The sequence below is a fragment of the Ailuropoda melanoleuca genome, chromosome 16 (assembly GCF_002007445.2).
Source record: "Ailuropoda melanoleuca isolate Jingjing chromosome 16, ASM200744v2, whole genome shotgun sequence".
NCBI classification, from domain to species: domain Eukaryota; kingdom Metazoa; phylum Chordata; class Mammalia; order Carnivora; family Ursidae; genus Ailuropoda; species Ailuropoda melanoleuca.
Window position 1 is genome coordinate 68,304,260 of NC_048233.1, and position 72,089 is coordinate 68,376,348.

Consider the following 72,089-nt stretch of genomic DNA (forward strand, 5'->3'; position numbering starts at 1 on the left):
ATGGAAATGAATATTATCTCTTATAATCACTTTCATAGTCAAAACTCCTTTATTGCTTTACAAAGAGGAAATTTCTTATATATTTCCTTGTTAAGAAGAAAGTACTTAGATGAGACAACTATAGATCAAAAATAAAATTCTTTCTCTCATTTATAAGTACAAATAAATCAGGTATTTAATAATGCCATAGTAATTCAAAGAACTCAAAATTTATATTTAGGCACATATTGCATTTCATTATACTTTGATATGTCTGACAATATAAATCAGAGGCATTTTCATGAAATAGTGTTTCTCAGTTTAACACCCAGTATTCAAAATGGATACATATGTAGTGTTACACTCTTTCTAACCATCTCCCCTTTAAATTAATCTTGAATGATGGCATAGCTATGTTTTGCTCCTTCATGGTTATTCATATTGTATATCTGAAATGATTTTTTTCTCATGCTGTGGGTATTTAATATGTAGTAAAATTTTTGGTCTTCCAGCTCTAATAAAATCAAGGATTTGTTCTCTAACATCACTTTTTCTAAGTCACAATTCTATAGGTTAGAAGTCCAGGTGGGCTTGACTAGGTTCTATGTTCAGTGTCTCACAAAGGTGAAATCAAAGTGTCAGCCAACTGCATTCTTACTGGAGATTGGGGTCCTCTTCCAAAATCCTTCCTTTTATTGGCAGAATTCAGTTCTTTGCAGTAGTGGAACTGAAGTCCTCCATGCTTTGCTGCCTCACTGTCCAAGGGCCTCTCTCAGTGTGTTAGGCTTCCACTACTCCTCTCTTCTGGCAAGAACACATCCAATCCTTCTCATGTTTTAGATCTCTCTGGCCTCTTCTGACAGCATACAAAGGAAGTTCTCTGTTTTTAAGGGCTCATGTAATTAGATAAGACCCAGCAAGATAATTTCCCTATCTTACGGTCAACTGTGACATATAACCTTACATAATCAGCGAGTGATATTTCACCATATTGACAGGGAATTAAGGTAGGTCATCTTGTCATCTTTGGTAGCCATTTTAGGAATTCAGTTAACCACACCAAGGGGAAAACAATGTGATTTCTTCAAAAAGTAAAAGGCAAATCTACACTGGTGTCTTCAGACTGTGGTATCTCACACACACTTATTATCTTGCCTAGCTCTGTTGTCCAAAAGGCAAGGCCAAGTGACATAGTTATCCTGTATGTCATCCCCACCACAAATATCTGTCTTTGGGTAACATTGAATGTTAACCACATTCTTTTGCTTTCCATTAGAGTAATTGTTTGTCTCTCTCCCTCCTGCGGAAGATTATTATGTCAACAATCTATCTACATAAGCATGATGGGTTGTAAATGTATATCTTCTCCCTGAGCGACTGTTATATACATAATCTGTTACCTTTTTCCATTAAGCTAATGAATGGTTGACACTTGTGATTAGAGCAATCTGGCATCCTTAAATGTTGTCTTAAAAGTAAAACATCGAAGTGGTCCATAGTCAAGCCTACTGAACAGCATCGGTTTGCGTTCAGCATGTGGTAAAAAGTTCTTGCTTCCTCCAGACAACAGAAGACGTTGAATGGATTACGGCTTCATTCCTCTTCCACTTCAGTCAAAGCAAACTTGCTGATTCGACAGTTTTGACTATGAGTTTGGCTTAGTTAACAATTAAGAAAAATTTTAGAAAGACAAGTTGTGGAGATGAAAACTTATTAATTAGTATAAAATACCTAATTTAATCACAAATAATGGCAACACAACTATATGTAAATAATAACCACAAATAATGGCAACGCATTTATATTCAAGTAATAAGCTGGATTCCAATCATTGGAATCACTCTGTAGAACGACATTTGGATTCTTTTCACCAGATAATTCAAAGGATTCAATAAAAGGAGGCCCAACAAAAGAATATATTTAAATGAACTTTCCTTGGTTCAAAATTCAAAAATATATTATAATCTCCACTTTCAGCTTTGAAATGTATGAAGATATAGGTGAATCTTCTAAGATGCTCCAGATTTGACCTCTCGCATGAAATTCACCCTTATATATTCAACCGAGGCTGGCATTTTTCCACCTTAAAATGCCTACCTTCAAGAAATAACAAACCCAGAAATTTAAAATTGGTATTCATTCCTTAATACTAACTTTTTCTCCTTCCCCACTTTTATATTAGTACTACCATGATTTTTACTACTAAACTAAAATCCTAGAAAAAATACTGGTCTAGACATTTCCCCCTTTTCCTCTAAATTCAGTTTCTCACTGAGGCTTGTCCTCGATTGTTTTCTGCTTGCCCCACTGTGCTACTGTAGTCCACTGCTTTATCACCTCAATCCTAAATTACTATACAGTCTGGTAACTGGTTCCTTTACCTTCAGCAATCTCTGTCCACTTCAGTCAGACTAATCCTTGTGAAACACTGGTTTCATCATGTCAGTAAAGGACTCAAGGACTGATTACAGCTCTCTACTTGGGATCAAGTCCAATTTCCTTCTCTTGACTGTAAGGCCAATCATTCCTTCAACTTTACTTTCTTTACTTTTCACATACACTCTCAATTGCAGTCTTGTTTATGTTCTCACTATCCTCATAAAAACTTTTTTAATCAATTTGCTGCCACCAAATTGTAACTTATTCTGCATCATATTCTCCATTTCAATTTCCCAATTCCTGTCTACTCAAAGCTCGCTCATTTTTGACCTTACATAATATATAAACACTTCAAAAAATAATTCTGTCTTCCCTTTCAAGATGCACACATTTTGGCTCTGAAAGTGTATACAAACACATACACATTATCATCTAATAAGTTCGTAAATGGTTTTATTATGGTGGAATGTAACACTGCCTTCATCACACAGTATGTAGTGTATATAGTAAGACTTCAGGTGCTGCCATATATTGAAATATAATTAAGCATACACAAAACATTTGAAATTTTCAGTAGATATGTTTTGGTTTGGCATAGATTGACCCTACTCCTAGCTCTAGGTTTGAACCATAATGAGATTAGCCTGTGATTCAGATTTTTCTATTTATAAGGATTATTTTAGGGATAGTTAAAAGAACTTAATTTGAGACAACTTGAGACAATGAAAGAATAAATTTCAAAAGTCTTAAGAGCTTTGAGAAGAAACTTGTAGTCTTATTTGCTGGATAGGTATGAAGTCTGTAACCATTGTTGTCATTTTCTGATCATGAAAACAGCTGAAAATGACATCAAACTCCTGTTGGATTTATGTGACATCAGGCATTTAACTGAGAGCTTTACATTTATTATTCATATAATTTTACATAGATTGTAAATAGGTACCATTGTTGGACTCTTTCAGATATGGATACTGGGGCCCAGATGAAGAAACCAAGGCTCTAGTGATTAAAACATGGGAAGTTGGTCTAGAGTCTAAGTTCCTACATATACCCTGTATGAGAGGTCACCATATTGATATGATTTAGTCACAATGTAAGAGTGATAGAGAACACAGATAGGAAAGGACTCCCTTAAGACATTGGTTTATGCATCAAAACGTGCCCGAATCTCTCCACATTTTAGTTACAGTTGATAATATATATCCTATTGCTTGTGGTTTTTATTGTTTGGTTACTTTTGTCTGCTCTACTTATTTACATGTTAAATCAAGTGGAACTCATCATCCTAATTTAATCACAATGTGTTCAGTGAGAGAATGAAAGGTATTCACCATAATGACTAAAAGTTATGAATTTTGGGAGCTCACTACAAAATGGCACCCTAAATCTTTAACTATGACTCAAACAAATGCAATTTTTATGTGTCATGGTGATTTTTATTTTTCTGTTTTTGATTTAAAGTGGCTAATCACTCATGATTTCATAAAGCAAAACTCACCGCATGATAAAATAAATCTTATTTCTATTTCCTGTATCTTGCCTGCTCATACAGTATTGAATAATATAATTAGCACACAAATACTGCAAGACAAATCATTTAAATACTATTTGATTCACAGCATCATTAGTGATTCAACACAGCACAATTTATTTTCCTTAATTAAACATATCAAACCCAGGGGATTGGATGGTTTGAAAGAATGTTATTGGCAGTTGATTTATTTATCTGTTGTTTGGTTTGTTGACTTACTCATTTATTACCTCCAGGTCACTGAGCCTGATCACATTATAGTGGGAAGTTAATATTATAAAATGGGAGTCTCCTGATTTGCATGAGTGACCGGGTTATACTAATCCTGTTCCTTCACATAAGGTATAAACATTAATATCATTAATGTGAATACTTGCACTGAGACATTACTTCAGGCTAGTTCATTAAATGAAATTTCAACATCCTCTTCAAGCAAACCGCCCTTCCCAAGCTGATGAGAATATGTTTGAGAGAGCTGATGTTGAGAGAGCTGATGAGAATATGTTTGAGAGCTGATGAGAATATGTCAGCTATAGATGAAAATATTTTACTGCATTTCTGGGGTTGGTCTAGGAAGAAATTATAAAGTATGAGTAATGTCCCCCTTTTAACCTTATCTTTCCAAGCCATTTTCTACCATTGGGATCATTTGAGTAATTTCCATTACAGTTTATTCTGGTTTAAAGTAAAATCATCATATATATTTTTACTAGTTAGTTATGTACTCTCTTCTCACTTAGCTTCCTGAAATGTACAGATATATTTCTTTTATTGTGTATGTACAAGTAATACATAATAAAAAAAAAACTCTAAAAGGGAAGGCAGTAAATGGATATTACTAAGGTCCTTGACACGTGTCAATGACACATTGCTAGTTGGTCACAGTTAATGTTTTAGACAGATATAAGCATCTAGCTACCTATTTATTTAGTAATATCAGTTATATTTAAAAAATTATGATCTCCAATACCTAGACTAGGGCTTATGTGTAGTATAAGGTCGATAAATATTTGTCAATATAATTCATTATATATAGGCATATATTTAAATATACATTATTACAAAATCTGTATGTGTACTATTATACATTTTTTTCTTAATCGGCTTTGTGATTTTAAAAGCAATAATATATTGAGATAATCTTACAGTTTTGCTTATATTACTATAAGACTTAACAATTCTCCCCATCTCTGACAGAGGCCAATCCCTGCTCCTTCAGAGTTAAAGGAACTTCTAGCTGGATTAAACTGATAAAAAAAATAACTATGTTGTTTCCATCACAGTTTTGAAGGGGGGCAATCAAGTAGGTTTTTCTAAATGCTAAAATAACAGTAAGACTTTCTCCTTTGCTGAAAATCAGCTTGTATGCCCACTGGTTCAGTGATATATGACTTCATAATAGACGAATTTAAAATTCAGTAGCATAAACAATATGATTTTTTGTATCTCTCATTAAGTGTGTCAGAAATTCAAGTAAGACATGGTTGGACAATTAATTTGCTCACCTGAGATTAACTGGGGTGACAAGGGGGAGTTGGGCTGGTCTGGAGTATCCCAGATGGTTTTACTTCCATGTGTGACATCTTAGAGGGGACGGCTAGAAGGGAGGGCTCAGCAGGCCCTTTCCTCCTCACCATGTGATCTCTCTAGCAGGGTAGTCAAACTGATGTGTTGGCTCAGGATGTCACATGACCAAAGTAGAAGGTAGGAATCCTTTGAATTCTAAGCACCAAGCTGGTGCACTTCACTGGTCGAAGCAATTGTAGGTCAGTCCAGATTTAAGAGAAGAGGCCATTTACCCCACCTCTTGATGGTCTAATTTTCAGCCATCTTTAAGTTGCCATGCTGAAAATAACCAAATCCAACATTTTTGTTTTCTACAAAGGAAAAAAAATAGAAAAGGTACTTGAAAATTATGTCTATAGGACATTAACTTCTCAACTTTTTAATACTTTCATCTCACACAAAGTATATGAAAATAGATTGCGTTTTTTAAAAAGAAGACAACCCTCAATTTGCTCTTCCTCCATGAACAAATCTTTAGGAAGAGTGGAAAAAAAAAAGAAAACCTATAGTGGTTTAATTTATGCATGTTAATGGTAAAACAGGGAAAAAAGAGCAACACATTATTCCTGATAAGGTTATATCCTCTTTTACTTTTTTTTTTTTTTGCATTAACAGAATTTCCAAAGTATGAGACTCTCAAGTAACTAAAATAAGAGAATCCTATTTCTCTAGTTATCTTATTTGCTATACATTTGAGAATATAAATAAAAGGAGTAGCCATCTATTGATAAGGAGATTTTATATGTTTTAGCTTGGCTGCAATTTAATTTCCTCTGCTCTTGAATTTCCGTAACCTTCTGCAACATTCATTTTATATTGAGTGTCTTTTTTTTTCTTTTTTTTTTTTTGAACCAATTTAAAGTAGTCTGTTTTTGAGAAGCTCCTGAGAATATTTGAAAAGCTGTCTTCTTAATCTTATTGGATTTCAACTTTTGATTGTGTATACCTGAAAAATGGGCCTCGTAGCCTCGTCTGGCACTCACTGACATTCCATTATTATATCAGTGAAGATGCTTCAGTGTTGAGAAGTCCCCAGGAAATGTAGTGATAGTTCTTTATATTTTTAAAAATTCCATGAGCAAAAGCTTTACAAAAATTCTCACTTCTGATTTCATCGAGAGACTTAAAAAATGTTGAACAGATAGGGTACATATTTTCCATTTTGATTTTTCTCCCCAATTGTAATAGGCAGCAGTAAGAATCTTTACCAAATGCCCTCTTCAGCTTTTTTCCTGCTTCCTGTCCATTTCAGATTCTACTCTTTAATCCTACTACATTCATTTTCAAGCTCATTGGCTGTCATAGGTCTCTTTTGTCTGTCACCTGACAACTCTTCTTTTTTATTTTAACCATGGTGCATTTGGAGAAATTCTGGTAGAGATAAGGATCACTAGGGAGAGATCTGAACTAGTTTCACAAAAAGGAAAGCCGCGTTTTAGTGAGATGTGGTGACAGGTAGTGATGTGATAGTGTAGAACAAAGGAAACAAAACCATTTGAAAGAAAAAATAGAAAAGGAGCATCTCAAAATTTCCCCTCCTAGTTCAGCAGCACTGACAAGAGTAAGGCTAGGATGGATGTAAGAAATTAATAATAATAATAATAATAATAATAATAATAAAGTGATAATATGTAGAAATTTAAGAGAGTCAAGGAGATGTAAAGATAAAAAATTTTTTAATTTAATTTAACTGAAAGGGAGTCAAGGGTCAAGAAGACAGATAAAAGACCATTTTAACTGTAATTAGTATATTAATTTATGTAAATAAGAGTATCCATTTTGATAGGATTTCATATTATCTACATTCTGATGGATTTGTTTGATGTTATAAACCAAACCAAGAAATATTTATAAACATTATTTCATTATATTCCATTGCAAATATTTTTTTAAATTTTATTTTATTTGCTTTGTGAGAGAGAGAGAGGGAAGGAGAGTGGGGAGGGGCAGAGGAGAAGCGAGAGAGAGCATCTTAAATAGGCTCCACAAAGTTTGATACAGGGCTTGAACTCACGACCCTGAGGTGATGACCTGAGCTGAAATCAGAATTGGACACTTAACCAACTGAGCCACCTAGGGGCCCCAATTTTAAACACTTAAAGAAAAAAAAAAAGGAGTCTATTTACATTTAGAAATTGGCTAATGAAAGATAAAATACTGAGGTACAAAAGAGTCAATATTGGTAAGATAATGTTTAATTTGTGTAAGTGGCAACATTTCTTTTGACTCCATTCTCAGCACAACCACACACTATGTATTTTCTGCCAAAATTACTCTGGGCATAATAATTTTTAGCTCCGTCTCTCATAAAAAGATAGATTTTACTTCCCCAGTATGATCTGATGTTATCTCTCATAAAAAGATAGATTTTACTTCCCCAGTATGATCTGATGTTAAAAAATGATTAGGTTTAATCAAAAGAATCTGGGAAAGAATCAGACCTATGCAACATAATCATCAACAATGTCATCATCTATGGTATTTAATAAATTGTAGCAACAGATAAAAGGAAATAAGCTTTAAGTATAAAGCATATCATAGCACACAGGTATATAAAACAGGGCTAATTATTCACTACTTTTATTTAGCTGCCCATTAAAAACTTAGTATATATCTAAAAAGAGATCCCATTTATTTATGTAAATAGACACCAAGTTCCTCCATTGTGGGGGGGGATAAGAAGGGAGATACTGAAATTTAGGATGCATTTAGAATTAGTTTCGAGGAGTTTATCCTATTTATGTTCATCCTATTGGAATCCCACCTGCAAGCCTTAATTAAAATGAAGACTCACTTGAAAAGGCTGGAGTAGTTGCTTCAAGCATGGGGCACATCAGCTCAGCCAATGGTTAGAACTCTAGGACAATATTTGGCTACAGGAAGATTTGGATCTACCACTTACCAACTATATGTTGGGTATGTTACCTAAACCTTGTAAGCCTTCATTCAGTTCCTATGGAGTCAATAACAACTATCAGGTGACCTTTGTTAGAATGTTTAACAAGGTGTCTGCATATATTAATTTCTCAGTTAAGGTCTACTGTTGCATTGTTGCTATTACTTGGAACGCCCCCAGAATCCCAAGTTTACTCCTACTGAATGTGCTGACTGTTGAGAATCCAGAGGCAGCTACCATATTCTTCTGTAATTTTAAAGATGTCTGTGCATTTGCCCATGTGTAGCCCCAATATACATAATATTGCTTAAAGACGTACACATTGAGGCTATGAAAATTAAGAGCAGTAAAAGGAAAGACAAAAATATTACAGTAAAAATGAACATAAGGCAAGAAATATAAGAGACTGATTCTTGATATACAAAGCAACTGTATGGTTCATGCTTACCTTTTAGGTATGTATCCACGAGAAATCTTAGTGCCTTCTTCAGGTCAAATAAATAATGGGTAATCTGTCTACTCAATATCCTGATCCTAGTTACTGCCACTGTAAAAGCAGAAGCCTCCTAAGGTTAAAAAAAAATCACTAGAATCAAGAATAGTTTATTACACAGTAAAAAAGACCATTTTAAATCATAGGATTGAAGATGCATAATATATAGGCAGTTTCCTTCCTTCTATTGTGACTATGCCTATTTCCCACCCTTTGCTTCATTTGGGGGGGGAGGAATTTCCATAGCTAATAGAGAACATACAAGTAAGATATTAATTTATTTTATTTACTTCAATTTGAGAATTTTTCTAAAGAGGAGTTTATGAATGAACCAAAGGCATGAACATTAGTCATCAAATTACTTAAGGATTTCAAGACCTTTGAGAAACATGGATCATGCTGTAAGTCACTCATAAGAGATTATCTACAGAATAACACCTGGCCACACAAGGATTTTCAAATTTTCTATCAGAATCAAGCATTGAAAAATACATCAAAGATTCTGTGGGAACAACCTTCTATATTATTGCTTCATCAATGTTTGGAGATTTTATTTCTACTCTAACTGGCCAACAAAAATTCACTACAGCAGCAAGAGTAGGAAATTCAAATATTTGAGCAAAGTAAGGTATATGCTAGTATGTTTGCTCTTACCAAACAAAAAATCAGATTAATGAGGAAGTTTGATAAGAGTCCACAACTGTTTAATATTCTTTGCATGTGAAATTAGTGGTTCATCATTAATCATGTTTAGTTGTACCTGATTTTTTTTTCTGTAGACTTTAATATGCCAATTTTATTACAGTAGCTGTTCTCAGAAGGTTTATAACAATGATCACAGCTCTGTTAATTATTCCACATATTTTGGGATTGTTTCAAAGTCAATGTATTTTTTTTTTCTTTTTAAGCAAGGTTATCAGTAGGGAAAAAGAAGAGATGACGTATTTAAATGATTTCCATTATGTTAAGAAGGCTTTAGTATTAGATTTGGTTATTTTAATAATTATATAGTTCATATTTATTATTTCTAAGTAGAAAATTATTTTTACCTACTGATCTTTTCTATTTCTTCTGCTTCATATTTGAACAAGAGGAAAAAATCCTTAATTAATACAATCTTTGTTCTTCAACCTTGCAAGCAGTGAGTCTCAACAGAACAGAGGCATCCATAAAATCCACTTCAAACTTCTGCTATTATGGAAAGCAATTTTGAGAGTGCTGGATTATCATCTGCAGAGTAATTTATGACAGAATAATGATATTGAGATGTCTATATGGAGATGAGAAATTAAATCAATTATTACATATTTGGTGAAAAGTATTTCTCAGAACCTTAAGACAGTCCTAAAATTATCTTGATCTTCTCACTAGCCATCAAAGTTAAACTATGATAATTTTAACAAAAGAACGCTGTCCTCTGGCTAGCTCCTGTTATGGACTGACCAGGGTGTATGATGAAGAATTGAACCAGAAAGTAGGTTCTGTCTGGTTTAAATGATTAAATCAAATGTTTAGACTGGATTAACATAATGGTGGTGGTGCTCAGTGGAAAGTCAGAGGAATAGGTTATGTTATTATAGACTGAACAGAAACAGGAAATCTAGGCCAATTATCAGGGAGGCAGAATGTTTTATGAAGTAAGAGCAAGGAGTTCTCCTTGGAAATTAAGGTATGTAGATAGGACTTGCAAAAAGCATTTTCTTATGTTACCCTCTGATTTATATCTGAGTAGTTATTCTGTTAGTTCGTTCATTTTAGGCTTAATGATCTTCTGTGTACTTCTCTTAAGGGCCTAAAAGTTATTGTCATATTTTTTTTAAGAAAAGGAAAACACTTAGACTTAGAAAAATTAAATTCCACAGAGGCTAGATCATTGTTATGGATCTCAGATCAGAATTGTGGGTTCTTAGATCAATTTCCTCTTCATAATATTGATTCCTAATTTCTTTGTGTATTGATGGGATTTTATGTTTCCTAATGTTTATAGCTGTATGATGATGAATTGTTAAGAGTAAAACAAGCTATAGAAACATACTTTCCTCCATTTCCTCAAAAACTATAAGGTAGATATGCAAGGCAATACAGTTTTAAAGAAACTAAAAACTGCTACTATATTCCCAATTACATCATAGATGAGTCTTTATGTTACCTTCAGTGATTCTCAATTAGGAAAAATTTTAGTGTCTCTTTGTAGGCAGGGATTTGTTATGTATCTCCTGAATGAGAATATAGATGTGACTGACTTTAAGCACATTCAAAATATGAAAAGTTTACAAACCAGTAAATTAAGGAGTGTTTACTCAATCCCCAGTGATTCTTCATGTGATTGACAACTATCTGCCACTTCAATGACCAGACTCGTGTTGAAAGTGTGAGAACCTCTAACGCATTTAAATATTTATGACTCATGCACATCACAGAACTACTGTACTTTTTATTTATTTTTAAATTGTTCACTTACGTGTGGTTTTGATTCTGGTGATCAAGGCATAGAGAAGTAGGAGAGGTTAGGTATTTTAAGAAATTTTTCTTCTATATCAGAATAAAAATACATAAAAATTTAAAAATTAGAATTAAGAACAACATACATAAGTATAGCTAATGAAAGACATGAATGAAATGTTCTGTAGTCTGGTTTTTAATATTTAGAAGTGAATTCTCAAATTTTAGTCCATATACAGTCTTCAGGAAATTCTCATTTTTAATAGGGACATGTGCCTACATGCATATAATTCATTTACAATACAGGAGTGATGCCAGCTTATGGTTAAAAGTTACAAAAATGTACACTAATGCAAAGTCTATACTTGGCAAATTTTGTTTATAAGACATTATATAGCTCTCTATGAAATGCTTTATATTTCTTTTGAATTTTTTTAAGACTTCACCACTGTAAAGTCTGTGAAAAAAGGACAATTGCTATTTTTTTTACTTTGATGGATTAAAAAAATGAGGCATGAAGTCTTTCAGTGACTTATCTACCACTCTAAAATCTAAACAAAACAAAACAAAACAAAACAAAAAACTCCCTCGAGTTTTTACATGTTAAGTATTTGTGTTCACTAGGATGATTTATGTACTCAACTCATTAAAGTATTTTAAAAGGATCCTCAGCAAGGTTAGCATTAGACAAGGAAATTAATTCAGTGCTGAGAATATAAATAGAACACTGTAATCATAAAAAAATAATAGAAATCAGCGCTTTCTTATCCAACATAAACTCCTTTCAAAAAAAAAAAATGAACCAGCTTCTGTAATTACATTTTTATTGTGTTTTTTTATTTATACCATATTCCTCTGGTAGGTAAGCTTGTAATTACAGACAGCTCTACCTTATGTATTTAAAGTCAAATGGACCCAAACTCCCAGGATTTTTTTTTTCTTTTGTTCAGTAACTAAACAACAACAAAAAAGATTAAATCTGGTTCTTGAGAAAAAATTAAAATTGATGGACAGAAAGATTGCCATATTTCAATATATTGATTAAAGGAAAAGATAAAGGATTGTTTTTTTGCTAGACATGGCACTAAGTGTTGTGTAAAAACTCTCATAAGATGACCTTATGAAAAATATATATACTTTTTTAAACTGATAATTTTGCTACTCTCAGAAATTCCAACACAAGGGGACTCAGGACAAAAGGTTCTTTTTTTTTTTTTTAAAGATTTTATTTATTTATTCTACAGAGATAGAGACAGCCAGCGAGAGAGGGAACGCAAGCAGGGGGAGTGGGAGAGGAAGAAGCAGGCTCATAGCAGAAGAGCCATGTAGGGCTCAATCCCATAACGCCGGGATCACGCCCTGAGCCGAAGGCAGACGCTTAACCGCTGTGCCACCCAGGCGCCCCCAAAAGGTTCTTTAATAGCTCTCAAATGTGGAAAGTCCGGAAGTAAAGGTAGCTTCAGAAGGTACATCCAATGGTTCAACAGCATCCCTGAGGTTGTAGTCTCTCATTCCCTCCTCTCTGAACTCCATATCACTGGCATCATGCTAAGACAGTTCTGTGTGGAAAAACATAGGTAATAATTCCTAGTGCTACAGGCTTCTTTGTGGTGGGAGAAAGAAATGTGTTCTTTGTCCCACTATTTCATGTGTTCTTAAATTTATTCTATCTGGATTGGCTTGAGTCACAGATGCTTTCCTGACTCCATCATTTTGGCCAGAAAGATGAAATGTTGTAATTGGTTAAGTCACTAATGTCCCACACTGGGCTGTTTGGGAAATAGGTAGTTATCCAAATGAAATTTGGGTGTTATTAGATGAGGACAGTTAGAAAATACTGGCAATGTTGGTCGATGAGAAATGTCCACTAGAATGTTAGGATCTCTATTTTTTTTCTTTTTAAGATTTTATGTGAGAGAGAGAGAGAGCAAGAGAGAACACAAGCAGGGGAAGAACATAAGCATGAGAGAGAGGGAGAAGCAGATTCCCCACTGAGCAGGGAGCCCAATGTGGGGCTTGATCCCAGCACCCTGAGATCATGACCTGAGCTGAAGGTGGATGCCACCTGACTGAGCCACCCAGGTGCCCAGGATCTCTCTGTAATAAATGAGGAAACAAAGGTTTCAAGAAATCAAACAGCTTGGGGCGCCTGGGTGGCACAGCGGTTAAGCGTCTGCCTTCGGCTCAGGGCGTGATCCCGGCGTTGAGGGATCGAGCCCCATATCAGGCTCCTCTGCTATGAGCCTGCTTCTTCCTCTCCCACTCCCCCTGCTTGTGTTCCCTCTCTCACTGGCTGTCTTTATCTCTGTCAAATAAATAAATAAAATCTTTAAAAAAGAAAAAAAAGAAGAAATCAAACAGCTTAACAGTGTTTACCTGGAGTTGAAGTCAACTCCATACTTAAAGTTTCTCATAACTTCAGTTCTGTAAATTTCAACTCCAGAAGAAAGACTGGATTTTATACATTGCCATGAGTAAGTACATGCCACACGATTCCATAGGTATTTGGTTTGTCTGTTCTACATTTACTGGATTTATTAGCTGACTTTATATGTGTTAGGTAGCTATCTTTGAAAAATTAATAAAGTTTGTAATGTCAGGTTTTTAGTAAAAAACAGATGATTTTAGAAAACATATACCTACATTATGAAATGGATTGTGTTCAGGTTATTAAACTATTAAGGCTAAGTATAGATTAAGTAATATGGCAGCTGTTCTCCAAAGACATTGTCTGACAACTACTCTCATTTCTTTATGTTCATACCACACCTCACATCAAGAGGTGGAACTTATTTACCTTCCCTTGGAATTAGAGCTAGCCTTTAGGACTGGCCTCAACCAACAGAATATGGCAGAAGTGACATTCTAGAAACTCAGGCTTTAAGGTGACTGGCAGCTTTCACTTTTTTTTTCTTTTTTTTTTTTCCCCCAAGATTTTATTTATTTACCTGACAGAGATAGAGACAGCCAGCGAGAGAGGGAACACAAGCAGGGGGAGTGGGAGAGGAAGAAGCAGGCTCATAGCAGAGGAGCCTGATGTGGGGCTCAGATCCCATAACGCCGGGATCACGCCCTGAGCCGAAGGCAGACGCTTAACCGCTGTGCCACCCAGGTGCCCCGGGCTTTCACTTTCTAAAAGCCACAGTGTGAGGAAGCCCAAGCCTACAGGGCAGTCACATGGAGAACTTACTGGCTCTGATTGTCAGTCCCATTCTATTCCTACCCAGCAGCCAGGACCAACCCATGTAGTGGCCATCTTTAACATTTCAGGCCAATTTAGATTGGTCTGAAGGCCTGGCATTCCATGGCTATCTGACCTTCACCCAGTCAATATCAGATGGAGTGGAAGAACTGCAGGGCTGAGCCAAATCACCTCAGACTAGTGAAAGATATGAAAATTATTAAGTTCCTCTGCTTTGTTATGGTTTATTGTGCAACAATAGATGACATATGTGATGCAATATAGTCAATATAGGTGATACGGTTCTTTAATTTGGAATCCCTGCTTATTATACATTGGTTTAAAATAAAAAAGGCAAAATTGGACTCTGAACTCTATTCTTTTTTCCTAGGTATACTTTTCTGCTTCCTACCATGTCAATGCACACCCTAGTTTGGTCTGTACTTTCTAGTTCTAGTTCTATTAAAAATTTAGAAAATTCCCAATCTCTCTTCAAACTGAGAACATTCAGAATTTAAAAGAAATATATTCATATTATTGTATTTAGAGCTATTTCTGTCTCTTTTAATAACTGGACAGGTTCATGCAAAGCTGCATTTAAGGAAAAACCTGTCTGTCAAAATGTGCTTGGTGGAATCACCGGTAGCTATTGCTTAGAACTATTTATTTATTTTTTAATTTTATTGCAGGGTTGGATTTTTCTTCTGATTGAAAGTTTACAGACCTTCTTGACTTATGAGGTTAAGAGATGAGATTCTGGGGCATGAATCATTTTAATGACATTCTTCTAAACTAGAAAAAAATTTTGATTGTTACATTTTATATGATCCTATAAACTTTTCCCTCCCATTCTTCACTACTCTATTTCCAGGAATTTTGTTTATGATCATGTTACATCCATTTTTGTGGGGACTATATTTGTATAAAGCATATTTTAAAATTTTTGACTAAATGAATTAATGTCAGGCAATTAATTATAGGTTATATGATTCCACATTTTTTTTAGTCTTTCATTTTTCTGACCTGAGCAAAGCCAATAAAGAGACCAGAACTGAATTAGGAGAGAATACATTACATATGATAGTCTGAAAGACATGGGCAGTGGCTGTCATGGGATTTACCATTTTTAGTATTCAATGTATCTTTAACATAATGTACAATCCATAGTGCACCATAAAAATGCAAGTTATATTTTCTCTGTAAGCTTGCTTCAATTACATGGGCAAATAACTTTTTAAAGAGATTTACTATAGCCAAGTTTGATTAGAATGAGTATGTGTTTCTTGCATAGACGAATTTATCAATTAGATGTGTGTTCTATATTATCCTACTATAACATTCATCCCATTTCTAGGCAGAACATAATTTTAGATTCTCATTAAGAACCTCTAATCCTATTTAAAGCACATTTACTAATCATCATATTAAACGAGTTTTTGTATTATCAAAATGCTCAACATCACTTGGCATCAGGGAAATAAAAATCAAAACCTCAATGAGGTCCCACCTCACACTGGTCAGAAAGGCTGAAATTGAACTCTGGAAACAATAGATGTTGGCGAGGAAGCAGAGAAAGGGTAACCCTCTTACACTGTTAGTGGGAATGCAAACTGGTGCAGCCACTCTGGAAAACAGTATGGAGGTTCCTCAAAAAGTTAAAAATAGAGCTACAACCCAGCAATTGTGCTACTAGGTATTTATCCACAGGGTACAAACATAGTGATTCAAAGGGGCACATGCACCCCAATGTTTATAACAGCAATGTCCACAATAGCCAAACTATGGCTGTAGCCCAGAGGTCCATTGACAGATGAATGGATAAAGAAGATGTGATATACACAACACACACACACACACACACACACAGTGGAATATTACCCATCAAAAAATGAAATTTTGCCATTTGCAATGATGTGTATGGAACTAAAGGGTATTATGCTAAGTGAAATTAGTCAGTCAGATAAACACCATGTGATCTCTCTCATATGTGGCATTTAAGAAACAAAACAGATGAACATAGGGGAAGGGAAGGAAAAATAAGATAAAAACAAAGGAAGGCAAACCATAAAAGACTCAACTGTAGAGAACAAACAGGGTTGCTGGAGGGGAGGTGGGTGTGGGATGGGGTAACCGGGTGATGGGTATTAAGGAGGGCACGTGATGTAATGAGCACTGGGTGTGCTATGCAACTGATGGGTCACTAAGTTCTACCCTTGAAACTAATAATATACTACATGTTAAATAACCTGAATTTATATAAAAAATTTTTAAAAATTCAGTTGGCAAATAGGTACCCCCAACCAATGTAGAGCATTCTAAATGTCATTGAATTTTGTCTAAAGCCCTCTCCTGGAGTATGGCATTTAGAGAGTCACCAAAAAATTCAGCACTCAAAATAATAGTTTAATGTAGCATTTTTAAAAATGACAGAATGCAAAAAGTCCATGATGAACAAAATCTTAAGTATTTTTTTTAAAGATTTTATTTATTTATTTGATAGAGAGAGAGACAGCCAGAGAGAGAGGGAACACAAGCAGGGAGAGTGGGAGAGGAAGAAGCAGGCTCATAGCGGAGGAGCCTGATGTGGGGCTCGATCCCATAACACCAGGATCACGCCCTGAGCCGAAGGCAGATGCTTAACAACTGTGCCACCCAGGCGCCCCAAAATCTTAAGTATTTAAAAAGGAGGTCAGTAGTGTTGACTTTTCCTTTTGTCTCAAGCCCCCAAATGGCACAATGTGACACAGCTCACAGCCTGCACCCTCAAGGACTTCACCTTAGGGGGAGACAAGGAAGTAGAGCAGAGGTAAATGGAGTGTTGGGTCACATTGGAAGCACATATCTTCACTACTATTGGCATGATGGACTAACTGATGCCTTCCAGAAGAAACAACACTGCCATTACTGCTGCTGTGCTTAAATTACTTTTATGGGAAGAAATACCTGATACCCAGATCTACCCAAAAGAGTTCTCCTAAAGATCATTATCCCTTCAAGTATCTTCTTCTCTCTCTTATTATTAATTGGTTAGGAGAGAAAGAGCTAATTGTTTCTAATTTGAATTTGATGTGCTCCTATCTAATTTGCAATTACAGAGTATTTTTTTTTTTACAAAGTTAATGAATCTTCATCGCCTTCATCTGACTCTCTCTGTTACATTTTTGCAAATCAGCATACACACACAAATGGTACATTTTCATTGAGTTGTCTGACCTAACAAGCACTAAACATTTGTGATCTAATTTCTCTGAAAGCTTCAGCATTTTGGTACTGACATATTGCTAATGTGAAGAAATATGACTTTATTCTGCTGACTACTAATTAATCTTGATAATTATATCATCTCTCAAGCATATTCAAAATCAGATGTGAGAAATAGTGGCTAAGAAGTAAAAAACGTCTTTATCTGCACGAATGTCTTGCTATCTAGAAGAGACTTGAACTAAAGCCTCACTTGGAGCTAAGTGGTTGACTTGGCAATTATTGTTCTCAAATTAAGAGGGTTTAAAGGAAAAGGATATTAATTTGCATGTGTAGTTTGCACATTGTGTTTCAATGAAACATTGAAATGCTCTGAGAAAAAATTTTTTAATAAATATTGTATATAAAACCACAAAATTCTAAACAGTTACATAAGTAATTTTATCTTCCCAATAACTCCACCAAGATGATATTTTTTAACTCCAATTTTATGAAAAAATAGAAAGGGACATGGATGGTTTAGGTAACTTATCTAAGCTTAGGCAGTTAGCTTAGAGCTAAGGTATCCAAGCTGGTTTTCAAAGTACATCTCTTCTTAATGCAAATTCCTTTGCTTACTGTATTTAGCAGTTTTCCCACTTCATATATATTTTCCTCTTCTTCTGTGTTCCTAAAGGCTCCCACAACAAATTGCTGCAGGGTGGTTTACAGCAACAGAAATTTATTCTCTTGCAGTCCTGGAGGCTAGAAATCAAAATCAGGAAGACCTCAATGGGGTTGGTTCATTGAGAAGTATCTGAGGGAGAATGTGTTCCATGCCTTCTGTGGGCTCCTAGCAATCCTTGACACTCCCTGGCTTGTAACTGCATTAACTTTGATCTGTGGTTTTCTGTCTGTTTCTCTGTGTCTCAAATCTCCCAGTCTTTTTTTTTTTTTAATGTTATGTTGGTCACTATCCAGTACTTCATTAGTTTTTGATGTTGTGTTCCATGATTCACTGTTTGTGTGTAACACCCAGTGCTCGTTGCAATATCTCCCACTCTTTCCTCTTGTAACAGTTGTTGGATTTAGGATCCACCCTAAATCCAGGATGATTTCATCTCAAAACCCTTAATTATATCTGCAAAAACCCCGTTTCCAAGTAAGATCACATTCATAGGTACCAGAGTTAGGACTTGGCCTTATGTTTTGGGGGGCTACAATTCAGCCCACTAGGTAGGTTTTATGTTTTGTGTTGATGATAATACAAAAGTATAAATACATCACCAATTATAGAAATAGGTAGAAATCAAGTTATGTATAATAATTGATTGTATTAGGAGTCCAAAAAATCATCACTCTTTCCATATAAGAGGCTGCAAATACCAGAGACAAGCATTTAAAGAGATCGTATCAAAGGAAGAAAATAAGATCTTGATTGGGTTTATTATGTGTTTTTGCTTCAGAGACCTATCACTGGTGGGAGTGAGATCACTGTTAAGCATCAAAAAAGCAGACAGCAATAAACTATACTGGATGCTAAGGAGATAACTTATTTTTGCTTCTTTTTGGCATTACCCACAGAATGCAAAGAGGTTCATGCAGGACAGTACACCCTACAATTAATGAACAAAAGGCACAAATTCTGGATGGCATGGTTTACTAACGAGAGAAAGAGTGAATTTGCTACTTTATTTTTGAAGCATAATACATAACTTTTTAGAGAATTCTTTCCGACATTGTCATCCCATCTCTCTCCAATCATTTTTTATATTTAGGCTCAGCCATGCAGAACTAACAGTTATTAAGGGGAGAAGTGTGTGCCAGCCATGCATCTGGTTTAACAGAACATGACTAGCATACCTGAAGAATGAGATAAATTTCAGAAAAAAGAAATCTATTGAATGTTGAAAAAATTCTCTAAGTCCTTTTTTTATGAGGACTTCAAAGTATACCAGAACATACATGTTTTGATATATTTTGTGACTCTGATAATGATTCAGTTTATTGGCTTTGAACAAGTAGATTTCAGAACCCAGTTGCAGACTGGGTCATTCAACATCATAACTGGGGAAGAACCTTATGTCCCAGATAATAGAATATTCATTTGCATGTAGAAGCAGTGCAGATAATTGAAAGATTTAAAAAGTAAATCAGTATAAGAAAAGTTATGAAAGGGCTGTTAATTTATTTGAAGAAGTGAGAGTCTGTTGTGGTATTTTCAAGTAGGAACATGATTACTACAGGAAGAGGGAGAATAACCCAGAAATAATGAAGAGGACACCAAGATCGAATCGTTTAATTACAGAAAGAAGATTTTCATGAAATAATTTATGAGAAGATTGATTCAGGGTTGATAGTTTTTTGAGTGTGGCACCAATCAGAGATTGAAAGGCTACTGCAGAAGATGAATAACTTTCAAATTTACTCTTATCGAGTGGGTCAGTTCTAGACAAGATAGCATGGCTTAGAGTAAGAGCTAGGTGATCAGGGATTGATCAAATTCATTCAGGAGTTCAAATTCATATCCTGTGCAGCACCTGGGTGGCTCAGTTGGTTAAGTGGCCAATTCCTGATTTTGGTTCAGGTCATGATCTCAGGGTTTTGAGATTGAGCCCTATGTCAGGCTCCAGGCTAAGTCTGTATCAGTATTCTCTCTTCTTCTGCCCCTCCCTCTACTCTCTCTCCCTCCTTCCCTCCTTTTTATTTGGTATATAAATAGGTCAGTATTAATTTTCCAAAGTGCTGAAAAGTGCATGAGGGAATCTGGAACATGGAAAAAAAGGAGCCCTAAGTGTGCGGAAGACTATCTATGGTCACCTGTGCCTCATTCAACGTGTACCTATCTAGTCTATTCAACTTTGCTGCTCTCATTCTTTTTCTTCTTTGTATTCCCTCCATATTCAATGACTCATCTCCATTTATGACAGTTTATTTGCTCCTCAATTCCTCCCTAACCATTCTCAATGATCATGCTTGAAGAACACGGACAGGGACATGAAAGATGTTATGCCCACTCTTCCTTAGAAACCTATCCATCTTCTCTGTACTTATAGTTTAACTACCCATGGGAACGGGTAGTTCCCACAGAATGGGAATGCACCAGCTGTAAGTCAAGGAGTTCTGGTGCAGTTTTCTCCATTGCACATCTTAGTTGCTACAGTTATATATGTATATAATTTTCTTCCTCTAGCACATTAAATATATGTATCAAATACTTGGGAACAAAAGGTGTTTATATAATATGTGGGTGTATTATTCCAAATGGCCCCTAATCATACATCTCTACTGAGACATTGTCAGTGGGAGCAAATAAGTATTTGGATGACACCTATTCGTATTAGTCAGATGAAGGTGTGATTGCTGTTTTGCCTGCCAAGAGAAAAAAATCGTATTTAAAAATAAAATTGCAGCTATTTTACAGGATACAGAAGAAAAGAACAACTCTACAAAATATTAATAGGAGCAGAGAAGGTGAACAAAGCTAATGTAAACACTTACTCTGAGAAATTGTGTAAGACACTGCAAATATCTCTCATTTATTTCTCAAATACCCCGAGAGACATTTATAAACAATTTGCATTGACATTGTCCCTGTATTTTAAATATTAGGAAACAGAGGCAGAATGAAGTTAACTCATTCACCCAAGGACACACAATGCAATATCAACATAAATTCACTTTTGTCTGACTCAGAGCCCTGGCTCTCTCCATGGCCTCACATTCCCCTGCTGTGAGAGGTTATGGTAACTTTTTGACATTTTCCAGTCTCAGTCTAGACACCCTCAGTCAACTTATTTAGGAATCTTTGCAACAAATTATTTATTGGTGAAAGAGCTGGATACAATAGTATTAATTTACATTCTCAGTTTCTTTCTGCATCTNTCCGGGTACAATAGTATTAATTTACATTCTCAGTTTCTTTCTGCATCTGTTACCAGTCACATCTTCTACCTATTTCTATTGTCCTTAACATCAAGGCCAGATAGAGCTTCTATTTGGAGTCACATGTAAACACATTTAAATCAAATCTCTATCTCTTATAAGCTATGTGACCTTGGGCCGTTTACTGATATTTCTGAATATGTTTGTTTTATATATACAGAATGATAAAATGATATTACCTATCTATTATAAGGGTTCTTTAGGAGATAAGATGTAATAACATGTAGACATTCCCTACTCAATCCCTACACTCAGTTGGCATGCAATTTATTTTACTTTCTTTCTTATCCTTCTAAGTTCAATTACTATATCTTTGTGCAAATGTGAATTTCAAGGTGATACTATATAGAAGTATACAAGATTAGGGAGTGCTGATGGATTTCTTTGAGGGCAAAATTAAAGCAATCAGTAACTGGTGCTATATAACCCAGAGAAGCATGGGATACTTTTCAAGACACTCCATTAAAACCAAAATGCTGAGTTTAATTGTCAGAACTGAAATTCTCAGCATTAATACCGACAACATTTATCTCCACCATTCCTAAATTCAAAGGTAGTAAGGCTGGAGTGGGCAGTTTCCATATGCAAAATGGATTTTTGTGCATTTGTGCATATAGTTATTTTTAAGACAATATATGTATTGGTAGTCTTCAAGTTTGCCTGCTATTTCTAAGAGTTGGTGTAAATAATGTGGTGGCTCTACTCGTGAACTCAACCAATGGTACAACCATTTTAATACTGACATGCTTCAGTAAAAATAAATATAATTCAGAGAAAGTCTTTCATGAATATTCCCCAACAAACTGAAAAAAAATTATATGAAGCAAGATATTATTATGGGAGAATTCTATTGTCCGTGCTGTGCTTTGGCAAGGTTTTGGGATACAGTCATTAAATAGGTTGGCTGTAAATTTGTTTCACGGGTTAATTAAATCCAAGAGTTTGCAGGAAAGGCTGTCATATTATGTTGAGTTTAATTTCTTAAAACACATCGATCTTATGGAATTTGTTAATGAGTTCTGAAAAGGTAGTTGGGAGCTTTGGCAAAAAGTACCTGATCTCTTTTTAATCCAAGGCTGCTGCTTCCATTCTAATTTTCATTTTCAAGTTTGAAAGGAGTATATGGTTGTTGTTTTTATTTGGTTTTGCAAAGCAGAATAAACTAAAACACTCTCTCTATAATCTCTCAGCATAAAATCAGGAGGAAAAAATGGCATTTCAATAATCCCTTAAGAAAGCAAATAGGCATAAGCATTTGTGGAACATTATTTATAAACAAGAGATTATACTAGGAACTGTGTAAATAATCATTGAATTCTGCTACAGTCCTCCAGTGTGAAGATAATTTGTCTCCTGGGGCGCCTGGGTGGCTCAGTCGTTAAGTGTCTGCCTTTGGCTCAGGGCTTGATCCCGGAGTTCTGGGATCGAGCCCCATATCAGGCTCCTCCGCTAGGAGCCTGCTTCTTCCTCTCCCACTCCCCCTGCTTNCGGGTGGCTCAGTCATTAAGCGTCTGCCTTCGGCTCAGGGCATGATCCCGGCGTTCTGGGATCGAGCCCATCAGGCTCCTCTGCTGTGGGCCTGCTTCTTCCTCTTCCACTCCCCCTGCTTGTGTTCCCTCTCTCGCTGGCTGTCTCTATCTCTGTCAAATAAATANGTCTTCTTCTCATCCATGTCACTGCCCTATTACATAGTTAATGAAGTTAAAGAGCCGGGAGAATAAGAGACTTGACCNTAATTTGTCTCCTTCTCATCCATGTCACTGCCCTATTACATAGTTAATGAAGTTAAAGAGCCGGGAGAATAAGAGACTTGACCAAGGTGGACATGTGTTGGCATTGATGGTGCTAAAATGTGAATTCAGGTTCCTTTGAAGGAGAAAAAATTATTTTTCCTGTTTCATTTCTTCTTCCAAAATGTACCTTTGGGAAAAAGATACAATTGATTAAGTGGAATATAGGACTTTGAAGAACAAAATACATGTGCCTACAGCATACTCCTTTATTAGCCATAAGCTTACCAAGGTCTATTACAACATAATTTCCAAGAATTNAAAAATTATTTTTCCTGTTTCATTTCTTCTTCCAAAATGTACCTTAGGGAAAAAGATACAATTGATTAAGTGGAATATAGAACTTTGAAGAACAAAATATATGTGCCTACAGCATACTCCTTTATTAGCCATAAGCTTACCAAGGTCTATTACAACATAATTTCCAAGAATTTTAAATTTAAGTGATCTCTTCCCAAATGAAATATTTATTAAAGGGTGAAACAATTTAGATGATATACAATATCATTGATAAAGCTTTTCTGTCTTACCTAAATATAAGGTACACATTTGGAAAAACCACCTGAAATGTAGAAGAAAAATACAATTTAGCACTGTCTTACCAAATATTTGGATTTATTTTATTAAAAAAAGTATTTTATCTCAAGCTACATTATATGCAAGTACATTTCAAAGTAGGTCCATATAGATCACTTGTAGGGAAGAAACAGAAAAATACAGATGTGAAAAAGCAACGATGTAAATACCATATTGGCAGGGTTGCAAAAGCTGCAAAACAAATGATACTCTTCTTTATGTCCTACAAGCCTGTTATTATTTCGTCTTAGAAATTGCAATTCAGTACTAGTGCTTAATATGTCTGAGAAAGCTGTACCAGATATATGTGAAAGGAGCAGAACTGTCTTATCTTTGCTTTCTTAATATACATCAGGCAAATGGGATGTTGCTAAATGTCATTTCTAAAGCAAATACACACAATTCTCCCTAAAGTAGAACTGGTACTGTAGTATTCCAAGGAATTGGTTGGTAGGTGGGGGAGGGGAGTGTAATTTGTTTTAGAAAATTCTGCTTACCTTAATTACATCATAAATATTCTAACTGTGCTTAACATGCATTTTTGGTTGTTTCCTAACAGATACAAACTACAAATGGGTGGTAAAAGTAGATGAGCTAGGAAATCCAAGACTTCCCAAACTGAAATTCTTCCTTGGAAGTTTTATGTTAATAGGCGGTTTGCAAAAGGCTATCCAATATTGTTTTATATCAAAAAAAAAATAAGCACTGACTTCAATTTTAAAAGGGGAAAATCACAAAGCGTACTAGACAGATCTGGGGAGGCAAAGAGAAATAAAAGCTAAAACTTAGTGAATGGTTACTTTGTTCCAAGAACTGTATAAGGGAACTTTATATTAATTATTTCATCTAGTCCTCAGACAGTCTGATAGGAAAGCATGGTTGGTTTTATTTTGCCTGTGAGCAAACTCCATTTCCATTTCTGAGAAGTAATAGCAATAACAATAAATAACTAACTCAAGTTAGAGATAACTCCTTCCAATAGACACAGAGACGAATTAACTTGCCCAGCTAGTAGAGAACAGAGCTGAAATTAGGACCTAGGTCGGCTTCCCCCCCAAGGTCTTGCTTTTTCTGTGCCATTGTACTTTTTACTACTTATCAGTACTTCTGGAAATTTACCAACTCATTGGGATTGATGTGTTCTGGGATATAATATGTAATATGAAATAGATGTCTTAGAAAATTACATGATGGTTTAAGAAAAGTTTGAATAAGTAGTTTCCCAAAGTCATTCTGTGATGATTTTTGGCCTTGAGAAACTTGTATAATGACATAGAAAACAAAAGATCAAGGCCTATCAGCCAGTATTCTAAAAACATCTACAGTGATTTAGTCTTTTAAAGACCGTATTATTGAATGGTAACTATCAAAATTACTCTTTTCTAATGTCAAAATGGACAATTAGGAAAGTGGGCAAGAATAATTGTCCTTTATATCTGCATTTAATATTTACTGGATGAACCAAGAGCTGTAGAGATCACAGAGGACCTATATCCCAAGGAAAGAACTATTTATAAGTGTATCTGTCATCCCTATCTGAGATCACTATAACTAAATCCTTTAAAAAAGTTGTTCTTCTAGACAGAATTGGTCACATTACTCAGCTTCATGATCATTAGCATCTGTATTTTATATATTTTTTTCTGCACTAGATTGACATGACCTGGACATTTCAACTTTTAAAATAAGATAATTTATTTGCCACAGAAAAATAAAGTATCCAACAAAACCAAGAAGCAGGTCTCTTAATTTCACCAAGCCATGGAGTTGTTTTCATTGGGAAAGAAAATCAAAGTAGGAAATGCTGTTTCTATATAGGTTTTTTCTTTTTTCCAAAAGTTATTTTTTAGGGGTGCCTGGGTGACTCAGTTAAGAGTCTGACTCTTGAATTTGGCTCGGGCCATGATCTCAGGGTCATGAGATTGAGCCCCTATTTGGGGTCCACAATGGGCATGGAGCCTGCTTAAGATTCTCTCTCTCTCTCTCATCCTCTGCCCCTTCCCTGCTCTCTCTCTCTCAAAAAAAAAAAAATACTTTTTTTATTTACTTTTTTGGTTTTGACAAGTCTGATATTATTTATTGATAACTTTCATAAATATTTTCAGAGAAATATTTTAAATACTTTTCAGGTAATAAATCACCACATCATATGAGTAAAAAAGGAAGATCAAGTATGATTGTGATTTTAATAAAAAAAATCTTCTTATAAATGGGTGAAGGTGCTAATGCTAACATGACATTTTGTGAGCAGCTAAATAAAGCAGACGCTCAAAAACTAGAAATGCCCTCAAGAGCAAAGTTCTTGATTACAATCACTTATAATACCAGCCTTATTATGCTCAGGAGAATAGTTAAGAGAGAGAAGTGGAGCTTAGTTTACATGCTGATTTCCCAGACCTTCTGATAATCTAAGACCCATGGTAGGAGGATGTAAGTAAAGAAATAAACCTCATCTTAGAAGTTACCAGAAGTAAGTGATGAAATGATTGGGTTTTTATAAAATCTCTTGATTGTGCCTTGGGACTATTTACAATATGATGGTTAGATAGAGTGGTGATTTTGAGAATTTACAATATGACAACAGCCTACTAATTGGGCTTTAGTGGACAACACAGTTTGGTTGTTTGGCTAAAAACAATGTAATTTCTAATAAAGCAAAGCTGCATTAATTGTGTCAAGGATATAGGGCACAGAGTTAAATCACATGGCTAACAAAACATGTTTCTTGTTCAGAAGCCTGAAAAACCAAGAATAGGCAAATAAACAGAATGTGTGCAGATCAAGATGGGTAACTCACAATTGGGCACTTTTTAAGGAAATAAAATAATTAATCTTACTGGGAGAGGGTAATGAGAGGAAAGTGGATGTTGAAAGCCTAAGAAAAGTAGATGGTTTTCATTAGGCACTATTAAACCACTGATATTTTTTGGACAGGGAATGACAAAATCAGAACTCTACGTAGAATTAAATATTAGTAAAGAAGGATTAAAGGAAATCATACCATTTCTTAAAAATCTATGCACTGGGGCACCTGGGTGGTTCAGTTGGTTGAGCATCTGACTTGATCTTGGCTCAGATCATGATCTCAGGGTCATGAGATTAAGCCCTGCATCAGGCTCTGTGCTCAGTGCAACAGTCTGCTCTGCTTCTCCCTCTTCCTCTGCTCCTCCCCCCACTCATGCTCGCTTTCTCTCTCTCTCAAATAAATAAAATCTTTTTAAAAATATGCTATACACTGCATTAAGCATTTTATTAATATTAATAATTGGAATCCTTTTGGGGCGCCTGGGTGGCACAGCGGTTGAGCGTCTGCCTTCGGCTCAGGGCGTGATCCCGGCATTATGNTCTCCCTCTCCCTCTGCTCCTCCCCCCACTCATGCTCGCTTTCTCTCTTTCTCTCAAATAAATAAAGTCTTTAAAAAAATATGCTATACACTGTGTTAAGCATTTTATTAATATTAATAATTGGAATCCTTTTAATTTATATTAGAATTCTGTCTTACCTAGTTGTAAGGTAGACAAATTCATCCATAATAGCTTAAATATAAAATAACTTATTGTAGTGGTACAAAGGACATCTCTTAGGAAGCCAACACTAAGCTGTCCGGCTNGAATCCTTTTAATTTATATTAGAATTCTAAGTCTTATCTAGTTGTAAGGTAGACAAATTCATCCATAATAGGTAATATAAAATAACTTATTGTAGTGGTACAAAGGACATCTCTTAGGAAGCCAACACTAAGCTGTCCGGCTTCAGGAACTGAAACATGGGGATCTAATTCTACTTGCCCGTCTTTCAAGTGCTGCATGTTCTAGCCAGCATCCTTTTCTCTTGTTGAAATCCCCTACTTCATCGTGTACATACATGTTCATATTTGTATTTTACCAACACTTAAGTAGCACTTGATACCAATCCCTTTTAATCTTCATAATGAAACCATTGGGTAGAGATTATTATCTTTGTTTTACAAATGTAAATGAGGTACAGAGAGGTTAAGTAGCTTGCCAGAGGTTTCCAGCTAGAATGGGAGATGCTGTGATTGAAACTCAGGCAGTCTAGCTTCACACTCCTGTTCTTAATGATGGTCCTAATGCTACTGCATTGGCCAACACAGCCATTATTAGGCTGAAATCAACAAGAAGACTTAAAGGTTCTTCCTGCTAGACTATTTTCAGCCTTTCAGCTCAAATATTTGAAAGAAGAGGATGTTCTGAAGGGATTGATGGACTCTACTAGCAGCTTGAGAAAGAGGTGGGATACATTTAGACATAATAGGTCTGTAATTTATAATATTCTTTATCTGGTTTTTGGGAGCCCCGAACTGGTACCCTACACATTAACTCAACCCAAATTCTGTTCTGTGCACAGTTAATATCTTAAAATTCTAGTTAATAGTAGATATCAAATAGCATAAATAAAGAACATGAATATTTCTGGAGGTCGAAACCTTGGTAAAGTTCCATTTATTCATTAATGGTAGGTACTGGGCATCTGAAAGAACCAGAAAAAAATGGGGAAAATAAGACACACTTACAAAGTTTGCAAACACCAAAAACAGCGAGGGGGATGGGAGGAAGAAGAAAGGGTGAGAAAGCAACATAGATTAAAAAAAAAAAATCAGAGTTCAGTGCATGCATAGTAGACAATGACATAAAGCTTAGGTGAATGCACTTTGAGATGAGATTGCCTGTGTATGAATTTATCCTTTCCCATTTGACCTTGAAAGTTATTTATCCTCTATGTGCCCCTGTATGCCAATTTATATATAAATTGAAATCAATAATACTACTTCACAGAGTTGTTGAGAGGGTTATTTTGGGGAATCAATACAAAAATGCATTGCAATGAATGATTACAATGCATATTAAGATATTTAAGGATATGTTGAAGTCTGAAGTAAAGGAAGCTATCTACTGAAGCTTAAAAAACAACAACAACAACAACAACAACAACAACAAAACCCGTTGTGGCAAGTTAGATTGGTAAGGAGAACTGGAATGGAATACTGACTGGGGTGTGAAGTTGAATTAGATAGCCCTATTAAACATAATCTCAGCATACATTGGTGGCTCAGTTGGTTAAGTGTATGACTCTTGATTTCGGCTCAGGTCATGATCTTGGGGTTGTGGGATTGAGCCCCATGCCAGGCTCTGTGCTGGGCATGGAGCCTGCTTAAGATTCTCTCTCTCTCTCTCTTCCACTTTGCCCTTCCCTCTCTGCCCCCCACCCTGCTCTCTTAAAAAATAAAACTAAAAAAAAAAAAAACTCTCATGGACTATATCACTTCCTATAAAAGGTTAAAAAACTCATCTAGTACAAAAAAAAGAAAAATATTCGTATAATCAAATATTTAACTTCAATTTTTCTTTGACAAAGTAAATGTTTTTTGTTATGCACTTCCTCGATTATGCACTAACACAATAAGATTTAACATAATTGTCTATTGTTTAAAAGTAATTTTTCGATTAACTCTACACAAAGAATGTGTTCCAAAATTAGTAATGTAAGTTGACTTGAAATTTTCTTTTATAATGCATTCCAGTTATAATTTATGGCAAAATTATATTGGAAATAACTTCAAATAGTAGAGTTAATGTTTCCAAGTTTACAAGCTATAACACAGGATATTCTTTCTTTAAATTGATGCTTTCACATTTTATTTCAGTTTTCAGTCTTCCTCCTGTGTAAAGTCTCTGTGTGCTTTCTTTAGGTTAGACTGCAAAATGAAATACATTTGTAAGATAGATGCAAAAGACAGTTGAAAGTGGTTTTCAGTAACTCTTGAGTTCACATCAGTTTTTGTAGATGCTGGAGATTGGACCTGATATGTAATCAATCTAGAGAAGGATAATTCTAACATTGCTGACTAATAGTTCCATTATCAGTAAATTCTTCTCTATTAGTTATCTATTTCTGCATAATAAATTATTCCACACTTAGTGTCTTAAAACAACATATATTTATTACCTCCAAATTTCTGTGAGTCAAAAACATGGGCACAGTCTCTCTGGAGCCTCTGTTTCATAGTCTGTCAAAGGCTGTAATCAGTATGTCAGCCCCAGGGTCTTAGTTCTATCTGAAGGCTCAACTGGAAAAACAGTCTTCAAGCACCTTTAGTTGGCAGTTGGCAGGACTGAGTTGCTCAAGGGCTGTTGGACAGAGGGTTCCTGATGGCTGCTGTCTGGAGACTACTCTAAGTCTCTTTCCATGGTGACCTCTTCCTAATGCAGCTTACTTTATCAAAATGCATGAGCAAAATGGCAAGAAAGGAAATTTGCCATCCAGAAAGAAGTTATAAGCTTTTGTGACCAAATCATAGAAGTGGCATCTCAGTACCTATGTTGTATTCTGTTGGTTAGAAACAAATCACTACATTTAACCCACACTCAAATGGAGGGATTCCATAGTGTGTTAATACCATAAGGAGAGTATTGCTGGAGGCCATCTTGGAAGTCTACCTACCGCAACCTCCATCACAGTATTACATTATCATTGCTGTCTTTCATGAATTAAAAACAACTAACTACCTACCACTAGCTCAGTCACTCCAAACCCTGTTGGCTCAAAAGCAAAATATGCGAAGGAAAATAGATATTTTTTTTCCATTAAATTGTTTACTTATACATTTAGGTCTCAGAGATAGTGATTTAGCAAATCTTATTCTGGTTATGTGAAAGGTTTTTATCTTATTGATGCCCCAGCCAAATTACCTTGGTTCCTCTACTATGCCCCTGCATTGTTCAAATGAAAGCTTATCTATGTGAAAGTGAGATTCTTTGCTTTTTTATAATACATCCAGTTTTCTGCCCATAGTTAATGAGGAAATGAGGAACTGACCTCTTCTGAAACAGGATTTTGATAACACAGCATTCCTAAATTACATAGACACAGCATTTAGCAGCAGGAAATACCATGTTTCCCAGTGAGATCCACAGTCTGCATATGCCAAATGGCACTCCTCAAGTTTGATTGGATGTGCAGATCTCCTTTTCTAGTTGAGTAAACTCTGACCAGACTTGAGAAGGAAGGTAAATCTGAGTTCAATTTCTGGGTCAACCGCTTTGTAGCTTTGTGACCATAGGAGAATATAGTCTCAAACGTCTCCATTTCTTACATGCAAATAATATTTTCCTTGGTAATAAGATTTGGTTTAATTAGATGGCATAATTTATATAATATCCTTAGCACATTATCTAATCATTTAGGTATCATCTTCTTGACTTGATTGTGCCACATACATGATTTGCTAATTTTTTTGTTTTTGTTTTGCATAGTCATTTTGGTGGTAATTATTCAAAGATAAACTTCAGACTGTCTTTTTTATGTTTGTTTTTCCAACGACTCAGGGTCAACATATAGGCAATTATTATATTTGATACAACCTGCTAAGTATTCATTCCATGTAATTTGAGCATTTACTATATGCTAAGTGCTATTCTGGTTTCTAAAATACACAGATAAACAAGATACCATTCTTACATTGACCGCCACCTGCAGGTGTTGGTAGGCACTAATCTCTGGGCCAATCCTGGTTTAGAAAGAGAGGATGTGAGAAACTTTTTTACCTACTCATAAACTCAGCATCCCATTGACTTCGGTACTAAGTTTATGTAACTTTCGTTGGTCAAAGTTTTTATGTGTATATATCTAAGCCTAGTAATTTAATTTTTGTCTTTTCTATGCTTGTGTTATGATAGTATCCTCTAATACTTAGTTTCCCAGTTTTGTAAATTCCTTTCCCACATCACAAATTTGACTTGTTTGCTATCATCTAACTGACCTCACTGAAACCCATAATCCATCTAAAACTATATATAGTTCCTGCATGTTCTTTCCACTCTCCTATTGCAGAAAATTCATCCAGGTTGCAAAACAGATTCAAGATTTGACTCATGGAATCCTAATGCTATCTTCCAATTTCTGGCTCAAATTTGAAGGAATCATATATCTTTTACCAATAGGTATGTGGAATGTAGATGTATCACCAATAAATATGGTTAACATTTATATTTGATGATCCCATTCTCCAGGAAAACTATTAGTTGCTAGACATATAGATATCAAGCTGACCCTGGAGAGTTTTGGTACACTACATAGAAATTTGTATGGTGACAAGTATGGAGAGGGAAGTCTGTTCTACGAAGGTATACTCTGATGCTTTGCCATGTTTGTTGAAATCATGTTTACTACCAAATTCAATACAGAGAGGGCAACACTTTGTAAAGAGCAGGTATACCTCTACCATCAAGTCATATTTTGTCATGTTTCTGTAGCTGCTGCTTCAGCTGCTGACTGTAACAGACATTTAGTTCTGAATCTTTGTATATTTGCCTCCGCCTAAAACATAGTATTTCTTAAAAATTTTTAGGGTGGGGGGAAGAAATAGCTGTTTTCAGGGTAAGAAGTGAAGGTGTTGAAATCTAGGTGTTCCATATTTTGGGGCTCTCTTTTGCCTTAGATATTCCTCATTCCCTACCTTTTTCTATTTCTTTGTCTTTCATTTCATTGACAGGGGATAGTCTGGTTCCGAATACCATAGATAAAATACCATAAAATGTCAGAGTCACATAAGAGAGTATAGCTTCCTTTCTCCATTCTAAACACTCCTGCAGACTGACAATCTTTAGCTCATATGGAGTCATTAATATGAGATTATTTTGCTGATTATTTTCCCAGTGGTATGATGAAGAGTGTCACCGAAGAGTCCCTTGGATTTCCTTCTACGCAGCCATTTGCTCTTCGATCATGGAACACTTAGTATTTTAAGCACTGCCATGTAGATAAGTCAGAGAAGGCAACAGAGGGCAAATGAATGGGATGAATTAATAAAAGGAGAAAAAATCTGTGAGTTGGGGTTCAAAACTCTGGAGTTCTTGCCCCTGTTTTTCTTGACTCTATGCCTTGGACATACTACTTCACTCATTGGATTCCTTTATCAATAAGGAACATGGCTATTTATGCTGCATGAATTCTCTTAGCTCTCATACTGTAAAACTCCATGAGTTTAGAAACGTTACATCAGTTTTTAGCAATACATTCTAATGCTGATCCTTCGAGACTAAGTTAAACTCATCCAACAAGAAAGACTTGATTGGACTCTAGACTATAAAAACTTCAATAAATAAAAGTAAATAAAAACCATAAATGAATACATAATTAGATAATTCTAAAGTATTGAGATCATTGGTAAAATTCAAATATGGAATGCAGATTAGAGTATGTTATCGATGCTTAATTCATGATTTTGATAAATGTATTGTGGTTGTTTAAGGGTAAATCCATTTTCTCAGAGAATGCTCTGAACAATTTGAGGCTTAAAAGATTCAATGATTTTTTTAAAAGATTTTTAAAAATTTATTTATTGGGAGGGAGAGAAATCATGAGTAGGGGAGGGGCAGAGGGAGAGGGAGAGAGAGAAGCAGACTCCCAGTTGAGCAGGGAGCCCTACATGGAGCTCAATCCCAGGACTCTGAGATCATGACCTGAGCTGAAGGCAGATGCTTAACTGACTGAGCCAACCAGGTGCCCCCAAATTAAGTGATTTTTACTAGGGAAAGGATTAGAGAGGGGCACAGCAAAGAGCATATCTAGAGGGTTGAGAATCCCAATAATACTGCAATTTCTGTTTCCAATTCTGGAGGATAATCCATGTGTTTATCTATGTGTTCTGTCAGTTTCTACATAATTTCTCATGAAGAATGATTTGTGCTTTTTCATCACTGCTCTAGCTCCAGTGGTTTCCTGTTACTCGAAGAAAATTAACAATGTCTATGGTCAACATATGACTATGGTCAACATATTAAGGCAACTTACAAAGACTTGGCATAAAGCATTACAACTACCTTACATAAGGTCAGAATACACAAGTGTCCACTGCCTTAGAACCCAATAAAAATTACCTGTCCACATGCCCGTAGTAGCCATAACTGAGCCCCCATACACTAGGTCTTGTCAACTGTGGCTACTAGGTAGATGTCCTTACTCCCTGGCGTTTTTAGGACCATTGTGCTGGCACTGTGGAAAAGTTGAAAATCACTCAGATGAGTGCATGAACCCTAGTAAATGCTCCAATGTCCTCTGAACTCCTTAGTATGACTTCACACAGTTCTGTTTGCACAACAGAAAGGAATGACTGCTTCCCTCACCTTTGGGATTACACCTTGTCACATAGACTTTAAGACATGGCTTAGGTTTTAGAGAAATCATTTTTACTGGAAAGTATCTTTTGCCCTGAAAAATCTATCAGATATTCATCCCATGTAGAAGTTAAGGTTAATAGTAAACCAGCTTTAGATTAATCACCCTGACTACATCAAATGTTGGCAGAAGGAAATCATAACACTACCTGCTCTTCAGCCAAATGGCTTTGGTTCACATCCTGGTTCTGTCATATACTGTGACATTAGGCAAGGTTTTTTTTTTTAACCCTTTTTTTAAAGATTTTATTTATTTATTTGACAGAGAGAGAGACAGCCAGCAAGAGAGGGAACACAAGCAAGGGGAGTGGGAGAGGAAGAAGCAGGCTCATAGCAGAGAAGCCTGATGTGGGGCTCGATCCCAGAACGCCGGGATCACGCCCTGAGCCGAAGGCAGACACTTAATGACTGAGCCACCCAGGTGCCCCTTTTTTTAACCCCTTTTAATCTCAGTTTCCCCATTTGTGTAATGGCACAAATATTGATACCTAACTCATAAGGTTGAAATGAGATTTGAGGCAGTATATCTCAAGTTTATAGAAGAGTGCCTGTGACAATAGAAGTCCTCAGTGCATTAGCTATTGCCCCATTTAAAATATTTCCCTTATGACAAGACTCGCTTCCTATAATTTGTATTATTATCAGTAAGCTCAACGAAAAATATAGTCTGTTCTAAATGGCAGCCATGACATTTTTTGGATGCAAAAATCTTTTTTTTTTTTTAATTCTTCAGTCTAAATTTTATTAGCTTTTCCACATGTAATGTAAAACTGAGCTAAATCTCATCCTCCTGGCCACTGTTCTCTAAGACACAGTCCAGATTGGTCGTGTTCCTCACAAAAGTGGGACCTAGAACTTTGTGAAAATGGATTTTCATTAGATCCCCTTTTGGATGCCATGCTTCTGTTACAAAACCTGTCTATAAGCCTTAGAAACAGCTCTTTAGCAGTGTTTTTTTACATTGTGCAGCAGTCTTTCTCCTCTGCTGTCTTAACACTTATCCTTTTCCTCTTAAACTCATAAAACTGATTTTTTACTTCATGTCTGAAATTGTGGTTTACTTTTCCTGACTCAATATTGTTACCACACACACACACACACACACAAATCCTGTTACATGATCTTATAGGTCCCTTCCTACTCTGAAATTTCTTGATCTAGGATCTTTATATTTATCCCTATTATAATTAATCCTATTTGGTCTGGCCCCCATTTCCAGCAGGTGGAGATATAGAACATTGATTTTGTCAGATAACCTAATACACTGATTCTTCTTTTAAGTGCTATGTTGTAAGAAATCTAATCATAAGCCAGCTATTACCTCAAATAAGACAATGGTTAGGAGAGAATATTGGCAATGCCGAGGGCAGAATCCAAAGCAGCCCAATTACCTTGTCTGATCATTAACCATCGCTGTCCAACATCTCATAACCTTAGAGTACCTACTATGTGTTCTAGGTAATAAAAACATCATTTTTTATTTTGTGATTCGATGTTTAGATGAAACTCCAGTGTTGTTCTTTCCTTGACTGTGCAAGGTCGAATTTTCTTATCAGATTTTCAAAGCTAATGGTAAACATTTGTTGTGTGTTTAAGGAAAATATGCCTCATAAATGTACAGTCAAATAGTAACATCTGCAGAAGTCGAGTCAGACACAATGTTAATCAGTTTAAGCTGGATTTTAACTTTTTTTTTAAGGATTTCATTTATTTTAGAGAGAGAGAGAGTCAGAGAGTGAGTGTATGGGGGAAGGGACGGAGGGCGATAGAGAATCTCAGGCAGACTCCATGTGGAGCCAGTCGTGGGGCTGGATCTCAGGACCCTGAGATCATGACCTACACTGAGATCAAGAGTTGGATGTTTAATCAACTGAGCCATCCAGGCACCCTGGTTTTAACTATTTTTGAAAATTATTCTTGAAGTGACAAGAAAAAGACCTTGTCACAAATAAAAGCCAAAGGACAAAATAACAAATTTTCATGGAGAAAAAAAAAAAAGATTTCTCAATTCTGTGTCCTTGTCTGTTTTGGGAGAAAGTATTTAAGAAACAGCGGTTGTGGTCCTTTCTTTCTACTAAATAATGCTGTTCCATGCCTTGTGGCATAACAGAATCAAAATGTAGGTGGTCTACCGCTTTGGTGAGACTGGGAATGTGTCACCATGGCCTCTAAAGAACTATTATTTGATCTTCTCGTCTGCATTTTCTGTTGATTCTTGATGTCTGTAAATAAACCAGTTTAATTAAAAAGGTGGAGAAAGACCGGCATTTGGTAGGGATGTTTATTGCCAGGTGGCTGACCTTCTCTTGTCAAGGTAATTTACCTTGCTAGTGTTATTTATTTTCTTTCCTTTTTCGAAACATACAGCAAAACACTAAGTAATTCTCTGAATTGTTAAGTAGCTCTGAGATGATAATCTTCTGTTTATGTATACAAAGTGCTATTAGGGTCATGAGGGATGGTAGAAAGGACAATATTTTTCAAGTCCTTCCATGGAACAGACAATGAACTTGCTGTGTTATATATATTATGTCACATAATTGTAAGAGCTACCCTACATCATGGTAAGTATCACATGTGGAGAAACTGAGCTCAGAAGAGTGAACTTTTTGGCCTAATGTCATTAACTTGTAACTACAAGGAATTGAGATTTGAGCATAGGTTTTCTAGGCCCTATGATGCATACATCTTGACTTCCTTTATATTATATTACCCCTGTAGATAATCCAAACCTATGCAATACCTTTAATTTCCAGGCAACTCATTATTGACAATTATTTGCAATTTCCTAAAATAACAACATCCAATGCCTTGTATTTTCTCCTACCAACTTGCTACCAGGTGCTGGAATAATTGATATCTCCAAATAAAGCTTCTAGTTCTTTTCAGGTCAAGATTTAAACATGTAGCTATACATATGTGGATCCTTCCTTTGCTACTGTCTTACATCTAGGAAAGATATTGGCATTGCGGTTCCCATTTCTAAGTGTTGCTTAGAAAATATATCTGGCTCTCTCTGTTCCAAGTACATCATGTATTTAAAACCTTTTGGGATTAGGTGGTTCTTTGGCCAGTAAAACATAAGATTAAGTGGCACCTGTTATTTCTAGGTATAAGTTAAAAAAAAAAAAAAGAGGCAGTGTCCATTCACTCCTTGCTATTGTTTGGTGACAGTCAAGTTGAGCTGAACCTTTTTCTAGCGTGGGTTTCTGAGTGACTGCAGTGAGCAGAACTCCATCTTTAGTCAGAATAGGTTAGATTTGCTGTGATAATAAAATACCCCTAGACCTTCCATCGCCTGGTCCAATAAAGGGTTACTTCTCCCTCCTATGAAGTATTCATGGGCTGACTAGGGACCCTAAGCCATGTTTTAATCATCCTTACATTGTTGCCTGGACTGATAGAGATATCCATTACATTTCTTACAACCGTGGAAGAAGGGAAAGAGAGCACAGAGAAGTGTGGACTGGCTCAGACATTTTCTGTTCACTTTGCTTTGGCCAGAGCAACATATATGGCCACGCCAGAGTTCAAGGGGGAGGAGACATAGAATTTTGCCATCTGCCTGGTAAAAAGATCCCCAAATATTTGTGAGCAGCCTTAATGACAACCACAACCTCTAGTCTACCCCCTTGTATTACACATATAGCACAAGCAAGAAATGAGCTTACGTGGGGTAATCCAGGGAGTTGCTGGGGTTGTTACTTCAGCGACATCAGCCCAATAGGACCTAAATAGTCATCAGTAGAGAACAGGTTAAGACATCATATTTCATATAGTAGCAGTTACCAACCCTAAGTACACATTAGAATCACCTCAAATGTTTTTAAAAGTATTAGTGTTCAAGGCTCATCCCCCACCAATATCACTGGAAACTTGGGTAGGGCCTGGGCCTTGGTATTTTTTTTTAAAAACTTCCCAAAGAGGGCGCCTGGGTGGCTCAGTTGGTTAAGTGTCTGCCTTCGGCTCAGGTCATGATTCTAAGGTCCTGGGATCTAGTCCTGCTTTGGGCTCCCTGCTCAGCGGAGAGTCTGCTTCTCCCTTTGCCTCTGCCCCTCTCCCCTGCTTGTGCTTGCTCTCTCTCTCTGTTTCTCTCTCAAATAAATGAATAAAATATGTAAATAAATAAATAAATATATTAATTAATTTTAGAAAATACTTCCCAAAAGATTGCGATATGCAGCCAAAGCTGAGAACCATTGATATACACAACTGAATATTAGGCATATGATATAGAACTATAGGTGATGATTTGCAATCATGCCCATTATCTATAATAATCTACTTCAAGTTTAAAAGCAAGTCATCAAATACTTTGATATCTGCTCTATGACTGTGTACTATATTTGTTTAAACATACAGAAAAGTTGAGAATGCTACACTGTCAAATATTACATACGTTTTCCCCTCAGGCATGGTTAGTTCTTTTCCTGAATGACTATGAGGAAGAAGAAAAGGTTTTAAGCTACACTTAGTTTCCATTTTCTTTGTTCTAAGTTACTATTTTATGTTTCCATAATCATAATCTTGTTACATAAGTAAAACTTTAATGCTAAAATTTAAAGGGCAAAATATTAATACCTCAAAAATATAAAGGCATGCCATATTTGTAAATAGGGAATTATAATGTTAAAAACATATCAGTCTTCAGGGCACTTGGGTGGCTTAGTCAGTTGAGGGTTTCACTCTTGGTTTTAGCTCAGGTCATGATACTCAGGGCTGAGATTGAGTTCTGAGTCAGGTTCACTGTGGAGACTGCTTGAAATTCTCCCCTCCCCCCACACGCATGCTCTCTCTTTCTCTAAATAAATAAAATCTTAAAAAAAAAAAAGATGTCACTCTTCACCAAACTAATTAACAAATGTAAAGAACAGAATTCCCAGATTTCCTAGGGGTAGTATGAGGAGAACTTATTTAAATCTTATCTGGAAGAATTATCACTTTTAAAGACATCAATTTATTTAAACTTTGAGAAACAAGTATCTTAAGAGAATTTTCATCCTAAATTACTAAAACATTATACATTTAGGAAATTGAAAATACTTTTGTATAGCTCTAGGAATAGAAAATACATCATTCAAAAGAATAGAAGTGGTTGTGGTAGACCCCAAAATATGTAAGAATCTAGAATGTGGTGAAGGTGATATTTCAAAGTATGGAAAGAGAATATATACAGTACTGAGAAATTTACTGTATTGAAAAATAAAAATGTCCTTGTTCCATACTGTGTACCAAAAATCCATCATTATTCAAAATTTAAATGTGGACTACACTCTTTAAAAAGTAAAACAAAAAAAACATAAAAAGTAAAACATAAAGAGAAGAAGTTATGTCATCTTGGAGAAGAAAAAGCTTTTCTAAAAATAGAATCATGGAAAGAAGCTAAGTTGACTACACACTTGTAGAAAATAAAAATCTAAAATATGTGTCATTATATATCACAAAAAATAAAGTCCAGTAGCACCGTGAGATATTTAACACATTTTAGGCAAAATATTAGTAATCTTTACTATAAAACACGAGAAAATTTATTGGAAAACGTTTAACAAACCAAAAAAAAATGCAAATACGTGAGTAGACAGTGGGCTAAAGAAATACAAGGTGATCGATTCAATATCTATTATGTATTTATACTCTGCCTTTTATGATCGAGACACTGTTCTAAACTCAGCAATAGACTAATGAACACGATAGAGCCCATACCTTCTGAGTGTAGTTCTAGTAGGGCAAGTAAAATAAATAATGAATTGTGTCATGGATGTAATGCCGAATAATAAAGCAGATTATGGGCCTTAGGACATATGCTGGGGGATTTAGGAGTGGCTAATTTGTATGGGACCATCAGCAAAAGCTTCACTGAACGTAGTAAGTCATTGAGTCATGTGGGCAAAGTGCTTCCCAGACAGAAGATGTAAATGAGGTTGCTGAAGTTGAATGTGTTCAGTGAGTTTCAAGAACAGTGGCATGGTCCCCTTGTGATGGAGTTGAGTCTGGAAAACACTGAATACTAAAGGGTTCTGGAAATATGTGTAGAGACAAGGTGTGAAAGTCATCCACAAGAGGAAAAGAGTGACTAGGCTAGAACAATACAGTGAAATTGTCAGGATTCTCTAAAGGCTGACAGTTCTTAGTGGTCACACATTGAAACTGAGCCTGAGTGTATTTGATTTTCTAGCCATGTTCAGGTGTAGACCCAGATCTGTATTTTTTCCAGAAGGATCTTTATTTCAGTATTCCACATAATAGGAAAAATATTGAAATCCAACTAAAATAGTTTCCAAATACCCTATCCTAAGTGTCCAACAATAGATAATGGAATAAATGCCTTTGATATGAACTTACCTTTGTTCAAAGACTTGGAAATATGTTCATTTGTATACGTGCAGGTGTATGTGTGTGTATATAAATATACTTTAGATATAGATATATAAAGCTTCTGCTCCTAGATATAAACACACATATGATGTTTAACAAAAATATTTACTCACAGAAAAATACAGGGCTAGAGTATAATTTTGTATTTGAAATAAATTTTGTGTTTTAGTGAAACATATTGTTATATTTATATTTTGCATACATATGTAGATATCTGCATATGTGCTCAATATACATGAATTTTATGTATATATACTTTGTATACCTACACATACACATGTATATAAATGTATGCATATATGCATATACACACATACCCATAGTTATATACATGTAAGGTACATGATACTGGAGTGATCTAACAGGGAGGGTTCAATACGAAGATTAATGTACTGCTCTGATAGTTTTACGTGACTGACTTCAAGTCTCTGGCCTGGGTTTTACCATTGGCAAATTGCAAGTGACACGTACCTGATAGATTTGTGGAAAAGGTTAAATAAGATACCTTATTCAAAGAAAGGACCAGGCATTCTGACTCTGCCAATTACAGATGGTATAACATCTGACAAGTCTCTGAGAATCAATCTCCCCCACTGCAAAATTCAGACTTCTCTACTTTTCAGATTTTTGACAGGAATAAGTGAGATAAAATACATAATCTGGTATAATGGTTGGTATGGAGTCTTCTTTAAATAGTAATTTTCTAACCAAATTTATCAATTTCCACTATTAGGTAGATTGTGTTAAATTTCATGATTATCTTCTGAAGTTTCAAAGTGTGCTGCAAATACTACGTATCTATCCTTTATGCTCACTCTTTTATTCCCAATAATTGTCTCTTCTTTCTTTTTTTTAGACTCTATTTTCTACTTCCCTCGTAACGATCCCTATTTTTCTTACTATGTACCCATAGATAGTTTTATTGACTAGATATTCTGTGCAGGGACTACATTCCAAAAAAGCAAACTGAGCAGAAAAAGAGCTTTACTACCAAAGACTTTCTGATTTTTTTTTAATTAAGTGAAAATCAGGAAGCATGGATCTTTTGCATCCTCCCACCATCTGAAACAACATGGCATGACCAGTTGTAGTGGCAGAAATTCTGGTGTCCACATATGATAGAGGAAAGTATAGTATTGAAAAAAGAAAGGAGTAAAAAAAGAAAACTCATATAGGTAGTGGATATGGGAGGGAGATTTTAATTTGCTTTTTTGTACTTTTTAAAGATCTGTTTACTTATTTTATTTTATTTTTTTAAAAAGATTTTATTTATTTATTTGAGAGAGAGAGAGAAAGCATGAGGGGGAAAGGGTCAGAGGGAGAAGCAGACTCCCCGCTGAGCAGTGAGCTCAATGCGGGACTGGATCCTGGGACTCCAGGGTCATGACCTGAGCTGAAGGCTGTTGCTTAACTAACTGAGCCACCCAGGTGCCCTCTGTTTACTTATTTTAGAGAGTGAGAGAGAGCAGGAGTTGGGGGAGAGAGAGAACCTCAAGCAGACTCCCTGCTGAGCAGGGAGCCCCACCCAGGGATAGATCCCACAATCCTGAGATCACCACCTGGGCCCAAATCAGGAGTTGGACGCTTAACCTACTGAGCCACCAAGGCACCTCTATATTTTCATTTTTTATTACGTGTGAGAGTTATCACGAAAGCTTGTGAGAAACCATGGAGATCTAGAATATCCTAAAAGGGAAGAAAGAAGATATTGAAAGATAGTATCCCTGCAAGATATAAATTGGTTAACTCTTAATCATATTTGAAGTTCCAGTTAATATTGGAAATCACTAACCAGTTTTAAGTTCTTTTTATTCTTTTGGATCTGCTTCTTCCTCTGGGAAGAAGAGACTGGGTCAATACGGGAACAGGAAGTTGACCCATAGTGGTTTAATTTACATTTTAGGGTCTGCTTAGAATTGAATGTCTAAGGTGAAGTACCTTGCTGAGCCATGTTACCTATATTGCTTTAATTATGGTATAAAGTTTCAATTTTATATAGGCCCTTATTATTCTTAGAGTAAAATCTCAAAGACTATGTAGAGACAAACGTTAAGTCAGGGTTGAAATAGTGGTGAAAATGTATACTTTGTGATGAGATGATTTGGGTAGAAAATGAAAACCAAGTTAAGGTCATTAAGAAATTATTTTTTTTAAATGATCATGAGAAATTGCAAAGTGGCAGTCTTTTTCACTGACACGGTTCCTTCAAAATCTGTGGGTTTTTTTGGAAGGCATGAGAAGACAATTAAAAATCCACTTAAACTAGTTCAAGTCTGCTGTCGGCTTCCAGGGAAGATTGAATCCACTGGAAATTTGCATATCACAGTGAGGCTTACAATTAAGTGGTACTATGGATTCGTGCATCACATTTGTCCATGTCATAGGACAAATAGAAAGTAATAAGCATTGTACAGTCCATGAGAGTATATGGACAAGGTTGTGTAAGCTTGAGGTAACAAAGTTGCCTTTAGCTAAAAGCTACCTCAGAGTTGCCTGCTTTCTCTGAGGACTAAAGGAAGAAATATTTCGGCTTGTATTAATACCTTCACAGCAATGGTTTGGAATACTCCCTCACAAAGATTCTAGAGGGATTTACAGAAAGTAACATGGCAGAAATCAAGGACAAAGGTTTCAAATTATGGTCAAAATTTTCTATTAGCATAATTCAGCATTAGAGATTCATTGAAGTTCATACAGCCTGATATGTGAATAGAAGCCTACAAAGTCACTCATGGGCTCAAAGACATAACACAAAGGCTTCCATTTCCATATAGGTCTCATTTCTTAGGAGATGTATTTGGCTGAGTGGAACTTGTCTACCATCTGTGTGTTGAATTTATAGGTATCTGGGAAAAGAAAAAAATGTTCTTTCTAATTAGATTGGAAAAAACTGTTATACAATACTTTTTTGTAGGGTAAGAGATACTCAAAATTGAACTCCCCAGAATTGGGAAATGCAGGATAATCTCATGACTATTTCAACTGTGGACATGATCAATAATTAAGGGATGACTGGCCTCATATGCCATCTCTCTTCACTCTCCTTAGTCACTGGCTATGGGCAGGGATTAAACTTGTTCATGGGCATGTTTCCTTTTTTCCTTTTCCAAGTTTATGTCAGGGGGTTATCTGATAGAAAAAGCCAACCTAAGCTTAACTTTGGTACCAGAACTGTTCAAAGGAATTTACCCCTAACCTCGTAGTGCAAAGAAAAATTCAAGAAGAGAATTTGCCATTCAGTAGAGGAACCTATGCATGAGACAGAGATTGTATCTTTTTTTTGTGATCAGAAATTCTTGCCAGGAACTTTTCAAGAGAAAAATAAATGAGAGAAAAGTATTTCTTCTCAAGAGATTTTAGGTATTGCTGTCCATGAGGAACAAGGGAGGACTAGGAGTTAACCATCCTCCAGTATCCAGGTACCATCATTATGGAGAGATGGGACTCCTCGTAGCCAGTTCTATCAGGGAAATGATGCATCTTTAACATCACATGGGAGAATAAAAGAAAGAGGAAAGTCAGGCAGGCTGCACTGAGGTGTGTTGTGGGAAAATCTCTGGAGCAACCATGGATTATGGTCAACCTGGGGCTAAGAAACAAAATGTTTAAGAATTGCTATTCTGGTTTTCTGACATACCCTTTAATGCTCTTAGAGTCAAATAATGATAAGAAGTGCCTTGTGATTATTGTTGTTGAGTGGGATGTGAATTTTTATAATGACTTCATTAAGGAACCAAGTCTAGTGAATACCAGGATGTACTCAAATTATACGAACATCCCTTCTAAAGATACCCCAATACTGACCACTACTCAGTAAGCAGGAAAGGGCTAATCAGAGGTTTGCTGACGATTTCTTCTAAACCAAACCATTGCTAGAAATGTTAACTAGTGTTTACTATGTAATCTCAGAACCAAATCAGCCATATTAATGTGAGTAAACATTAAACTAGGAAAGGAAAATCCATGCCTTTATAAATCCTTATGTTAGAAATGGTCTCTTCCTACACCTCCCTTGTGTAAATGTAAACATGCAGACCCAAAGAAGTCATGATCTGTACATATTTCATAGTCATTGTCCTGATTTAGACGTCAGCCAAAAAGCTTTCTGGAGATCTTTTCACGTTTAGCAAAATGTTTACGTCAGCTACCTCTACTACTTTCCTCTCTTTCTTTCCCTGTTAACCCCCTTCCTTCTTCCAGAACACTAAATATTCTGAATCCTCTCTCGTGGATGATTGGACCTTGAAAAAGGTCATTCTCAGTGGGTAAATTTCAATTCCTCCACAAAATTTCAAGCAAGTTCAAAATATAATCAAATACGTCCTTTCATTCTTAGCACTTACCATCTCTGATGTTTCACCTTTTTGACGTTTTAAAAATGAATTGTGATCCTGGTTCAGGTGCCTGACTGACAGAACTGGAAAATATAGTTACACAGCCAGTGAAATGATAAAGCCTGTTGGAGCCTGATATGGGCCCTAGACTCAGGCTGCCAAGACCTCTGAAGTCATTCTGCTCTGATGAATACATGCTCTCTGGGTGTTTCCACAACTTCTGAATTGAATGGTTACGCATCAGGGTTGCCATGTGGACTATTGTTAGTTAAAAGTTTCTGCTAGTGTGCACACTGGAAGTATCAAGGAAGAGCCAGACATGGCCACACCCTCAGGAAACCTCATTCAGCTCAGGTTTAAAAACAAAAACAAAAGCACAGCACAACACCCTCAGGAAACCTCATTCAGCTCAGGCTTAAAAACAAAAACAAAAACAAAACCACAACACAAAACGACCATAGAATGGATGGCTTGCAATAAACCTGTATTTCTCACAGTTTTGAAGGCTGGGGAGTATAAGATCAGTGCTGGGAGATTTTTTCTGGTGAGAACCTGCTGCTTGCTTTCCTGATGACTGTGTTTTTGCTGTGTACTCACATGGCTGAGAGCAGGGAGAGACAGAGAACAAGCCCTTGTATCTCTTCCTTTAAGGGCACCATTGCCATTCATGAGGGCTCCAAGCTTATGACCTAATTGCTTGCTGAAGACCACACCTCCTAATGCCATCACATTAAGGGTTAGAGTTGCAACATATGGGGAGGGGGAAGTATACAAACATTCAGTTCATAACAGTGACTTCTAACTTTGTGGGGCAATTGTTTAAACAGACCTGTAGAATAGGGGGGAAGGTGCTAAAAGTTAAGATGCTAGTCAAATTCAGAGTAAATTAGGAAACACTTCAAGAAGAAAGCACCCTCTGTAGCTCATTCGGTTGAGTGACTCTTGATTTCAGCTCAGGTCATGATCTCAGGGTCCTGGGATCGAGCCCCATGTTGGGCAGAGCTCCATGAGCATGCTTGAGAGTCTCTCTCTACCTACCTCTGCCCCTCCCCCTGCTCATGCTCTCTCTTTTTATCACTCAATAAATAAATAAATAGATTTTTTTTTTTAAAAAAAAGCACTATTTGATCTGAAAATTGCTTCATGACCTGGTTTATACACATACAACTCTCTGGCCTCTTCTCCTGCATTCTGCCTGTGTTTATCATTCCCAAAGTGGCAGCGTTTATGTAGCTCCTAGAACTCACTGTACTGTTTACATCTCCAGATCTCCATTATAGCTGTTCCCTCCACCGGACAGCTCTAGACTGTGGTAGTGGCTTCAAATGATCACTTGGGTCTAGTTTTCTGTTCTTTCTAGGCACAAGAGATGATGTTACTCCTCTACGTTCCCTTGTTGTTTGATGAAGGCCATGTAACTAGTTCTGGTCAATGGCTTGTGGGCAGAAAATGGCCATTTAACAGACAGGGGAGGATTATATATCTCTGTGTGGCATATATTTAGTTTTGTTCAGTGTGTTGTGAACAGACATGATCGATTGATATAGGGATGATTAAATAGGGCTTTTGACTGACAGTTCCATGCCTTCCAGCTCTCTTGTGAAGGTATATATTGAAATGGAATTTCAATAAGATCAATGTCGCCTCTAATCCGAGAAACCTCATGATATATTACCGCTCTGAAGAATTTACCAGACATGCAAGAGATGTTGTGTAAGCAAGAAATGAAGGTTTTCTTTTTTCTTTTTTTTTTCCCCTAAACCAGTGAGATTTAGAGGAAGTTTGTTCTCACACCATAGTTCCTTTCTGCCTGATATTATTTCTCTTCTGGACCTTGAAACATGTTTCAAAAGTCATAGTTGCCTTCCCCTGTTCTGAAATCTTCCAGGCTGAGTTAGGGTTCTGTGCTTTCTGTGATCTCTTCAAAATCCATTTTCTTCATCTGATGTCAACATCTATACTTTTTGTTCAAGAATATATGATGATACCTTTTCAGTCTATAAAATCCATCTGTGAAACTGTCCCCAGCTTGTGGATAGGAGCATAGGATTCACACCGAAGTCAATCAATGTAACGCATTCCTTGCAACTGATCCAGCTATGGGCACCTCATTAATTCTGAACAATATGAATCTCAAGACTTTTTCATAATGCTGGAATTAAAATATTTTCATCTTATTAAATGATTTGTAGCTGAAGGGAAATATCTCTAGAGCTACTGGAAGCCATTTTGTTGCCATGAGGGATGTCCATTTTAAAGTCAGAGACAACCTAGGTGAAGTCAATCACATTACAGAGAGAATTATATGCCCTAATATAAGACCTTCTTACAAATCAATCCCTAAACTTTTGTGTTGTGTGATTCAATAAATTTCCTTTTTCTTAAGTGACCTTGGGTTTAGTTTTCCTATCTTTTTTTGTTTTAATCTGAAAAACCATTAGAGGTAGAGATTCTTTCTTCTAGAATTATAACACCATGCAGTTTCTGCTATTGGAATAGTTAATGTGCAGGGGCACCTGGATAGCACAGTTGGGTAAGCATCTGACTCTTGATTTCAGCTCAGGTCGTGATATCAGGGTTATGGATCAAGCCCTGCATCAGGCTCCACTGGACATGGATCCTGTTTAAGGTTCTCTTTCTCCCTTTCCCTGTACCCCTTCCCTCCTCCTTCCCTAAAAGAAAAAAAGAAAAAAAAATAACATGCAGTTTATTATATGTCTGGATACTTGTGTCTCCCTCTAAACTATAGGTTTCTTGAGGCCAGAGTCTCTGTCTTGTTCGTATTGTAAGACTGATGCCTGGTGGCACCTGGGTGGCTCAGTCGGTTAAGCATTCGACTCTTGATTTTGGTTCAGGTCATGATCGCAGGGTCATGAGATCAAGCTCCAAAGAGGGCTCCACACTGAGATGGAGCCTGCTTAAGATTCTCTCTCTCTCTCTCTTCCTCTCCCTCTGCCACTTGCCCCACTCTCTCTTAAAAAAAGAAAATGAAAAAAAGACTGATGATGCCTGGCTTACAACTGATGTTTAGTAAATCGTTATTCAAGTCATCTGACATGAGAAGTGGACATAGAATATTTGGGGGAATGGCAGAGGCTTGGGGCTCTAGTGGGGTCAGCAGGTAGCCAGAAGAAGAGAGGATCCTACCAAGGTCATGAAAGAGAAAGGTGCTCAAAGCAAATGTCACAGATTCCCAACATTTTGGGGGCCATTCTGATTTTTTAACAGAAACTGGGGTTGTTTTCACAGTTTTCAAGCTGTTTAAAAATATCAGGAGATCCTTACCAGAATTCTACCACTTAATGATCGAAGAGGCCACCTCAGGTCTTGAAGAACTATGACTTGCCAGCAAACCAGGAGAGGAAAGAATAAGATTATGTTAAAAAAATGGAGATAACATCAGAATTTTTTTGTTGTTGTTGTTTTTGTTTTTCTGAGAGGTCAGGGCAAAAATTAAGACACATTTAAGAAAACTACATCTTCAGCAGGAAGTGCTTCAATATCTTTTGTCTGCTCGGGTCTTTCTCATAGATGAAGCTAATCCAATTTGAGAGCTTGGTAAAACACTGTGAATGATGCTCTCTCATTACCTGTCACCTCAGGGACAAGGCTCTTTGGAGCATGACAGAACACATCCTCCCATTCGCAACCTGAGTCACTGTCACTTTTCTCTATTTGACCTTTTTCAGGAACTGCAGGGGCATCATTCTTGACTGACACTGATGCTGCCAGACACCTTGCTCCCAAGGACAGCACCCACAGGCTCTTTGGCTGTGGCTAATACTGAGGGCTTTCTTATAACAGGAAAAAAAAAAAAAACTATGAAGGAAAAATGCTGACAATTGCTGTAGTGGAATAAATAGCAATGGTATCATGCCAACCAATATACTGCTGCTGAGTGGCGTCCTTCCCATTTTTTGCCAGGGCTTTCTCTTGCTTCCTTGAAATAATCATTGGGTTGTAGTTCTTAAGTTGTCTCATTCAGACCTTTTACATCTTCAAAACCTAGGAATTAGTTATCAAACTTAATTGCCCATTTATTAAACAATATTATAACCAAGCACTTGCCAACTTATTATATAGTTTCTTAAAGTACAGTCCACGGAGATTGAACATCAAAATTATTCCCTTTATTATATGCTTAAGAGGTGCCTGGGTGGCACAGTCAGTTAAGTATCTGACTCTTGGTTTCCACTCAGGTCATGATCTCAGGGTCATGGGATTGAGTCCTGCCTCAGCTCTGTGCTCAGCAGGGAGTTTGCTTGAGATTCTTTCACCCTCTCACCCTCTGCTCCTCCCCCTGCTTACATGTGCTCTCTTTCTCTAAAATAAATAAATAAAATCTTTTTTAAAAAAATGGAACTATGGGTGTTTCACAAAACCCACTGAATATCTGGTAACTCTTAACCAATAACGCAGGTGACCTCTTTAAGCCAGGACAAAGTTTGAGAACTACCGATTTATTGTCTTTTCTGTATTAGGCACTGTGGTAGGCACCAAGAATATCAAAGTGAAGAGGGCATCATCTTGAAACACTTTCTCTGAAAAACAGGCAGAAATAATTAACAATCAGCAGTATTGTCCTTGCAAAATGCAATGAAGTTTAGAGCAATTAAGATTAGATATACTAAGTTTTCATTTGAGTACCTACAATAGATTAAATATTCGCCAAAATATTATTATTCTTATTTTTATCACTATTTAGAATTTGGGTCTATAACTTTTAGGATAGCAGCCTACTGATCATTTAAAAGTAGGTTCTTTAGATTTTATGTTATAGCAAAACTCTTGGCATCATTAATACCTTATAAACATTTCAGATAATCTTATTTCAATTAACTAGAATTTTTGGACAGAGATAACAGATGAATTCATTTCCCTTCTCATGATATGATGCAAACCTTTCTCCTATCAAGTGTCTCAATTATGTTCATCAGTGCACAAGCATCTGGAATTACTAATTCCAGTAGGTATTTAGACCTGGTTCTTGCTTCCACTCAGTTTTAAAGACATGTTAAAACCACATGAAGTAATTAAAGAACTCACTCATACAAGAAGAATAACTGTTCTTAAAACTTCTGAGGCATCACAATTATTTTTAAGCCTGAGAGGTATGGGCTACAAGACATAATGGAATTGTAGGGCGTTTATGGAAGATCATGGGGATGAAACAAAGGCATTGAAGTGGATGGATGGAGAGGGCCAAAAAAATTATTTACCAAAGAAAAAGAAATTTAAAAATACTGAGATTGACTGGTCTTATTCTGTTTTGGAAAGTCAGATTTCGTAATGACCTATTAATGGCAGGCTGAGCAATGCTGTTGATATTTACAACCAGTAGCAAATTTCTCTGTGAGACATTAAAAATAAAACCAAGCCAAATATAAGTGATAAAATGATAGAGACTGGTCAAGGTAACTGCCTTAAAGGTGAACTGTTCAGATCAAGAGTGAAATTTATAATGCCATCAGTTCAGTTAGGTAAAACAAAATCAGGTTTTGAATTCTCAAAAAGATAAATTGGAAGAGTTAAAATATAGAGAGTAGCTTAAAACAAGTAAATATATTTACTATTCCCTAACAACTCTAAATATTTACCATTATTCTGAGTATAATGTTAAAATCAGAATATTTTAGTTTGGAGAAGTTCCGAACTGTATCATTCTATACTGAAGAAGAAAAAAAAATCTTGTAACTTTTTACTGTTGGAATTTAGCAATATGGAAAAGTGCCTCCAATACAGTGTCAAACTCAAAGACACTCAGATCACCTATGTTGCCTCTGCACACATGGTTGTGTAATTTTTGCACTTGGTCATAAATGTAGAATTTTTTACCATTTTTTTAAACCTTCATTCTTTGATTTTTTTTTTTTTTTGAGGTAGCCTTAAAAAACAAGGATTTATAATTTGGTGGTGGAAGCCTTAGTCTTTGACTTCAGATCTGGCTTCAGTCTGCATTACTGCTTATTAGCTGTGTGACTTGAAGTCACCGGACTACTCTAAGTATTAGTTCATCTGTAAAATGTAAACAATCCCCGTAGGATGTTATGACAATTCAATTATCATCTGAGAAAGAGTTTTTCACATAGGAACCCCTCAATAAATGTACTGATTTTTAGAAGCACATGCAATTAGCTTGACAGTTTCTGGAGTAGAACACACACACACACACACACACACACACACACACACACATCTGAAAACTCTGTGAAAGGAGTTTCTGTTTCATTAAAATAACTAAATCTCTCTGAATAATAGCTTATAAGTATTCTTATATGCATTAGATATCCTGATTCAAACACTGGCCTAAAATTCTTAGCATACTGATTGATTTCATGTTGTAATGTTCTTTGTGGCTTGACATCTATTAACTCCAATAGACTCCAGTTGAAGATCCACAATTATTAAGTTTTTAGTTTCTCTTTTTATATTTTAGCCTTAATAGATATTGACTGGGTTCCTTTGAGTACTTATTTAGCAGCTAATAAAATATACCGTAGCAGTTTTCGGTTCACCCAAGTTCTCCATGCCCTATTTCAGGTACTAGGGAGAGCTAGAGAATTTACCTTTCACAGGAAGATATTCAGGAAAGACCCGAACAAGTATATAATATGGAAAAGGAAAGTTGCTGCCATAGAAGTTCAAACAAAGTGACTCCCAAGCCCATTTGTATTGCTGTGTCATCATAAATCATTTATGCCCCCAGAGCCTTAGTTTTCTTATCTAAGGTAAATCGGAATGCTTGCCATAGTTATTTCATAGAATTTCTTATGAGAAACAAACAAGTCAATGCATATTTAAAATTGAATAGTTCAAATCAAATATAAATTGGTCTTATTATAATGATTGTGTTTCTCACTTATTCTGAAAAATTTTATTTACTTCGCTCATGTTGTATTTAATTGTCACAGAAGATTTATAAGATGGCATTTCCTATCCCCTGTATAGGTTTTTGTTTCTAAAGCTAAAGAAATTAAGTCACTTGATGATAAGTAATGGAGCAGGGCTTCAAATCAAAGTTTGTCTTACTTTGAGGTTTCAGCTCTTTCCTTCAAGATTACCTCTTAGTAAGAGTTGTGTTATAAGGAAAAATACATTCCTGTTTCCATTAGTATAGAAGCCAAAATTCAAGGTTTTCGTTGGGAATCTTGATTAGGTTACTTAATATGAATTGTAAAGTTTAGGGTTAAAAAGCATAATTCTTTAAACAAGAGATATACTGCAACACATTGATATATTATGCTAGCAGAGTTGTTAGGAAACCTCTCTTGAAACCAGACTATAGTTTAATCCCTAACTACAATACATTTTTAAACTAATTTTTAACTTTTTGTTTTTAAACTAACTATACTTATCTTAAAATAGGTGTTGTGGGAATGGAATTAAATGAGCTAATCCACATTAGCTATAGTAAACAGTGTAAATTAACTAACATTTTACTATTTATATTAATGTCTATTACACTGAAAATGACTTTTTACTTAATAAAGGAAAAAGGAAGGAGTAGAGATGATATGCATTTACCCATTTCATTACTTTTCTTTGGCATCCAGAAAAGCATATTTCATTTTCCTTAGCGGGCTATTTGATGACCATGTAACCAAGTCTTGGCCTATGGCATGTAGGTGGAAGTAAGATAAGCCAGCACTAGGCACAGCAATTTAAAAATTCTCATGATTCTCCTACGTTTTAAAGGTAGACAACATAAAAAGATGGAAGGATTCCATTTTGATCATCTCATTTGACTGTTACATTCAGTCTTTATACATTTCTGAAAATATGGGCATTTCTTTTTACAACCATTCTACTATTGTTCCCAGAAAGTCTAATGCAAGGTCGTTAGTATTAAATAATACCCAGGACATAAAAAATATTTTCCTAATTGTTTCAAAAAAGTACTTTTACAGTGAGTTTGCTTGATTGAAGATCCAAACAAAATCAATTTATTATATCTTGTAGTGATTTCTGTTAAATCTTTTTTCAATCTAGAATAGCTCCTATGTCTTTATTGCATTGGCTTATGGAAGAGATAGATTGTTTTCCTGTGGAATCTCTTGCCTTCTGAATTTGTCTTTTAGCCTCCTTGTGCTTTTATTTAACTTATTCTTCTCAGTGTTTCCTTTAAATGAAAGTTAAATCAAGGTTGATTGGATCAGGCCTCTTTTTTTTTTTTTTTAAAGATTTTATTTATCCAATCGAGAGAGAGAGATCATGAGAAGAGGGAAGGGGAGAGGGAGAAGCAGAGTCCCCACTGAGCAGGGAGCTGGGTGCAGGGGCTCGATCCCAGCACCCTGGGATCATGACCTGAGCTGAAGGCAGACACTTAACGGACTGTGCCACCCAGTTGCCCAGATCAGGGCTCTTTTTAACAAGGCTACTTTAATTGTACTGTTGTGCTTCCTATTGCTTTCCATTGAGGGGGGCACAATATTTGATGGCACTGATTTGGTGATACCATTCTTGATCCGTGGTTTCAGGAGGTGACACCCAGCTCTCTGTTGTTGGTTTCATCCACTGACAGTTGTTGGCCAAATTAAAAATTCCACATTTCAAGGTAGTGGTTTTCAATTTTTTTTCATTCTTTCCACATTTACAAGTTGGAATTCTTTCCTTTGTTAATTGAAAAACAGTTTCATATAGGACAAACAGAATAAATGCAGTTTTTTTTAGTTGCTAGTGTTCTAGAGGTAATGGGTACCTTAATGTCTACCAATGGTATTTCATTAACTGTTGCTGATTTGTTTGAAGCTTTCTCTATTTTTCTCATTTCTAGAACACAATTGCTAACATATTTTGTGTACTAAGTATAGCGCATGTTAGATGTTATATATTATTACCCTATGCTGCTTGGATCCCTTTGTAAGCAATAAAAGGTGTCTATTTGCTTGAGATGACATTTATCTATAAAATCTTTGCTGAATGATCATAGTAAGAAGTTCAAATTTGATATTTCACCCCCCAGGAAAGTCATTACAAAAGAATGTATATGAGGCTTCGGTAAGACCAACATGTAGTTGTCATGAGAGAATAGTATTTTCCATCACTCTCCTGCATCATCAAACTACTGATTTTTGTAGCATATGGTGATGGAATCATCTTTGAACTCTTGGGTACTTTTATACCCAGTGTTTTCTGTGTTCATTTAACCAAAAAGCACTGATTAAAAAAGAAAATAACACTTTCTTTGATCATGCAAGTCTAGAGAATTTAGGATACATTCAGCAATGACATTTATTATTAGCAGAGTCCAGAGTAAATCAGAGATAAAGCTGACAAATTTCACGGGTTGATCACAGCAGGAATATCAAGTGTCTCAGTGTGTGATGGATTAAATGGGGGGGAAAATTAAAGTTGTGCAAATTATTTCTATGCAGGGATTCTAATGTCAGACATGAAAAATGATTAGAGATACCTGGTCCAGAATAATAATGAAGCTGACACTGATCTATGGATTGAATCTTACTTAGTTTGGGTGGCTGATAGGCTTTAACCTTTAAACCAGTCAGTCTTCAGTGAGAGAGCAAGGGGTTGAATTGATAAACACAGGAAACACTATTCTCTAGTGGGATTTTGACCAGGGTTTAATTTCTATCAATTGTCACTTCTTAAATCTACATGTGCAAGGTAAAGATAATTAGTGTTCATTATGGGAGGCAAAAGATGGTAGTTGGAATGGATTTAGAGTCTGAAATCTGGCTTGGCCCCATCCTACATTGATGACATTTTGTAAGACAGCCTACATCAGTAAAAGCATAATAATACCATATACTATAATACTATATCCACTGCCTGCTTCAAAAGTTGTAGTAAGGCTCAAAATCAAAATTACAGAGCAAGATTAAATGTCATTAATTAGGAATTAAATGGATAATGGTATCCTTTATGTGAGAATGTATTATAATAATAAAAATGGTGATTTACAAAACTATTTAATGATAAGAAAAAATTAAGATAACCACCTTCAATTTTAAAAACATTAAATTATGTAAAATATACTCACACTTCTTCATTTTTACAGAAGAAAAATTATGAATACATACCTGACAATAAAGAAAACATCTATCTGTCTACACTGTTAATGATTATTGATGACTATTTTTTCATCCTACATGTTTTTCTATTCTTTTAAAATTTTGGGGCACCTGGGTGGCACAGCGGTTAAGCATCTGCCTTCGGCTCAGGGCGTGATCCCGGCATTGTGGGATCGAGCCCCACATTGGGCTCCTCCACTATGAGCCTGCTTCTTCCTCTCCCACTCCCCCTGCCTGTGTTCCCTCTCTCGCTGGTTGTCTCTATCTCTGTCGAATAAATAAATAAAATCTTTAAAAAAAAATTTTTTTTTTGATAAGCGGTGGTGCCTGGGTGGCTCAGTCATTAAGTGTCTGCCTTCGGTTCAGGGCGTGATCCCAGAGTCCTGGGATCGAGCCCTGTGTTGGGCTCCCTGCTCTGCTGGGAGCCTGCTTCTTCCTCTCTCACTCCCCCTGCTTGTGTTCCCTCTCTTGCTGACTGTTTCTCTGTCTGTCAAATAAATAAATAAATCTTAAAAATTTTTTGATAAACAATTTCATTGAAATCAGAAAAAAGTTTAAAAATAGGAGAAACAGATCAGTGGTATAGCATTCAGAAACCAGAAGCATAGGCACACATACACAATAATTTCATGGATGGAAGTTTACACATAAGCTATGACTGAACAGAGTCACTCACAAAAATTTCCTTCTTCATCTCCCCCCAGATCTTTTACTGCAAGCTACTGCGATGTTGGCACGAGAATAGTTTACCCATTGTTCTTTGTGAATAGAGTTACGGGGAAATCTGTAGATCATCTCTGAGCAGAAACTCAGAGTTATTAGAGGTCTCCATCGTCTGAATGCACACCCAAAGAATACAAAACCTGATATTAGGAGTTTAATAATGGTGGACAGATGTGGAGGAGTTGGAGGTCAGAAACTCCATGAATCACATTTCAGATGCTCACTATATATTGTTTTGTTTTTAGAATATATGAATTTCAGGTAGGGATACGGTGACAAGAAGGTAAAGGAACTCACATTCTCTAGAATTTGAGGCCATTTAGTCCGCCTAGTTTTAAGAAGGAGGTGGTATACAACAATTACTCATTCTCTCCTCTAATACATAGTTTTGTTCAATTTATGACATTTGGAACACTATGGATATTGATCAGTGGATTCCAGACTGATGGACTCAGTCGAACATTTCTCTCTCTCTCATATGTGTATATGTACATGCACACATATATGTATCATATATTTATGCACAAATTGTGTGAATATGTGTATATATACACACACATATATATGAAACAAATGAGTGAGAACAAAAGTGGCCAGCATTTTTAAATGATAAAATCAGCCTGTGTGCTACTACTCATGAGGGCTTTCATATGGACGCAGGCAGACTAGATAAGGCCACAGCTTAACATTTTACAGAGCTATCCTATTTAATGCCATTTCATCAGGAAATCCTTCTATTTCCTAGGCCTGGGCTTTCTGAAACCAAGGCACTTATAAAAGGTAAAAATACCTTTGTAAGCAGATGCTATCTACTGTTACGAAGCTTAAGAGTATCAAGCATAAGAATACAGATCTAGGGGCGCCTGGGTGGCACAGCGGTTAAGCGTCTGCCTTCGGCTCAGGGTGTGATCCCGGCGTTGTGGGATCGAGCCCCCACATCAGGCTCCTCCGCTATGAGCCTGCTTCTTCCTCTCCCACTCCCCCTGCTTGTGTTCCCTCTCTCGCTGGCTGTCTCTATCTCTGTCGAATAAATAAATAAAATCTTAAAAAAAAAAAAAAAAGAATACAGATCTAGATAAATCTCTGTGACGCCCACTAGCCTATTCTCAAGTTAAGCCTGTACCTTCGCGGACTCACACCTCCCCAGAAGTGCAAGGCATTGCCTGGAACTCATTGTTGGACACAGAGAGAGTATTAAGGTAAAATCCTACTGCGCTGGGGGTAGTGGTTGTGGTGCTCTCCATTCTAAGGACACATCGGGCCATTAACGCTTCAAAAAGATTTGCTTCTCCACATCACTATCTGTCATTTACTGGAGTTCATCTTACTGGGTTCTCAGAATTTCTGGTTTACAGCCATGACATGACTTTCAACAGACCCTTACGAAAACCTCTGTCAGCTGTCAAATCCTTTGAGTTGTTCTTAAATAAATCAGATCTAGCAAGCCATTCATGCAGGCTTTTTTTTTTTTTTCCTGTGGTGGCCTGTGGTTGCTTAGCTGTTTCTGTTTTGTAATGACTCTCCTGTTCCCTGTTACGAAAATGTAAAATGAAAATTTACAAATTTCTTAAGAGATGTAGGTTTTAATGATTAATCTGTTAGCCGCTTTTGTTATTTTAAAGGATACAGTGTAACATCACTGAAATTTTGAAATTTAAAGAAACATCCCTACTTTAACAAAATCTACCTCTCTAAAATAAAGCTGTTTCATTTCTATGCTATCTTTGTACTGCACCCTACACATGGAATAGTTGACTTGCAACACTTTATTCTCTCTCTCTCTCTCTCTTTTTTTTTTTTTTTTTTTTTTTTAACACCATATCATAAAAATGTTTTCCATTTGGGTAGAACTATAAATTGAATGGCTAAATGCCATCTGAGTTACCATCATTCAAACATTTTACTACTCTCAGACATTTGGATTGTCCCTCTTTCTGTTTGCAATTATACATGTTACCATCATTGCAATTATACATGTTACCATCATTCAAACATTTTACTACTCTCAGACATTTGGATTGTCCCTCTTTCTGTTTGCAATTATACATGTACTCAGTATTTATCTATCTACATATAAATTATTCTCCTAAACTATTTCTTTGTTATAAATTCTCAAAATTGTAGTTGCTAGATCAAAGTCTATGAGCAACTCCGTGAGGTTTCTCCTTAATGAATCTGTGTTAGTGACTAAGAGAAGCTCCTCTAAGCTTCGTTTATCTTTTTGTTACAGCTGCGAGGGTGCTGGATAGGAGTTGAAGATAACATGGCTCTCAGGACATGTCGTTGGGCGATAGTAGTAAAGTGTGACAACGGGGGTGAAGGGAAAGATCTTAAATGGTACAATCTCTTTGGATTTAATCTCTTAGGATTCCTAGTTTACTTGCTTTGTTTTGTTTTTCTCCTTTGGAAGCCACCTTCTCTAGAGTCTTTCTTGTTCCTTGAGCTTGGTTTGATAAAAGAAAATTCCAGTGCCTCTTTGTTTGGAAGAAGCCACCTACTCCCTTCCTAGTTTTAGAATTTTAAGGAAACCATCACCTGAGTAGCTTGATGTGAGAAGAACGTAAGTGCCATAAATAACTTTGACTCATTGCTTTAGTCTAAGAGGTGGGAATTTTTTTCTGCATATGGTCACAGTAAATATTATAGGCTTTGTGAACCAAGAAGTAAAATTGGAGATATTATGTAGGTACTTATATAAAAAGAGAGGAAATTTGCACAATTTTTGTAATTAATAAAATTCAAAGTTTTTATAATTGTATTTTTTTTATGATTATAAAGATCCACTAATGAGAATTGAACATTTTGTTGTTGTTGTTTGGAATAACATTTTGCTTAATTGTTCTTCAAAGTTAGTATTCCTTATGATCAGTTTGATTTCAAACATTCATCTTTTAAAAAAGGAAAAGAAAAAAGAAATCTTCGCTTAGAGGCCATATAAAAGCAGGTAGAAGTCTGGACTTGGCTAACAGGCCATAGTATGCAGACCCTTGTTCTAGTCCTTCTGTTGCCTTGGCTTATTCTTTTGAGATCATTGGTTCATAAAAAAGGTGTGGGCCTAGGAGAAAGAAATCAAAACTAGGTTTTAGTCTTGCCCTTGAGACTTTCTTCCTAAGCAAAAGGATGCCTTTGCTCTCAAATGGAAGTAAGCCCCGTTGACTACTAGACTGTTTTGGGATTTGAGGCAATAATTGCAGGAATAAATAAAATGTTGTTTTGGTTGGCTTGTTATGCTGTACGTGTATCCCCCTCATAAAGACATCATGGAAGTGCCTATTAACAATAATATGTGGCTGACATATTCTAGACCAGTTATCATATCATCCTTCAAGGCTAGCATCATATTGCTTTATAATGACATCAGTGCTATTACTACCTCTTATCTAAAAATGAATTAACTGAAAAGTAAATAGAAAGCTATTTTCTTTTCTGGGTTAAAAAGGAATTTCTCCTTTGACTTAACAATTTTTTTTTGAAGTTCAACTTTGTAGAAATACTTAAATGTGTGTGTATGTGTGTGTATGGTTTGTAAAGATAGGTTTGGAAAATAATTAAATGAGCCTTACAAAGTGAAAGCATAAGTAAATAATGGTGCATTAATAATGCATTAATTAATTAGGAAATCCACTTAGAGAATCAGGTAGACCTACATGCATTGATGTAAAGAGCTTCAAAATATATTAAGTAAATAAAAAGTTACATAATTTAAATAATATATGAGTAAAATTTCAGTTTTTCATATATACAAAATGTGATTCTAGATATATTAAAAAAATCATATGGATAGGAAACCATAGAAAAAGAACTGAAAGTATATATACCAAACTAATAGCCTTGCGTATATTGAGACAGGTGTGTGCAAAGAGCAGGGTGACATTATGGGAGTCCAGAGATGGGACATCAAATGGAGTTTTCATGTTTTACTCTATAACTGTTTTAAATTGATTATTGTACAATAATTATATTTTCTAATTTAAAAATTAAAATGTATATTTTTACCACCACATAATTTAATTTAAATTTCCAAATTTGATAGTATGTTCTATATACCATTCCATTTTAGAGATTAAAAAAAATTGAAGAACTATTTTTTAAAGAATAGGATATTGACAAAGATTAAATCATACATGGCAGCATAGGTGGCTATGTATATATGCTCAATTTTTTAAAAAAGATTTTATTTATTTATTTGAGAGAAAGGGAGAGAGAGAGCAAGAAACAGCGTGAGCGGGGTGAAGGGCAGAGAGAGAAGCAGACTCCCCACTGAGCAGGTAGCCCGATGGGGGACTAGATCTCTGGACTCCAGGATCATGACCTGTACGGAAGGCAGACGCTTAACTGAACCGATTGAACCATGCAGGCACCCTATAAACTCAACTTTTATTCTCTTATTAACATGTGGAGTGTTTTATGATAACTGATGTGGTATTGTGTAATTTTTTACCAAATAACATTTCTTTTTTTCACTTTATCATTCTTCTTGAAATAATTTTATTTTGTATTTACTATTGACCTCCTGCTGTTCCTCTTTTAAAAGAGTCCATTCACTTTATAAACTTTGGCAATTCTCAGAGTTTTTACCATACTTTATTGTACATTCCCATTATTTTCATTCTGGATTCTAATGATTTGCCATTGTCTAAAATGTGAAAGTTATAAGCAGAATCCTTTAACTTGTTCTCCTCCATCCTCCTTCTGAACTCTGAAGGGGACTTGCAAAGTTAATTTTAATGATAATTTGACTTTCCAAATGAGACTTCTTAGATGTTTTGAGCGTAAGTTTACAACTTTAAAGCAGTCTAGGTAAAAAAGAAAAAGTGGTGTAAAATCAACATTAAATCTTGATAAGAAATGTCTTTTAGGAGAAAACTGAAGGTGCATCATGGAAACAGGGCTTTTATTTAAGAGAATAATGCTTTTACTTTTACTCATATTCATTGACAACTTAGGTTTCAGGGAGGTGGGGCTGGAAGCAACCTCAGCACAGGTCTGATAGAAAATTCCATAGCAATGATTTATCACAGTTGCATCAGAATTAAATAATCATAAAAAAATGAGTACAAATGAGTTTGTGGTTTTCTTTCCTTTTTTTGAGTTTGTGATTTTCTAAAATTAAAACTTATCTTTTTTACATGTTTGACTATTTGTTTCATAAAATCCTTATGACCTAAGAATTCAATGCTCAGAGAACACAGAGTTAAGAATAGTACAAGCTAGATTACAAATGGAGTCTTCATACTCCCACATTGTAGATAACAAAGAATTAATTGGCTGTATTTTTCCAATTCTTAGTTAATACATTAAATTATTTGAGACATTTGGTGTATTAGGGTTCTCCAGAGAAACAGGGCCCATAGGATATATGTATATCTCTAACTCTTTCTCTCTGTATTTATAGAGAGATTTATTATAAGGAATTGGTTCGTGTTATTAAGGAGGCTAAAAAGTCCCAAGATCTGCGGTTGGCAAACTGGAGGTTCAGGAATGCTGATAGTGGGGGCACCTGGGTGGCTCAGTCATTAAGAGTCTGCCTTCAGCCCAGGGCGTGATCCCAGGTTCCTGGGATTGAGCCCTGCATCCAGCTCCCTGCTCCGCTGGGACCCTGCTTCTTCCTCTTCCACTCTCCCTGCTTGTGTTCCCTCTCTCGCTCGCCGTGTCTCTCTCTGGCAAATAAATAAATAAAATCTTTAAAAAAAAAAAAGGAATGCTGGTGGTGTAGTGATAGTCTGAGATCAGAGTCAGAAAACAGGCAAGCCAATGGAGTTAAAGTTCCAATCTAAAAGCTTATAGATTCAAGACTCAGGAAGAGCTTGTGTTTCTGTTTGAATCCAGAAGCCAGCAAAAACCAATTTCCCACGTTTTGCAGTCAGGCAGGAGCTCTCTCACTCAGCCTTTCTGTTCTATTTAGGTTTTCAAGGGACTGGATGAGGCCCAACTACATTAGGGAGGACAATGCTTTAGTCAATCTACTGATTCAAATGTGAATCTAATCCCAAAATATCCTCACAAAAACACCCAGAATAATATTTGGTGAAATATGTGGCAGTCAAGTTGGCATATAACATTAGCTGTGACAGTTGGCTAAACTCAGAAAATATTTGATTATTTCATCTTCTCAATTATGAATTGGTAGAATGCAAAATGCATTCTAAGAAATCTTTGTAGAAATTTTTGTAGAATTCTCATTGTGGTAGATTTAAATATACTGTACTCAGTGATGTGTATATTCACATCAGATCAATTTTTAAACAACATTTTAATTGTTAAGTCAAGTGAATGTTAATTGTTAAGGCAAATGAGTGAAATAACATTTGTAGGAAAAACCAGTGGTTAAGCAAGCAGTTACCTTACAGATCTGGGTTTATATACTTGAAAAAGTTATTTATTTTCCCCAGTCACCAAATTTATCCATACAATTAGTATAATATTAGTGCTACCTCATTAGATTTGGGGGAGCAATACATAATATGCATATAAATATACTTGGAAGATACAATAAATATTAGTTATTAATGTTTCTCTTCTTTGTCATCTTCTCATTAATATTAGCCTCATCAATCAGATTAAACATTATATATAGAAAAATAATGTACAGGTGGGAGCAAAATGACAAATAGAAATGATCGTTTGTTCTACTTGAAAAACCGTGAGATGAACTCATAATATATTTATAGCTTTAAGCCATTAATTGTATACATGTTTTTATTAATGAAAGTTTCTTTTTGACTAGAAAATAGTTCAAAGTGAAAATAAATGTTATATCAAGGATCCAGTTAGCATCTATGCTTAAAGGGATTTATAACCTCTCCAACCTTATTTCTCTTAACATTTTGCTAATTTTCAAAATAAAGAGGTAAAAGCTAGTTAAACATGATGGTGCAGTTTCTTCAAATATTAAATACTGTTCAGATATTTAGGAGTTCTTTTTTCTCCTTTATGAACATGTATTTGCTGAGATAATGTAATGAATAATCATTCTTACATGTGCCGTTTTTTATAACTAAAATTTAGGATCCTAATTATAGGTGTGTGTCTGTCTATCTTGATCTAGCTAGGTTATTTTTTTTTTCTTCTAAAGCATCATATACTAGCATGGATATAATTATATGTTTATGTTCAAATATTTTATTCTAATTTACAATATGTCTTGGAAATTTTGAAAGCCCAAATGGGGTTAATAGGAGGTAAAATAATAAATTATAATTTGTCTCTCTCATAAAGAATTTAACAAAATAATACAGGACATAGACACATAAAAATTACTGTAATATAATAATAAAATAATATGAATTATTAAGAATATGAAGATTCAGCATAAGTCCTTTTATAGTATTTGGATTAAGGTTCAAACCATTAACTGGTAGGTATTTTTATTACATATATAGTTTTGTGGGTTCTTTTAATTAGCCATTACATTTTGAAAACATTAATTTTCCCAAGGTAATATAGCTAAAGAATATCAAAACCAGGATCTTTCAGATTAGGGGAATGAGGTTACACATTCCCTGCCCTTGATCAGCTCCCCACGTTGTCTTTTCAAGATAATATGATGATGTCTGTAAGAAAGAAAATAAGTAAACAAATTTGACGAAGTTTAGAGATAGAATAGCATCTTGCTACTGTGTAGTGGGAAAAGAAAAACTAAATACCTAGTAGACTTGAGGGAAACCTCAAAAGGTGGGAATATTGACCCTGAACCTTCGGCATGGCAAAACTAACATATAGAAAGGTTTTATTTGTGGGTTAAGGGTAGAGTTCCCTTACCATGGAAGGGAGGAAGTTAGAAATATTTCTTAGTATAAGGCACATAGAAGAAAATCCTTCCAGATTGGAAGGATATTTGGCTAGTGGAGTAGTAGAATGGACATTAACAGAATTTAAGAAGAGATATAAGTAGAATTAGTATACACCAACATTTCTCACAGCCACTTAAATGGTAGGAAGTTAGCCACAGTTTGAGTAAATATCTCCTGAACTTGAAAGAAGTTTCATTTTTTTGTTTTATTTTTAATTCTTTCAAAGGAGATGTATTTGTCTCTTTTTAATGATAAAAAATAATGGATATCAGATAAAATATATTAAATTATTATCTATATATATAATTACTATTTACTAACTTGTTCATGTTTACATGGATATTTCTGCTGTATAATTTTTGTATTTCCTTTTTCAATGAAACAAATACATTTATATATTCAACATTAAATAGCTTCTTTTCCCAATCATGTGCCAACTGTATAGAGAGTATTTACTATGTGCCACCTACTGATCAATGTATTAGGGATAGAACAATGTAGAAGTCAGAAAAGACACTCCCAAATGGCACTGAAATTCTAGTCAGGGAGATCAAAAAAAATAAAACAATAAATACATAGAGCAATTCAGGCTGTGATTAGATTGTGTTATGGCTAAAATATATAGGTAGACAATATAGAGACTTACTCTCAGAGACAATGGCCAGTGGAAATGGGAACAAAAAGAAACATACGATTTTAATATAATTAGAAAGTGGAACCATAAGAACTAAATGACTAATGAAATATAAGTTTGAAAGAACAGGAAGGTCTATGTGTATCTCCTGGACTTTGATGTTTACGTAAGGTAGATAATGGAGCTACTTTTTAAAGAACTGAGAAAGGCCATGGTAGGAAAAACTGGGGGGAGTGTAAACAGAAACTCAGTGTTCTCTCAATATAAAATGCCGTTAGATAGGAAAGTTCAAATTTTGAATAAAAAGATTACAAGACTGAAACAAAAGGGAGAGGTCAAAGTTAAATTGTAAGTATGGGATTTATATTTAAATAAATGCCATTTAAAAAAAAGTTCTTTGGATGAGAACAGCTAAAGCATAGCTAAGTCTATGTGGGGACATGAATAGAGAAGTGGTTATGCAAAACACTTTTATATACTTCTGGTTTTGATAAGGAATTTTTCTGGATTCACTTCTGGATTCTCTCCATTCTTGGATCATTCCTCTTCAAGGAAATATGTCTGGGTTATGAATTTAGAAAGACTGGTTAAATTAATCTCATCTCCAACACCTCCATTCTCTTGGGAGTATGACTATCAACAGAGGAGCTTTTCTCTGGTTCTTCATTATGTAAATCTTTTTTTAAAAAAGATTTATTTGAGAGAGAGAGAGCACATACATATGAGTGGGGGGAAGGGGAGAGGGAGAGAATCTCAAGCAGACTATCCACTGACCTCAATCTCAGGACCCATGAGATCATGACCTGAGCTGAAACCAAGAGTCAGTCCCTTTATCCACTGAACCACCCGGGTGCCCCTTCATTACATAATCTTATTTGAACAAGCCTCCTTCTCACTGGTAAGATTGCTAGATTCTATAGATTAATAATGGCAAGCTCATTTAGTTAACAAACCTAACGTTATGCCAAGTTGGATTCTATCAGCAGTCACCATTATATATTGACTTCTACTTTTACTTTCTGTTCTAATTTGCTACTTGTTCAGACCCACTTGAAGAAGAGGTGGAACTGTTTATTGAGGAAAGTCTTGGAAATCTCCAATATAGAAACTAACTCTAAAGAGCTAAAATGCTTATAATTGAGTTGGAAAGATGAAGTATGAACACAAAAGAAGATAAAAGTATATACCCAGGTCTTGCCGCAAAGACTTTTTTGACAAGGAACTGGGTCATATGGTAAATGTTGGAAATTCTCAGCCAGATAAATACCACGATGGACTGGGTTAACCACACTTGGACAATGATTGAGGAGAGCATGGAAGAATGGGAGTGTCTACATTGGCAAAGTGGGATAAGGTGAAAGAAGCTATATAGAGATTTATGTCAGGAAAATACAAAGTCTGTATCTTGACCTCTGTGATTCTGACCTTTGCTTTTTATCCATCTACTTCTTCATCTTACCACTGAAGGTAACAAAAGATGCTTATTTCATTTTGCTATTTTTTCTAGTTATCTAGAAACATTGAAAAAGGTTATTTAAAACAAGACATATTAGACTTATAGTAATCTTGTCTCTAATTACCTTTTCAACCTTTTCCCCTGGTATTCTTCTTCTCATTCTTGTATTCATTTTATCCATTCATTCTCTTGTGTTAGTGAGCCAGGCAGTGTTCATTCACTCAGTAGTTACTGAACATCAGCTATACCTTGGGTTCTGATTACACCTTAGTGAGGAAGACACATGCAGCCTGCACCCTGTGGAATTACAATCAATCAGAGAAGACAAACATAAATTATTTCAAATAATCAATAAAGGCTGTGCTATCTAGATAGCATGAAGTGATACGATGAGTCTGGAATACAAAAGATTGTGCAGTTCAGCTGAACACGGGCTTATTTATTTAATTTTCATTCGTAAAATACCTTTATTTATAAAACGTGCCAGGCACTGTGCTAAGTTTTCAGTGTAATTGGGTANGACGATGAGTTTGGAATACAAAATATTGTGCAGTTCAGCTGAACACGGGCTTATTTATTTAATTTTTCATTCGTAAAATACCTTTATTTATAAAACGTGCCAGGCACTGTGCTAAGTTTTCAGTGTAATTGGGTATAACTTCAGAGGAAGCAGAAATTCTTAAAAGGTAAGCTTTTTAAAAAGAATTGAATGGTAGGTTTCTTGGTATCAGGTATACACACAAAGATCACCTCGGTTTTAGATACTAGTCTGTGAAATTTCTATTAATTGTATTGAGATTTCTCAAGAAAAGAGGATATAAATGTAGTTATCTGTTTGGGTTAATGTTCCTATTTTCACTGACCAAGAACATCCTAGCACTAGGTATTTTAATCAAAAGAAAAGACATAATGGTCATTTAAAAATACCAAATAGCAAAATGAGCATATTTTCCTTTTATCTTTTCAGCCATTTCCAAAATAAGATTGTAAAGATGTTGTCACTGTGAACTATGTAACATGTGGTATTGAGACGGAGGAAACACTTGTCTTCCAGCACTGATTCCTGCGGTGTCCCATTTCTTAAGATGTATTTGTATTTGTTAAAAAGGACAAACCTGAATTTAAGGGAATAATAGCCCCTAGTTAGGAATTATTGTGGGAATACTGCCCAATTAGTGAACATCTCACTCAGATCCCTTCACAAAGAAAGCTCTTCTATCAAAAAAGGTATTTTATATAGGAAAATATGTGTATTTTAGAAGAGAAAAGTAAGAGACCCTAAACAGAACAACTTAATTAGTCTACATACATAGGTCTTCCTGCCTTCCTTCCTTTCTTTTCTTTCTTTCCTCTTCCATCTCTTCCATTAGGCTACAGTACACACACACACACACACACACACACACACACACACACCGTGGCAAGTGATTTATTGATTTATTCTGCATTTATTTTGCACTGCTATCGAAGAATGGAAAACAAGTTTTATATTTCCCTTCCTACCACTCACCCCCATTTCTCACTAACCCCACTCAGCCAGAAAGCAAGTAAGCAAGACTCTAAGAAGTTTTTGTTTTGGAAAATGAACAAGCTTAGATTCAGAACCAAACCATTTAAAATGTACATTTGTTATCTGCCAAGTGTGCAAACTAAAGTTGCTGTATGGAGGGAGGTTCCCATGATAGTAGTATGAAATTACTGTTGAGGGTGATACCAGCAATTGACAATAAACCGTGAATCATTTCCGTAAAGCACCCAAAGAAGTTTAGGTCTCCTAATGTCGACATAAGGAGATGTCAAGAATCTAAACAGAATGCTTGTTCCTTGGAGCTACAGAAAAGGAGCCCTGGCTAACATTTGAACACAGGGCTAGAGAAGGCTGGTGTTGACTAGATGCTTGGATTGGTCTAATGAGTATCTGGTTTGGAATTGCGATGGTTGGGTGTTTAGAGTTTTTTGCTGTGTTTTTGCGCAGCAACACAGAGGCTCTTCATTTGTTTGTGGCGCTGTAGTTAAGTGGAAAGGCTACGCATAGCATGGATGAGATGGAATTTCTCAGAATCTTGTAGAGAGAATACTGAGGCACTTTTCATTTGATTCAGAACACTTATGGGATGTGACTGGTTTTATACCCAGAGTTGTGGAATGCAATTTTTCTAGTGCATTCAAGTTTTCCATCAGGCTGTATAATCCATTGGTTTTCAAAAATAAGTGATCCTCAGGCTGTGGAAATTTTGAGCAGAACAGGAATTCCTACTTAATGAAGAGAATTTGATGAATAAAACCAACAAAGTAAAACAGGCCAAGAGAAGAAATTAAATTTAATCTAGTCATCTATATTCACTGTACACTTAATTATAAATAAATTAACATGAAAGTCTACAAGTTATTTGATTTATCTTTAGGTGAAATTACAAGAAAATAGATATCACAAGTCACAATAGTATTTAATTTTGAAAATAAGTAATTTTGTTCATAAAACGGCTTGGAAATTTATGCTATCAAAATGTAGGTGAGGCAATTAGGTAATATTTAGATACCAGTTACCTCAGAGGCTCCAGGAATAAAGACTATTAATTAGATTGTGCAAAGGTTTTACTTGAGTTAAAATGCATGCCCCCACTTTGTAATCATGTTTATAGTTCTTTCAGTGTTTCTAAAGTAATGGAATGAATGTCTTTGAGACACAGAACAGTTCATTGAGATTACCATTTGAACTGTGAAGAGTTTGTTTTAATCTTTTACCCACAAAGTTTGTAAAAGGCATTTATTTTAGGAATTATATTTGTTATAATATGTTTACTGTGGAAAATTTTATTTGTTTCAATGCTATAAGAACAAAGATATACTCACTCAAACTATAAAATGAACACATTAGGCTTATGGAAATTAATCTAAAATTTAAAACCTCAACAGCTTTATGTTTGTTAATTCCACATGTATAAATATAGCATTAAATCTCTTACTGGTAAGAAAACAGTCTTGGTTTTCTCCTCAAGAGCCCATTTGTTCTAAATATTAACTTTGCAAATTTAATTAATTCTCTACACAAGGCAAAATCCAGTTCGTCTTACAATGTGAGGAAACAAATTAACCTCATTCTTAGGACTTGCACTTAAATTTTTTTTTATATTTACTTATTTATTTTAGAGAGAAAGAATGAGTGAGCATAAGTGGGAGGGGGGCCGAGGGAGAGAGAGAGAATCTCAAGCAGACTGCACCGAGCATGGAGCCGATGTGGGGTTCTATCTCATGAGAATGAGATCACGACCTGAGCTGAAACCAAGAGCTGGATGCTTAACCAACTGTGCCACCCAGTCACCCCACGGACTTGCACTTTATTTGATCCAATCCTGAACCAGTTTCAGCTACTGCACCAATTAAGAATACTCGGGGGGCGCCTGAGTGGCCCAGCGGTTAGGCGTCTGCCTTCGGCTCAGGGCGTGATCCCGGCGTTGTGGGATCGAGCCCCATGTCAGGCTCCTCTGCTGTGAGCCTGCTTCTTCCTCTCCCACTCCCCCTGCTTGTGTTCCCTCTCTCGCTGGCTGTCTCTATCTCTGTCGAATAAATAAAATCTTTAAAAAAAAAAAAAAAAAAAAGAATACTCGGACTTCTACAGCAGAGGGGGAACATATCATCCAGCAGGTCCTCTACTCCAGTGGTTCTCAAAGTGTGATGTGCAGACCAGCAGCATAATTGCCTGTTGATGTGTTAGAAAAGCAGATTTTGGAACCTCACTCTGGACTTACTGAATCAGATGATTTCTGACTTACATTTGAGTTGAATAACCACTGCTTTACTCCAGTTAGCAAATTGGCACCCTTCCCCATCATTGTCAAGTATGGTTCTGTGACTTTTTCCTCATTTAAAAAAAAAATATATAATTATATATATTTATATAATATTTATTTATTATATAATATAATTACTATATAAATAATTATATATAATAATTATTATATATATATGTATATATGTATGTATATCTCCTTTAAAGAATTCATAGCTGCTCAGTCAACCCATGCTGTGATTTTCTTATAATGTGTAGGAATAAAAAGTAGTTTCTCCACAAAAACATCTTTGCCTCCATGTTCACCTGCATACTATAAAGGCAATGTGGCTTCATCAAAAATATGTACATAAAAATCTCAAGGGTGAAAAACCTATCTAGAGACATTTTTATTCTGCTTAGTTTACAGCCAAGATATCAGCATCTTATGAGTCTTCTATGCCAGAAGGTCTGGCAAGGCAACAAATTCATTTCCCTGAGTGTTTCTGTTTGATACACTTAAAAAGCAACGCAGGTAAAGAATAGAAGTGCCTATGTGAGCACATTTCCTTAGCAGCTGATGTTAATGTCTAATTCACTTCTGGGGAAGAATGATGACAAATATGAGGCTCTAATTGAATCGACACACAGCTGCTTTTAATATTATACAATTAAGATCCTGTCAACAAATATGATTAGAGTATTCTCTTTTTTTCTAAGGAAAAAAATTACATAAAATGTGAATATATCTGAGACATGGTGGCATAGTGTTGTGTGGTTGAAAAACTGAACTATTTGACACTATATTATCTATTTGTGTGAACAGAATGTGACTTTCATGGTGGTGGAGACTTTGTCTCTCTTTTTTATCCTGGATGAGTGCTTCACTTTTAGAATTTGATAAAAATTTCTTAAATAAATGAAACAGAGCAAAAACTGAGAACCAGGGATCTGTGTAAATCTTAAACAATATTTCTGTTAAGAGGTTTCATTTCTTCAGTTGTAGAGAAAGGCGAAGAAAAATGAAGAATTAGTGTCCAAATGGAAATGGCCAGACTACATATGAAAACAGAACTCTGACCCACAATCTGCAGCAACTAGAAAGAAAGCTAAGCTACAACCTACATAGTAATTGACTCCAAAATGTCAGGACTTACTGCTAATTTCCCTAACTTTTGCTGCCTCTTTCAAGTAAGGACCAACCAGAGAAAACTAAATAGACTCCTTTAACCCGTCACCTGGGATGCCTCGCTTCTGGTTAGCACCCCCAGCTTTCCCATGGCAATGATTCCAGTCAGGAAATATTTAAATCCTTCTCTCTTTTTTCTAAAAACTTTTATACTCCTCTGCCCACCTTTGAGTCTCTCAAAAATGATGGTGGCTGACTTCCTTGCTATAACAACCTGTGAAAAAATAGCATTTATTTGTTCTAAAGTGGGTGACCTTCATTTATTTCCATACAAGCAAGTCTGTAATACTAGCAGCTCTGATCTCTAAGGAAGAATTTGCATTCATTTACATGCATTTTTTAATTCCAAATGATAAGAACTTGAAGACTCAATGAAGAACATGAAAGCCACATTAAAAGAGTACTAAAATTTTGGGGTGCCTGGGTGGCTCAGTCAGTTAAATGCCCGACTCTTGGTTTTGGCTCCTCATGATTTCAGGGTTGTTAAATCAAGTCCTGTGTAGGCTTGGGGCTGTGTGCAGAGTCTGCTTGATATTCTTTCCCCTTTCCTCTCACTCCCCTTTGCTCCTCTCCCTACTCACGCTCCCTCTCTCTCACTCTAAAATAAATACATAAAATCTTTAAAAAAAATAATACTAAGATTTTAATTGAAGATGGGAAGGAGAGGTTGGGTTAGCCATGGAATGAAAAAACATAAATTTCAAGTGGGCTTTCCTAACAGGACATTACCATGTTGTCCATATTGTTTTCAAATAGTCATCTGTACTGTAGTGAACCAACCAAAAAGCTCCAGACCCACCATTATTCATTCTGGGACAGGAAAGCTTCAAAGAATACTGCTGAAGCTGAGGATACTATTTAACAGATTCATTATTCCAGAGATACACTAACAGGAATGGAATACCTATATGGCCTTTATCAGTGATATTCCAAAGATAGAGTGAGGAAGGTCAAGTACAAATGTCCACCCTGGGTACAAGGATTAAAGGGGTAGTTATTCATAGAGCACTTAAAAACTACAAGAAAACTGAGTAGAAGTCGCTCTGATTTTGATTATTCCCATTCAATGTTAATCTAAACAATGTCAGTGTTTAAAAAAATAAGTCATTGGAGGCATAACAGAGTTCAGATTTGTGTGGGTCTAAGTTCAGAACAATTGCTATGGTTACAGTAGAGACTGAGTTTTAGTCATATAATATGTGAGCTACATATTAAAACACTTTTATTATCTATTCTTTAACACATATTGAATTACACATAAAAGTTACTTTAAATACCTCTGTTATGTAGGTGAACACTTCACATAGATAGGCTCAGTCAGACTCATTTCTTTTGAGAATAAGACTGTAATTGTCAAGTTCTTCAAGGTCAATTTAGGCATAGTGTGTATACAAACACACACACACGCGCACGCGCACACTCACGGTATATATCTCTAACGCATCCTATAATCTAAATCATCCTAAATGATTTCACACATTAAATATGGGATGATTCCACACATCCTGAATTTAAATAAGAGGTTTGGATTATTTGGATATGAAACATTAGAACTTGATTCACTTTAATTCTGTCATTCTATGTTATTACTTGATGTTTTAATTTGTGTGAAAAATCAAAAACATTTGTC